General features: G+C 37.7%; 2 protein-coding genes across 2 annotated transcripts; one reads left to right on the top strand and one right to left on the bottom strand.

Annotated features, from left to right (window-relative positions):
• Positions 1-3,216: 3,216 nt before the first annotated feature.
• Positions 3,217-5,740, bottom strand: LOC109061308 (serine/threonine-protein kinase pim-2-like). Its single transcript, XM_042754714.1, has 8 exons — positions 5,526-5,740; positions 5,017-5,211; positions 4,681-4,745; positions 4,496-4,546; positions 4,034-4,415; positions 3,776-3,955; positions 3,488-3,635; positions 3,217-3,324 (listed from the first exon to the last, which is right to left on the bottom strand). Exons 1-7 carry the CDS (start codon positions 5,725-5,727, stop codon positions 3,535-3,537), a joined length of 1,176 nt encoding a protein of 391 aa, XP_042610648.1. The 5' UTR covers positions 5,728-5,740; the 3' UTR covers positions 3,217-3,324; positions 3,488-3,534.
• Positions 5,741-40,683: 34,943 nt separating this feature from the next.
• LOC122144085 (ubiquitin carboxyl-terminal hydrolase 15-like) lies at positions 40,684-61,632 on the top strand. Its single transcript, XM_042754735.1, has 5 exons — positions 40,684-40,909; positions 46,538-46,665; positions 48,547-48,677; positions 56,630-56,756; positions 61,378-61,632. The coding sequence occupies exons 1-5, from the start codon at positions 40,821-40,823 to the stop codon at positions 61,569-61,571; spliced, it is 669 nt and encodes a 222-aa protein (XP_042610669.1). The 5' UTR covers positions 40,684-40,820; the 3' UTR covers positions 61,572-61,632.
• The last annotated feature ends 10,457 nt before the right edge of the window (positions 61,633-72,089 follow it).

The raw sequence follows: 72,089 nt of genomic DNA, 5'->3' as shown, positions 1-72,089 counted from the left end.
TTAGACTTAACACAGATCTTTGAAAATTTATTATTTCTTTGTTGAGTCGAGTCACAAGGCATCAAATTTGGGAACTGAGTTCAAGTCGAGTCACATGACTTGGACTTGAGTCCACATTCCTGACCAAGTTATTTTTTTTAATTAATGTGCATCATCTTATTTGACCAATAAATAAATAAATAATTTCCAATGTCTTGTTGTAAATTTATTTTTATTTGATTTGTTATTTTAAAAGATAGATTAAAATGTTTGTTGTAAATTTATTTTTATTTGATTTGTTATTTTAAAAGATAGATTAAAATGTTTTTGTTTCTCTGTCCCATAGACTGCCAGTCCCATTTAGCCACTTGAGACTTCATCGGGAAATGAATGGGATTGTGGTTTGCTAACTCATCAGGCTATTGCAAAAACTTTAATGCCCACCCCAACACATAACACATCATACCAGCACATATAAACCCACGACTGCAATTCTAGAATTTTACAGCAGTGTGTAATAAAATAAAATACTGCTAAATAACTTCTACAATAAAAACCTGCTCATTCTATTTATAGCTCATTATTTGTGTGGTGAAGTGTTTTTAACCAATAAATAAAATTGCCCAATTCCTTGTTGGGCATTTTACTTTGAAAGTCAGGTTTGTTTTGTTTTTTAATTTTTTCAGGATTTTAGAAGCATTGTTTTAAATACTGTCTATTTAAAACACCTGTCACAAGTTTTAAAATAACCTACTTTTTTATTTCTTCCAAAAAACAATAAACAACAACATACAAATCACTTTAATTTTAACAAATTTTATTTACAATTTTTAATAATAAACTATAATAGTGAATTATTATGCATTTATATTATAAAGCTGAACCGATCATTAGGTGTATCATTAAAACCACTTGACTGAAGAACCTGGAAGCACTGCATTCCAGAGTGGGAGTAAGTCACACATGTGCAAGTCACAAGTAAGTCTCAAGTCTTAACCTTCAAGTCTCAAGTAAGTCCAAGTCAATTTTTGTTAGAATCAAGTCAAGTCAAGTAACTGCTTTTGTCAAGCAATTCAAGTCAAGTGTCTCAAGGGTCAAATCAAGTCACTGTCAAGTCATACAAATGTCTGATGATTTAACTGAATTTATATAGTAAAATAACTTAAAAATACTGTAGTTATGGACTATGGGAGTTTTATTTGCAACAAATCAAAATTGCAATATGCATTTCTATTTAAAAAAGTGTCCACATACAGCTGAGTTGTAAATACAATTAAAATAAATAAATAAATAAAAATTAAAACTACATAACCTAAGATGTAAATGTAACTGAAATTAGTCCAGCATAAAGGCATGAAAAGTATTTAGGTATTTGTTTCAATATGCCTCAAACATTGAAGAAAACCATGAAAAAGTATTAAAACAATTCATGTTAAATGGTTTCTATGCCACCAAATGGCATTTCTTCAAACAAGCATCACATTTATGGGACATGAATACATCATTAAAGGGATACGTACGTCCATCCCAAAATGAAAATTTTGTCATTATCACTTACCCACATGTCATTCCAAAACCCTTTAAAAGCTTCTTCGTCTTCGGAACACAATTTAAGATATTTTGGAAAAAAAAACGGGAGACTTGTGTGTCCCATAGACTGCCAAATAAAATACAAGGTCCAGAAAGTATGAAAATCATCGTCAGAATAGTCCATCTACCATCAGTGATTCAACTGTAACGTAATGAAGCGACGAGAATACTTTTTGTATGAGAAGAAAACAAAAATAACGGCTTTATTCAACAAGTCGTCTCCTCTGTCTTTCCCCACATAACCGTAGCGTGATTCAACTGTAACGTAATGAAGTGACGAGAAAACGTATGCTCTTCTGTGTCAGCCGAACCACAAGGATGCGCTGTATTCTTTCAAACCAATGCACGCGCTGCACAGATGCGTGGTTTTCGTTCAAATCAAGGCGGCGCTGCAGCGTACGCAGTTTGTGTTCAGCTCATATTCTCCAAAATGCAGCTATGGTGATGCGGAGAGACACAGAGGAGACGAATTGTTGAATAAAGTTATTTTGTTTTCTTTGTGTACAAAAAGTATTCTCGTTGCTTCATAATGTAAAACAGTTGAATCACTGATGGCATATGGAGTATTCTGACGATGTCTTTCATACTTTTCTGGACCTTGACAGTGTATTTTATTTGGCAGTCTATGGGACAGTCACAAGCCTCCAGGTTTTCATCCAAAATATCTTAAATTGTGTTCCATCTTTTAAAATGAGCTTTTATTTTTTTGGTTTGGGAAGGAATTGGGGTTAGTTGTTTATTGAAATTTTTTTGATTTTGGGGTGGAGTAAAAGTTAGATACTTGCTTTTTAACAAAAGAATAACAACAACAAGAAAAAATATTAATAATTGAATCCCACAAACCTTGCACCTGTTTATAATGTACATTATTAGTGTGTGTGTGTGTGTGTGTGTGTGTGTGAGAGAGAGAGAGTGAGAGATTTATTAATATTTGTTAGTGAATTTGTATGCAATGTGTGCAGTAACATTGAAGACCAATTATTAAACTATGTACTGTACACATGCTACTGCCAAAAAAAGATGACAATTCCTTATAAACAGCGATTAACCATTTACAATGCATTCCACTTGCAAAAAAATACATTTGATAGTGCTCACAAACTGTGTTTTAATGCAGCTAAATTCTCAATAAAACTGTTTTCACTGGTATATTTTTCTGTTTCAGTCACTAAATTTATCGACAAAGTCGCTAAATTGGCAGCACAGCGTACGCTCTGCTTGCCTGCTGCATCACTTGTTAGTTTGCAGTGCGTTCAAAAACAAACAGATATTTATTGAATAAAAGACAAGTTATTTCAAGTCATTTAACTCAAGTCTGAGTCAAGTCTCAAGTCATGAATATCAAGTCAAAGTCAAGTCAAGTCATTTATGAATATTTGTCAAGCAAGTCTCAAGTCCTAAAATTTGCAACTTAAGTCTGACTCAAGTCCCCCACCTCTGCTGCATTCACGATGCATGTGAAATCATGACCAATTTAGTGCCAGTCACAGCAAATAATATCAGGCCAGACTGAGACTGGAAAATGTGTTTGCGTTTCAAACATCACAAAGCTATTTTTAATTATTTACTATTTTAGAAATGGCCACATCGGTCCTTTAGAAGTCTAGGTTCATGTTCTCAAGAAAATGAACCATTGTTTCTGTCTCTGGGTCGTGTTTCCTGTCTAGTCCAGGATTCTTCCGCCGACTGGATGTTGTGTGTCCTCTGAGGAACAGTATTCTTGACCCTGTCTTCACTCAGTCTCTGTTTCATCATCTGATCATGTTATTTAGAAAAGGACCAGAACATTAAATGTCCTCCAGTCAGTTCAGTACTGTTCAATAGCTGCTTCGTTTTCTGATCATGAATCAGAAATGAAAAATACACCAGTACTTGAACTCTAACGAGAATGACTGCAGATGTAGTTAAGTTACACTACCTTACGTCTGACCCAGATGACAGAAGGATCCCACGCCTGCCTTCATCCTAGAGCTGACTTTCAAACCATTGGTGCTGTAAGATCTGCTCTAACGTGGGCCGCTTCGCTGGTCTGCGCTCCAGACACTGATAGATCAGATCACTGCATGCTGCAAAAGTTTGGAGGAGAGAGACGGTTAGTCAAGACCACGTAACACACCAGAGCTGACTGTTGTGTGGAAACACCTTCTCAAATATCTGATAAAAGCTAGAATGAGAGGTAAATGTTTATCAGTGTCTGTTTCCTCACCGCTGGATACATCAGCTTTCCAAGTGTAAGGACAGGCGTCCAATATTTGCTTGACGTTGCAAAAAGGCAGCTTTGTGTTCACCATCATAAACAGCGTCACTCCTAGAGCCCAGACGTTTTTTTGGACGGCGTAGTATTTGGGTTTGGAGAATACCTCTGGTGGGCAGAACAGGAATGCTCCTGTAAGCAAGACATTGTACGATTAATATTTTTCAGAAAACAAAATAAATCACAAAGCGATACAAAAAGCCAGCTCACCTATATATTTCAAGCTGTCATAGCCAGCGCTGTCAAGCAGGTGACCGGAGCCGAAGTCGATCAGCTTCAGCTCCAGAGTGTCGGTGTTCACCAGGACGTTGTCAGCATGGACGTCATTATGAAACACGCCGTGGTTTATGCAGTGCTGCACCGCCAGGACTAACTGACGCATGAAGCCCCGCGCGACCGCGTCACTCAGTCCTGACGAATCTGTGATGAACTCTCGCAAGGACACGCACGGCTGAGGGAACTCCAGAACGAGCGAGAAGACCAGGGGCTGATCGAACCACTCGTACATTTCTATGATGTAGGGGCACACTGGAGGACGTCTCAACATCAGCATCAGCCCCACTTCTGTAGCCAGACGTCTGGAACAACCAGGCTAGAGGACAGGACAAGACCACCAGCGGTTAGATAGCTTTAAACAACCAAACATGTGTTCTTTACTCTTTGCCAACTCACAATCTGAAGAGAACAGTAGTTGCTCCATTTCTGCGTTCTTTTGATGGCAACCTGCAAAGAGAGAAAAAAATACATATTAATTTTTTTTACATTCTCCAATCTGTCTTTTATTTTAAACACAGATTTAGATCAAGTGGACATGGATCTCTACATAAGGAGCTAAATGTTCAGTAAAAGCGTGTCACCTCTCGGCCGTCTGATTTTCGGACTGCCTTGAACACCTGGCCGTAGCTTCCTGTTCCTATCAGATCTTGCAGTGTGTTGTGTTTGATTTGTGCAAAGATTATGAAAAAGAGGTTGCAGAATAGGTTTAGTTATCTTATATTAAATTATGTGTCTGATATAATAGCACTGCTCTCTGTATCAAAAACAGACTAAAGAAAATCAAATGTGTTTTTTTAAAAATGAAATGTGTTATTTATATTTGTAATCCTAATAGCAGCTACTTTAACACAGTTGTTTAACAAAGTAATAACACTTAAAAAATGATAAAGTAAAGCTGCATCTGACAGCAGACTCACTGGTAGTTGGCCTCCAGTCGGGGAGATCTGGGGCAGATGTGGGCTCGGTGTCAGGCATGTTCTGGAGCTCAGAGGGTCCCGGGACAGACTCGACTCGTGTCCGTCTGCAGCGGAGGAACGGGTTCTTCACGGCCTTCCAGGCTCTCTTGAAGAACGCATGGATTCTGCTCCTCCTGTTGCCTCGAGGAGGAATCTCTTCATTGAAGAAAAACAACAGGAAAAATATTAGAAACATGTCTGACCACAAATTAAACATCAGTGATTATTAAAGATGTCTGTGTAGCACGTTTACTTAGAAAAACAATGGAAAAGTAATGAAGTGGATTTCAGAAACTCTTTCTGTGTGAACGACATCTTACAACTGCTAAAACCATTAATAAAAACTGTAATGCAAATTTCTGACTACAATATTTGTCACAAAAAAATGTTCTGCAAGTATCTGCTGACTATGTAATGTGTGTTCTTGTGTAATGAGATGAAAGGGTTTATTTGTTGTAATATAATCTGACCTGTCGGGCTTTTCTCAGCACAAGGCTGTGCACTCACTGCTTCTGAAGCTCTTTTCGACTCGACAGGCGGCTGGGAGTCAGCTGGCAGTGAATCGATCAACTCTTCGTCGATCCACTCACAGAAGCCGCTGCAGAAGCTGATGTTATCCAGCCACGCAGCCGCTTCTGTCTCATTAGACACGGACTCAGATGTTGGCCGCATCGTGACGCTGAGAGTGGACTTAACTTTAGTCTGTACACTGTGTTGTGTTTGTGTCTGCAGACTTTCGTATGTAGATTTTCTCTGGCACTCCGCAAACTCGCTCAGATTCTCACCGTCACTAACTGTGAAGACTGTCTGCGAGCGCGCGGTTATAAGGGACTGTGACGTCATCGCGATGCACGAACGTTCTAAAATGGAACGCAACAGAGCGCGAGTCTCGAGCGCATTTTTTAAAAAACCTGAGTTTATTAACAACGTACAGATCTTACAACTCAAACGTCCTGAACATATGCTTGTTTATTTAAAACCAGGATATAAGAGATTAATATATGAATGGAGTGTTTATGAGGTGCATATCAAGTAGTTGGACATCCGCAGTCATAACACAGGAAAATGTATAACGGTCGTCTTGCTTAAACAAACGGTGTAAATTATTTGTGTTGTGTGTGTGTGCATCGTATAACAATGTTAACAACTGCCGGCAGCTTGTTGTTTTGTCAGATCTGTTGAAACCGGAGATTCACATCGGAGTTCATTCAACATGCTTCATTTTTTTTTTAAATAAAACCAAATAATCCACACATAAGATGAATTCAGATGGGATTTGTGTGTATTATGACTTGCAGTGCCACGACGCAGAATCTCAATCGATTTTTTTTAATTGATTACAGTTAATGGAGAACATCTCGTGTTTTTCCGTGGATGCTCGGCCATTTCTGCGAGCCGCATGTGTGACGTCACAGCGCAATAAAATAAGATAGGTCTTCTCTCTTTTTTTGAAGTATTTATACAAAGTACAAGTTTACAGAACAAATTGGCATACGACCTACATTCAAGGACATCAATTTTAGGAGGGGCTTAGACATACAGAATACAAAAAAACAAACATCCTTTAAACCATCTATATTGATAAATATAGATTAAAACACAGGGGATAAAATAAAACATTATAATAAATTATACTTATAGAATAAATCTAACAAGATTCCAGCTTTTTTATAAAAAAAAAAAAGAGGAGATAGGTCTAGCTGCAGAACCATCACGTCACAGCATGTGTCTTACGCTATCCGTGTTTTCAGTTTAACGTGACCATTTTAAAGCTTAAAACCATGTTATCAACCATTTTATTAAAGCGATTTATTCGAAAAGATGTGTGTGTGTGTGTGTTTGTCATTTAAAAAGTGGACTTGCAGCCCTCAACTGATGTTGATGTTGTCATTTTGTGTGTGTATATTTATAATGTGTACATAAAAGATAGGAATTATGTGTCTTTTGTTAAAGTTAAAATTACAGTTTATTTTCCATTTGTTTTGTTATACGATTAACAATATGATTGAACACAAATAAAAATAAAACAAAGTTTGGACATTTGATTTAATTGAAAAAGTTTTTTTGTTTGTTTGACCAACTTTTTTTTTCTTACACTGTAAAAAAAAAATCTGTAAAAAAACGGGTTTCATAACTGACCAGGACTTTTTTTTTACGGTCATGGTTTTTTACACTCAAAAAAAAAAAAAAGTAGCAAAAAAAATCTAGTGTATTTTTAATGTAATTGATATATAATTTTGTTATTTATTTCCGTTTATTTTGTAGATTTTTTTGGTAGTTTTTGGTGATAGTTTGTAATGATTAAAATTGACAATTATGGTCATTAAAGGAGCTGTATTTTATTTCGTTCATAAAATGGATTTTTTTTTTTTTTTTTGGTGTTTTTTTTTTGGTGTTTTTTTTTTCTTTTTTATTTCGTTTTTTTTTTTTAGTTTTTTTTTAAGTAATTCATAAATTTGATTTACATTTCATTTCTACCCTAACTTTGGTGAAAATTTGTTACACAAAAAGGACTCGTTTACGGGTTCTGTGACAAAGTCCGAAATAAATCATTTGTATTGGAGAGCTTTTGAAAAGATTTTTTGAGATGTTTTTTGGTTGTTTTTTTTATTAATTGTTGTTGTTGCTAATAATAATAATGGAGTATTATTTTCATTATTAATTTGAATTTGTATTTATGTTTTCTGTTTATGTGTCTACGTTTTGGTTTGCATTTCGATCTCAGGTCAGGGGAGGGGATACACCGCTCTACAGTTTTTTTATAAGTCCAGTTTCAATCCACATTCCAAAAGCATTTTCACCAAAACCTGCACCCAGTTTAGGCCACAATCCTACATACGGCTCCTTTAAGTCCATTCAATCACATTCAAAAGCTTGCACCAAAAAAATGCATTTAACAGCAACACAATAAAAACATGAATGTACAATAATATTGCAATGTCAACATTTTAAACTTCATAATTGTAAAAGTTAAGATTCAAAATCTTTACTTTGGGAGCTTGGGGAATCCTGGAATACAAAAACAGGGCTACAGGATTTTAAAAATCACAAAATAAAAATAAATATATTTACAATTTATTTAACAATGCACAGAAAGTGAAAAGCAAAAGACAGAAAAAATTAAAAAGATACATTTCATAAGTAAAATAGTTGAGAACCGATCATTTAAATAGATGGGGAAAAAAAAAATCTGGTATACAAAAACAGGGCTGCAGCATATTAATCACGAAAAAATAAATAATAATTAATTTACCAATATGCAGAAAGTGCTTGTGTTCACTTTTTGCCTTAACAAAAGATTATTAAATGATAATAATAAAAAATGAATAAAAAAAGAACATGAACAATAGTAGTTCTGCTCTGTCAAAAAGAGTCAACAATTTTTAAATACAAAAAAAATCTTAATTCAAGTTTAATAAAATAAAGACAATTCACAAAAAATCAGGACAATTCATTTAATGTGCAACAGAGTACTTGTGTTGAATGCTTTTTTTGCTTTAAAAAACAAAAGACAATTAAATGTCTTAAAACGAGCATGTATGTGTATAATAGTAGTTGCACTGTCAAAAAGTTTAAATTCATATGGCAATGGTCAATAACCAATTGAAAGTCAAAACCATTTATAAATAAATGAATACAAAATAAAATAAACACCATACTAGTAATACAAAAACAGCTGCAGCTTTTCAATCTCTGCAATTCATATAACAATGTACAAAGCGCTATTAAAAACTTTTTTTGCTTTTTAAGAGCAAAAGACAATTAAACAATGTATCTGTATAATAAGGATGTAACACCAAAGAGAGGTAACATAGATAACATTCAAAACAAGTGAATTTTAGAGATTAACAACCATCTTGAAATAAAAAAAATAAATAAAACTAACACCATAGTACTAACATTTCCCTCAAGATCATTAATAATAATTTCTAGACTTGTCTATAACAAGACTATTGTCACCATTAAAATGTTCCAGTGTTTGTGCCATTTGTCCTTAAGAGAAGAGCATGAAGTGGGACGCAGGGCTTCATGTGTCTGCGTGTGCTTATTACCTTTTTCCATGAGCCAATTTGAGCAAAACTGCTGTTTAGTCCAACTTCCATTAAGACCTTTGAAAAAATAAAAAAAAATTTGAGCACATTTTTCATGGATTTTCAAAGTTGTTCAAGTCACACAGGAACTTCAACAGTCTGGAAGGAATGTGTTGCAGTTTTGTTACCTTCATCTCAGCCTTGGACCCACGTTCAGGATTTATTCCCAGGAAAACTCTTAAAGAAATGAATACACATTTTTTATCTAATAAAGTAATGAAATGAATAAGACTGAAATAGAGTAACATGCAGACAGAACTCTTACTTTGAGTACTTATTTAATCAGGGCTTGACACTAACGCTTGTCAGGGACAGGTGGATTTTTTGATGGGGCAAGTGAAATTTTTGCTTAATTGGACTCAATTTGACAAGTAGCCTGTTTAACTTCAATGGCAAAAAAAGGAATCAAATGATTTAGTTATTATTACAGAGTATTATGAATTTTTATTACATTGTCTTAACAGTAAACATTTAGTGCAGTTCTAATTTTGTAGTGTAAATTATTTAATTTGATTTGTTACAGTCCTATAGTATTTTATTATCAAACCTAAGAAATTTGACATGAAACATTTAATAACATTAGAAATTTATAGAGGTAAAGAAAATGGGCCGGGGTAAATAACAAAACACTGATGAGAATATAGTACAACCCAGAAGCGCTGCGCTGTTACACTACGTGAACTCACTCAGAGGCACACACAGAAGAATATGAATAGTTGAATAAAGTTATCTTTGTTTGTTTTTTGCACATAAAAAGTATTCTTGTCGTTTGATAAACTTATGGTTGAGCCACTGTAGTCACTTGGACTATTTTAAACATCGTCTGAACTAACTTTCTGGACTGGCAAGTTTCGATCCCATAGAAGCCTATGGAGGAGTGAGACAGCTCTCAGATTTAATAAAAAATATCTTCATTTGTGTTCCGAAGATGAACGAAAGTCTTAAGGGGTTGGAACAACATGAGGGCGAGTAATTACTGACAATTTTCATTTTTGGGTGAACTAACCCTTTAAGGCAATAAGAGAAATTTCACCCACAAATGAATTCTGTAATCATGTTGTTCCAAACCTGTATGATTTCTTCTGTTGAATACAAAAGATATTTTAAAGAATTTAGGTGACCAAACATTTGATGGTAGCATTTGATTGACTTCCAAAGTATCTTTCCTATATGAAAGTCAATGGCTACCGTCAACTGTTGGGTAATCAAAATATATTATTTTGTATTCAACAGAAGAAAGAAACTCGTAAAAGTTTGGAACAACACAAGGGTGAGTAAATGACAAATTTCAATTTAGTTTTTTTGTGAATTATCCCTGTAATGTCAGGCACTGATTAAATGATCAATTGCAATTCTTAATACATACTACATTTAATCCTGGGAAAAGCAAGATTAAATAATTTTCCGTTTAAAAAATAGCAACACAACAACATGCTGTAAACTCAACATTACATAATGTGTGGCTTTACCGCTGGATGAATTCCAGGGAGAGAGACATCTCTTTTGGGTATTTGATGTTTAAAACATAAAACAAAGAGAAAGTGTAGCTCAGGGCCACAACAGGGGAGGTGATGTGATCATTAATGATTTCCTGATCCACAGCTATCTTGAATCGTCCATCACCTTAAACAGACAGCATACATGTATTTAAAAAAAAGGAGAAAACAAAACACTATATTGGGTTTTAAGTGGTCTTGTAGTTTCAGGCTACGTTCAAAGTAAACTGCACGTAAATCATGAGTATTACAGCGACAGCTTATGGTGCGTGTCCACTGGTTTTCAGTTCATTCCTCTGGAAGTTGAGCTTCACACTTTCGCACTCAACTTCCGCAAGAATGAATTGAAGACACTTGCTCTGCACCAGTTAGTCTGGTTAGCACCGCTAGTCTGACAGCGAAAACCTGGCAAGTGTGAAAAAAAAAGTGGACATGGAAAATAAACAATTAAAATGTGATTGGACTGAAAAACTTTTTCTCTTACCACCACAACGCAAAGCCAGCGTGTTTGATATGCACACAGACCATGGCGGTCTGTAAGGCATATAACATTTTTAAACAATTTTAAAAGTCACATAGTTTTGTTCCTACATGAAACATGATGTTTGAACTAATTGAATGAAAGACTCAACTATTTTTTGCCAATATCAAACAATGATTAATTAAAAAGTGTTAATTAAATTAAAAACATAAACAAACCCATGATAATGTAGGGGGTGCTTGGGATGCTTCGTCCCAGCAGCAATTACATCCTGTGGGGTGGGGAGACAATATGAATGTCATGAACTGTTTTAAATGTTTAGAATTTTCCATTCACATACTTTTATGATAAACTAGTAAGACAAAGGAATAGTTCAGCCAAAAATGAAAATGTGGCTCCTGCGTGCATACGTCATATGCGACAGAAAGCTTGCACTACAGTCTTGTCATGAAAAAACTCAAACCTGCCCAGGCTGTGGATTACAATGTGGTCGTTTTTTTTTTAACAGCGCGATAGTTAGATCATAAGACTTCAATGTATCGTTAGAAGTCACGGGTGTTAATCTGTTTGATCTATACATGTTTTTTTGACTCTCAAAGGGACGGCACCTATCGAATTGGCATTATATGAACCAGCCAGGACCACAATTTAATCTAAAAATCTTCACTGTTTCCACTGAAAAAAAAAAAGCCACCTACATCTCAGATGTCCTTAGGGTGAGTAAATCAACAGCAAGTTTTCATTTTTGGGTGAACGATGCATTTAAATTTGTTACAGTAATTACAATATGCCTAAAAGTCACAAGCTCAATTTTCATTACAGAGACTAATGATTTTTCTCAAAAAAGTTGCCCCGTGTATCATTACCTTGAGAATCTGTTGTGTCCAGCAGACTCGGTCAGACCAATCAAAAAAATAATGGGGAGGGGGAGCTGTTAAAGAAATGACTAGAGGGGGGAAGATAAGCACAGATCTGTGGTTTTAAATATACAAGCAATCATAAATAATAAATAAATAAAGTGTAAACCCACCTCGTTTTGGCAGTAAAGGTGATCAGGGGTTTCCCTTAAAACATTTGGCAATAACAGAGATCAGCTGTACTGGATCATCACAGAGTTGAATCTTCATCCCTTTTGAAATTAAGGAAGTCTTTTAAGGTATTTTTCCTTTTTTTGTTAATTCCTCAGGCAGCTTCGTTTGCACCGGAAAGCCAACGAGTGTACATGTGTGATCAAACAGGTGTACGGCTTCAAAAAGGAAAGGCCACTCTTCCATTACAGTTTTTACAGTGCTTCCTTAATTGATGGTAGCACGCTGGATGCAGTATGTTTCACCGATAATTTTTCTAATGCAGGACTCCTGAAGATCACGAGATGTAAAAGGCATGTTTCAATTCATCTTGTTTAGATTTTAGTTCATCTGTACTTTCAATAGCATGCTGCCACTCCACACATCCATACGATCTGAATGTGTGGATTTTTCTCCACACCGCATCTCCATCCTCTGCTGGCCTCTTTGAGCTGATGGTTAAGGGTCTCCTAACATTTACAACTCTGTTTTTTAAGCTGTATAAAGAGAGCATCAAATCCTGTTCCAATGACTTTTGTTCCATTGAGCTCTCTGTCTTGGAAAGAGCAGGGATATTTGTCTACAATCTGCCTTGCAATGTCCCGCAGCTTTGCTCTTTCCAGGCCTTCCATTCTCTTTATGGAGTAGATCATCAATGACGATGCGAATTAGCCCTTTTCTCTCATTGGGCTTTGGCCTTTTAGGACAAGCATTAGGTTTGAGGGCATTTTGTGCCATGGTAACAACATATACCCTCTTGGGTTGTGGGAACACTCTAACGGAACTTTGTGTCAGAGATGGTGTTTGGGGCACATGGATATCCTGACGAGGATGTGTAGAATCGCAGCCAAGAAACAGCTTGTGACCCTATGCATAACATACATAACCAAAAATTAACAATATGAGCAATGGACATTATATAAGCTATCTATTCTCTAAAGCTCCTATCACTTTAGTTCTGCTCAAAATCATTTATCTTAAGATTTGGGGCAGATTTAGGTTTTTTAACGATAATAATGAGATGCAAGTAAAATAAAATTAGCTGCAAAATGAACAACATAAATGTATTTAAGGTAGATACAATGCTTTAAAATAGGGCTGATCGATGTGTCCCCCGTTTAAGCATCGATATCGCGATGCACGAATCCACGATAGTCACGAAATCGCAGGATGTGCGATGTAGGCTGTTGTAGTTGATCCGTGATTCATTAACAGTACAGAATTGTTCAAAATAATAGCAGTACAATGTGACTAACCAGAATAATCCAGGTTTTTAAGTGTATTTTTTATTGCTACGTGGCAAACAAGTTACCAGTAGGTGCAGTAGATTCTCAGAAAACAAACAAGACCCAGCATTAATGATATGGCACCTGCGTTCACACCAAACGCGAATAGAGCATCTGGCGCGAATGATTTCAATGTAAAGTCATAGTTAAGACACGTTTACGCGCCTCTGGAGGTCTCGCGGCGCGGTAGACGGCGAATTCGCCTCATTTGCGCGTCTAGTTCGTCTAGTTCGCGTGAATGGTGCTTTTTGTGCATTTACGCGTTTGATGCGAATTCGTGTCTGACGTCCGAGTTGAAAAAAATTTGAACTTTGGCGTCAATTTCGCGCCAAGTTAACCAATCGGGGAGCCTGCTTGCTGCTGTGGCGGCAGGCCCGCCCTGAGGTCACTCATTCAACATGGAGGAACGACTTTGGAGTTCCAGTTAGTAATGAATTGCTGTAAAAATTATTTAGGTGGCTGTTGCATTTTTTTTTTGGGGTTGTAGAGCAGTGGATTTAGTAATTTAGACTTTGATTTTAGTGGGGTATTTGTTTTTTTATTTTGTTTTATTTTTGCGGCAGTTGGAAATTATACCTGTTACCGTGCTAATTAGCACGCAAAACATATTCTAGTGTCTTGTTTATACATATAAATGCAAGGTTGCATGTTGTAGAGAGCATTTAAATACATTAAAAGTCCACTCACTGTTCTTTGTGCACTTTTTTAGCGCGCTTCGTTCCTTTTTAATTGTATATTGATGTCTTTTCTCCAGATAGCTTTTTTTTCCAGAGTGTGGGAATTAAGTATAACATAGTTGGCATCCCCAAAAGAATAAGGTTCAAGATGATCTGTCGTTTTGCTCACATGAATTTGATACGTTTTTTGCTTATGTAAGGCATATGAAATTACACAGGAATTTGCCAAATGCAACCTTTAAGTGTGGAATTGCTAACTGCAGTTTGGTGTTCAAAAGCTTTAATGCTTTTAACCCTTGTGGGTTGTTCAAATTCACTACCCTTTCGTTATGTTCGGGATGAAAACATCCACTAAATGAAACTGCTGTAAAAATGTATCAGATAAATATTTTTTTTTTTTTTTTTTTTTTTTTGCATAAATCTGTTAATCAACCTCAGTCCTGATCAAAACTATCAAATGTTTTTTAAAAAAATCCAGGATTTTTACTTTTTAAATGCCAAGTTCATAAATGATGTAACTGATTTGGGCAAAAAATACACAAAATGACTTATTTTCAATATAAAAAAAGATTGTGGACTGGATTTTTTTTACCTTTTATCACAGTCTTGGGCATGTCAAAGATTAGTAACAACATTGGCTTTGATGCATTGTTAGTTTTTGTGCAGCATTAGATTTTAATTTTTTTTTCCTCCCTCATTTATTGTTCATCGGGCTGTTTTTTTTGCCCCATTGACTTCCATTATAACGACATTTTTTGATTTCAAAGCCATGATACCATATAATCATGCATTCTTGATTGTTGGTGGTTTTCCCTGTTGGGAAGAGATAAAATTTGTAATTTTTTACAGTTGATCACTAGATGGCACCATTAACCCTTTAGATAGGCCTGTGCAAAAAAAAGCTTAGTTTCTTGGCTTTTATATGGAGTTATATGGAGTATAACAATATATTCTAGTGTGTGTGTGTGAGTGAGTGAGAGCGTGAGAGAGAGAGACCTTTTGCGCACTTACTTTGATGCATCTGAAAAAAATCAAAATATGCACCTCAGCTCTCAGAACTACATGGAGTAAACAAAAACAAAGTAAGTGTATTTATGCACCTGCTACCTTTTGATGGTGAGTACGGACGGCCTATTTGTGAAATGCTTGTCTTTTCTTGATGGTAAAGCCAGTTTAAAACCTTAAAATCCTTCAGTGATACACTTATACTCAAAATCCTACAGTGATACACTCATACTCTGCATCAGATTTATGAACATAATTTATTATGACCCAAAATGCAACAACAACTTCAAATAAACTAAACAATGGTGCAAGAGTTGAGGATGGATGGAGAACTAACAATTAAACTAACTATTTAGTGTGTATGTGTGCACGTGTGTGTGTGTGTGTGTTCAGTCTTTCCAGCAGGACTTTCAGCATATCACTTGACGCTCTTTGCAAGTGTGTCCACCACAACAGATGCAAGTGCTGACTGTTCTTTTTTTTGTCCTGTGCACCACTTGCATGTTCCCCTCTTCACTCCTGAGCTGCTGGTGCCTGCTGGTGTTTGTGGATTTGTGTCTGGAGGGACAGCTGCAGGAGACTGAATCTCTCTCACCAGTGCAGCAGCAACTGGTGTGCGCGAGGGAGGTGCTCTCTCCTCAATATTGCTGCAGAGACCAGAGGATTTCCCAGCTCTTCTAGGAAAAGCCTTCTTCTAAACAGGGGATCCGCATCTGTGAAGATGACATATACATTATATGCCGAGATGTCCAACATATTATAAAATAATAAATATATAAAAAAAAAATAAATTAAATCTGTGGCCACCGATTGGTCCTCCTTCTGCAGCTCTAGGTGCCGACAACCTACAAAAATAAAAGAACAAGAAAAGAATAAGTACAGATTTCATCATAAGTATTTTTAAGCTGCACGACAGAGAATAATCATGCAAACATTGTCAAAAACACAAACTGTAATCTCCTAAATTTATCTCTAACAAGCACTTGAAAAAAAGGTGGTCAAGAGGTAAAAAAGTTCACACAAGTGACAGTGACGCCCTGGAGTCCTTCTGTCATCTCCGTGACGACACGCTCTCCCTGATCCACCTCTGCAGCATCACCTGTCTTACCGAGGTAAATGGCACACCTCCAGGCATAGGATGTGGCAACATCAGCAGTCACCCAAATTTTTTTAGTCCATATTTGGCTGTTTTTTTTTTGGCATGTACTGCCGAAAGCTGCATCGCCCTTTGAATGGCACAAGCTGCTCATCCACTGTGACATCTTTGCCAGGGGTGAATAGGAGGGGGAAGGGCGATGTGTCCACATTTCCCACAGGGATCTGATGGGGGCGAGCTTGTCCTCTCTATGACGAGCTGGTCTCTGCAGCTTGTCATCAAAAATGCAGAGATCTGCTGATTTCATGGAATCTTGAGAGGGACATGGTGGCTCTGAAAATCACACGACCACTGCGCAACATGTGGACTCCCCTCTGGACCTGTAGACGCCGGCCACAAAATTAGTAGCCCCATGTAGGCACGGAGATATGTGGAGTCCACCCCAGTCCAGTTTTTCTCATTGTGCGGCGCCCATGGAGGTTGGTCACGCTGACAATGAGGTCAATCATCTCCTCCATAAAAAAAAGATTGGACACAGAATCCATGTTCTGGACCCTTGCGATGGCATAGCGCGTCGTCCCTGGAGTCACGAGTCTGGCAGGCTGAAGAAAGTTGTCTCCGCGTTGGTGGAAAAACCACACTTCTCCGTTTCTCCCAATCCACCCGGATCCAGGATCCCTCTGAATCCTCCTCGCCTTCAGTGGAAGCTGGAGAGGATGATGAGGGTGCCACAACAAAATCAGGAGCTGACTCTCCTGAGTCTGTGGTGTCAGAGGGAGAAGACAATACATCCTGGCAGCTCGCTGGAGGGATCAGGCTGCATAACCATTTCTAAAACTTACGGTACGAGTCAAGCTCTTTCTCATGTTGCTTGCTGCAATTCTTATCATCAAATGACCAACAGGATGGCATGCAAGTATTTTAAATCAGCTTACTTTGTTTTTGTTTAGTCTGTACTTGTCACCATCAAAAGTAAGAGCGCAAAGGTCTCTCTCACACACTCTCTCTCTCTCTCTCTCTCACACACACACATACACACACACACTATAATATACTGTTATACTCCATATAACTCCATATACAAGCCAGAAACTAAGCCTTTTTTTTGCACAGGCCTGTCTAAAGGGTTAATGGTGCCATCTAGTGATCAACTGTAAAAATTAAAAATTTTACCTTTTCCCAAGAGGGAAAAAAACAAAACCACCAACAATTAAGAATGTCACTGATTTGGGGGAAAAAACACACACAATGACTTATTTTCAATATATAATTGCGGCTGGATTAAAAAAAAATAAAAAAAACTATTTATTACAGTCTTGGGCGTCACTCTAATGCTGCACAAAAACTAACAATGCATCAAAGCCAAAGTTGTTTACTAATCTTTGACATGCCCAAGACTGTGATAAAAGGTAAAAAATATCCAGTCCACAATCACTTTTTTATATTTAAAATAAGTTTATTTTGTGTGTTTTTTATTTTTCTCCAAATCAGTGACATCATTTATGAACTTGGCAATTAAAGAGTAAAAATCCTGGATTTTTTAAAAACATTTAGCAGTATTTGATCAGGACTGAGTTTGATTAACAGATTTATACAAAGAAATTTGAAAAAAATATTTATCTGATACATTTTTACAGCAGTTTCATTTAGTGCCACCGGTTGAGAACCAGTGATTTAAAAGGGTAGTGAATTTGCCCACAGTGCATTGTTGAGTTTTTAAAAATGTTCAAAGCATTTTCTTAAAATATTTGTCAAAATAAGATTTGTCAACAAAAATCATTCCATTTGATGAAACACAGAGAAAGTTGTGGCCAAATTGTTGAGTTTTTAAAGGCCAAAATAAGATGCAAGTTTACGGCCAAAATAAGATGCAAGTTTACACCCTACCTGTATCACAATGAGAGACGACCTGCAGCTGTTTTGCACTACTCTGCAGTACTGATTTGACTTGTCACATTGAATGTTGCTCTGTGCATTGTGGGACTTGACTGGTTTCTTTTTCACATCTAAAAAAACATTTGAAAGACGGCACAGCGGTAACTTGTCCATTTAAAACACTGCAAAAAGACATATACTGTCTTGTCAACATTCACATCACATTTATCAAGATGTCATAAAGGAAAGACAGAGCACAGTCTAATTGATGATATTGTTCAGGGAACAGGTGAAAGGCCCTAACTTAGCCTCCAGGAAGCCTTAGAGCGCGTTTGTTTTATTTAAAAGCAGAGCAGAGTGAGCGTTTTCAGTTAATTCCTATGGAAGCTCAAGTTCCATAAATGAACTGAAAACACTCGCTCTGTGCCACTCGCTCTGCGCCAGTGGATACACACAGTTTATGTGCACGTCACTGACTGTCCGGGCACGCACTTCCGCGTTTCAGAGTTCCGCCTTTTACTTTCCGTCAACATTACGTTATCAATTAACATTTAGAAAATAGATTTTTGACATTTGTGAAACAATTTAGAATCATCTGCTTCCTCATTGCGATGCATTTATGAATCAAATTTTTATCCCACCCCTACTAAATATAATATGTAAATGTAAAAATCTGAAATACAAAAAAAAAAATTGTAAAAATTACTATTGTCACATGTGATATTGATTGTTTTAGGAGACACTTTGACAAGTGGGCACTGGATGCTGAGTATTGAAGGCGAGGTTGTGTGTGAGGGCATTCAGCCCAGTTTCCTGTCCGGCCTTGCCACTCTGTTTGCTGCTTATTACTTGTTTAATCTTGAGTACCAGGAGGAAGCAGTGTGTACCTTGGAGTTCGTTCAAAGGTAATGGTTGAATTCTAACAACTTCAGAACCAGCATTTTACTTATAGATAAGTTATATCAGAACTTTCTTTTTAATAATGTTATGTTATAAGTGTTATTTCTGTTGAGGCCTTTAACACAATGTTTCTAAACTCGAGAAAAGAAAAAATATTTGTCTCCCTATTTAACACTAGCAAGCTTTTGAGTTAAATCTGTTTTTTTTTATTAGTGGACATCTCAAACTTTCTGGGAGGTCCTCAAACCGATCTTAATTACATATTGTCTGTTTCATGACCCTTTAGGCGCTTTGTGGGCATAAATCCGGAGAGAGGATCCAAAGCAAAGGGAAAAGTGCCATCGAAAAAATCAGGACAAAATGATACAGAAGAAATCTATGGCAGTCAACCCACATGTTTGCCACTCTTCTGTGCAAAATAATGGATTTCGAATGGAATTTATGAAATGTAAGGATACACACACACACCAAGATTGCGTCTTCCTTTTATTGTTCTCTGTCTGTCTCTGACTGTACCTCTCATTCCTCTATCTGTCTCTGACTGTACCTCTCATCCCGCTATCTGTCTCTGACTGTACCTGTCATCCCTCTCTGTCACTGACTGTACCTGTCATCCCTCTATCTGTCTCTGACTGTACCTCTCATCCCTCTATCTGTCTCTGACTGTACCTCTCATCCCTCTATCTGTCTCTGACTGTACTGTCTCTCATCCCTCTATCTGTATCTGTCTCTGACTGTACCTCTCATCCCGCTATCTGTCTCTGACTGTACCTCTCATCCCTCTATCTGTATCTGACTGTACCTCTCATCCCGCTATCTGTCTCTGACTGTACCTCTCATCCCGTCTATCTGTCTCTGACTGTACCTCTCATCCCTCTATCTGTATCTGACTGTACCTCTCATCCCGCTATCTGTCTCTGACTGTACCTCTCATCCCGCTATCTGTCTCTGACTGTACCTCTCATCTCATCTGTCCTGACTATCTCTCTCCCTCTGACTGTACCTCTCATCCCGCTATCTGTCTCTGACTGTACCTCTCATCCCTCTATCTGTATCTGTCTCTGACTGTACCTCTCATCCCGCTATCTGTATCTGACTGTACCTCTCATCCCGCTATCTGTCTCTGACTGTACCTCTCATCCCGCTATCTGTCTCTGACTGTACCTGTCATCCCTCTCTGTCTCTGACTGTACCTGTCATCCCTCTATCTGTCTCTGACTGTACCTCTCATCTGTCCTCTATCTGTCTCTCTGACTGTACCTCTCATCCCTCTATCTGTCTCTGACTGTACCTCTCATCCCTCTATCTGTATCTGTCTCTGACTGTACCTCTCATCTGTCCTCTATCTGTATCTGTCTCTGACTGTACCTCTCATCCCGCTATCTGTCTCTGACTGTACCTCTCATCCCTCTATCTGTCTCTGACTGTACCTCTCATCCCTCTATCTGTATCTGACTGTACCTCTCATCCCGCTATCTGTCTCTGACTGTACCTCTCATCCCGCTATCTGTCTCTGACTGTACCTCTCATCCCGCTATCTGTCTCTCTACTGACTTCATCCCGCTATCTGTCTCTGACTGTACTTCATCCCTCATCCCCTCTATCTGTCATCCCTCTATCTGTGACTGTACCTCTCATCCCGCTATCTGTCTCTGACTGTACCTCTCATCCCGCTATCTGTCTTTGACTGTACCTCTCATCCCTCTATCTGTATCTGACTGTACCTCTCATCCCGCTGTCTCCCTCTCTTCCCTGACTGTACCTCTCTGTCACTGACTGTATCCGCTATCTGTCTCTGACTGACTGTACCTCTCATCCCGCTATCTGTCTCTGACTGTACCTCTCATCCCGCTATCTGTCTCTGACTGTACCCTCTCATCCCGCTATCTGTCTCTGATCTGTACCTCTCATCCCGCTATCTGTCTCTCTATCTGTCTCTGACTGTACCTCTCATCCCCTATCTATCTGTCTCTGACTGTACCTCTATCTGTCCCGCTATCTGTATCTCTCTGACTGTACCTCTCATCCCGCTATCTGTCTCTGACTGTACCTCTCATCCCTCTCTATCACTGACTGTATCTCTGTCTCTGTCTCTGACTGTACCTCTCATCCTCTCTATCTGTATCTGTCTCTGACTGTACTGTCTCATCCCCCTCTATCTGTCTCTGACTGTACCTCTCATCCCGCTATCTGTCTCTGACTGTACCTCCTCATCCCTCTATCTGTCTCTGACTGTACCTCTCATCCCTCTATCTGTCTCTGACTGTATCTCTCATCCCTCTATCTGTCACTGACTGTACCTCTCATCCCGCTATCTGTCTCTGACTGTACCTCTCATCCCGCTATCTGTCTGACTGACTCTCATCCCTCTATCTGTCTGACTGTATCTCTCCCTCTATCTGTCACTGACTGTACCTCTCATCCCCCCGATCTGACTGTATCTCTCATGACTCTACTCTGTCTCTGACTGTCCATCCCTCTATCTGTCTCTGACTGTACCTCTCATCCCGCTATCTGTCTCTGACTGTACCTCTCTCATCCCTCTATCTGTCTCTGACTGTATCTCTCATCTCCTATCTGTCTCTGACTATCTGTCTCTGACTGTACCTGTCATCCCTCTATCTGTCTCTGACTGTACCTCTCATCCCTCTGTCTGTCTCTGACTGTACCTCTCATCCCTCTATCTGTCTCTGACTGTACCTGTCATCCCTCTATCTGTCTCTGACTGTACCTGTCATCCCTCTATCTGTCTGTGACTGTACCTCTCATCACTCTATCTGTCACTGACTGTACCTGTCATCCCTCTATCCCTCTATCTGTCTCTGACTGTACCTCTCATCCCTCTATCTGTCACTGACTGTACCTGTCTCATCCCTGTACTGTCACTGACTCTCTGTCATCCCGCTATCTGTCTCTGACTGTACTCTCTCATCCCTCTATCTGTCCTCTGACTGTACCTCATATGTCTCTATCTGTCACTGACTGTCATCCCTCTCTGTCTCTGACATCTCATCTGTCTATCTGACTGTACCTGTCATCCTCTATCACTGACCTCTCATCCCTATCTGTCTCTGACTGTACCCTCTCATCCCCCTCTATCTGTATCTGACTGTACCTCTCATCCCTCTATCTGTCTCTGACTGTACCTCTCATCCCTCTATCTGTCTCTGACTGTACCTCTCATCCCTCTATCTGTCTGACTGACTGTCATCCCTCTCTCATCCCTCTCCCTCTATCTGTCTCTGACTGTAACTCTCATCCCTCTATCTGTCTCTGACTGTACCTCTCATCCCTCTATCTGTCTCTGACTGTACCTGTCATCTCATCCCTGACTGTATCTCTGTCTCTATCTGACTGTACCTCTCATCACTCTATCTGTCTCTGACTGTACCTCTCATCCCTCTATCTGTCTCTGACTGTACCTCTCATCCCTCTATCTGTCTCTGACTGTACCTCTCATCCCTCTATCTGTCTCTGACTGTACCTCTCATCCCTCTATCTGTATCTGTCACTGACTGTACCTGTCATCCCTCTATCTGTCTCTGACTGTACATCTCATCCCTCTATCTGTCACTGACTGTACCTCTCATCCCTCTATCTGTCTCTGACTGTACCTCTCACCCCTCTATCTGTCACTTACTGTACCTCTCATCCCTCTATCTGTCTCTGACTGTATCTCCTATCTGTCTCATGTCCCTCTATCTGTCACTGACTGTACTCTCATCCCTCTGTACCGCTCTCATCCCTCTATCTGTCTCTGACTGTATCTGTCATCCCTCTATCTGTCTCTTACTGTATCTGTCATCCCTCTATCTGTACTGACTGTACCTCTCCCTCCCGCTACCTCTGTCTCTCTGACTGTACTGACTCTCATCCCTCTGTCTGTCTCTGACTGTACCTGTCATCCCTCTATCTGTCTCTGACTGTACCTCTCATCCCGCTATCTGTCTCTGACTGTATCTGTCCTCCCCCATCTGTTTCCTGAAAGTATTATTATGTTTTGTAATATATCTAATGTATTGTCCTCTTTGTTCTTTTTTTCAATATTTTCTAGTCACACTTAGAATCCTGGAATGGAACGTCATCTGGAGCATAATTGTTCTTTGGTTGATTTTTATCTGTTTTTTTGGTGAAAAGCAAGTGCGCGGCTCCTTCCGGTCAGTCATGCATCACTTTTTTTTGTATGACTTGTTTGGAAGTGCGCGGCGGTTTTGAAAGGGTTAGTTCACCCAAAAAATGAAAATTCAGTCAATAATTACTCATGTTCGTTCCACACCTGTAAGATCTTCGTTCATCTTCACACACACACATTAAGATATTTTTGATGAAATCCAATGGCTCAGTGAAGCCTGCATTTCTTAAATTTTACAGTAGTCTTACTGTAATTTAATTTACAAAATTTTACTGTAATCGAGAAATACAGTAAAATTCAGTAAATTAAATTACCGTAAGACTTTCTGTAAAATTTACAGTAACTGGCTGGCAACCCTGCTCAGTGGGGTGAGTTTTTGATGGGGGGGTAGGATTTTGGTTAGGCGGTGGGGTTTTGGTTCAACACCGGTATCACATTGGTGGACCAGTTTAAGTGATTAAGAGCGTGCATCCAGTTGCTTTTAGGGTCTGTAAGGTCATAAATAACCTGGTAATGCCATGCAATTTTAAAACAGCAATATCCAGGCCTAAAAAAGTTTTGAAAAGTTGTGGAATTTTATTTTACAAATCTCTGTTTATTAGAGTTATATTTAATCAGGTCCTAAATTTCGGTGGGGGACTGTGTGTAGCTATATCGCATGATTAAATAATTCACAGCTTCAAGTTCATAATGAGGGAATTCCTGCATTTATTCAACATAGAATGTAGGTTTGGATAATAAAATAAATCCACACAAACTATAAGATTAAATCAGTCATTCGAAACCAGCTTCGAATCCATAAAATCTCTCAGAGCGTGCTTCACATCAGCGCATCTTGTCTGCACTACAGCGACCTGCTGCAGCTTCGAATCCATAAATACAAGACTGACACTTGACTAATCGGGTCATTGTTTGCATTGTCACAAAAATTTTTTAATTTGCACTAACTTTTTAAGTATTATTAAGTTATTTGGTTTTCAAGCCAAAGGCTGGTATTGGTACTCGCTCAAACGCTCCAAAGGCTGTATTATTATGTACGTCTTACCGTGCCACACAGCGAGAAACTCTCTACACCGGGCGTGACAAAGCAACCATTGCAAATCCATTTGTCCTTCCTATTAGATGTAGCTTATTGCGAGTGCTGCTTGGTCATAAATAGAACGAGGCATTTACTTCGAGATTTGTCACGTCGTGCTTCCTGCATCAGGTGTAGACAGTAGACATAGTGTAAAGACTAGGAATATGTTATATGTAACATGAATATGAACATGAATATGGAATATGTAGGAATAGGATATGGCATCTTGGCCCCAAACTATTGTTCAATTAATGGCTGGAACAAACGCTTTTTCTGGGCAGGCGGAGTTTCTCCCTTCCCATCCTCCTTTTGGAATTGTGATTAGGAAAAATGAAAACCCTTCCTGAGTTAATGAGGCTAGGCTACCTAAATCTGACCAACCACAATCTTTAGTAATTTATTGAGCAGTTTGATTTACATTCCCCCGCCTTTTATACCTTCAAATTGATCTGCTTATGTATCTGACGTAAAATGGTGCATCAGATTAGTTCATAATTACCTGATCCTCCTCTGTCACCTCCTTTTTGTGAGCGGCCCTAAGATGTTTTATCATTGGGGATGTTGTTTTATTAAATGCAAATTTTTTATCGCAAATTTGGCATTTAACTTCATTTTTTGTCAAATCTAGCGTAAAATAGCGCCAGACTACTGATGTTGACCTTGAAGGCATTCTTCTTCATGTGAATGTGATTGATTGTTGTTGTCGATTGATTTATTCTTCTTGTCCTAAACTATGAGTAAGATCAAACCCCGCCCAGCAACCGATTCTAAAGATCTCATTGGGTCAGTCATTGCGCTGATTGCCTACACAATGCTGAAATAATCATTCTACCCTAAACCATACTCTGTGTCACGACTGGATCCATTTATTTAGTCTGACCTGTATTTCTTTACAGGTGACGTGATTGTGTTGACAAATGAAATCGGCTACTGGCCGCGGTTTGTGTTAAAAAAAAATCTTAAAGAGGAGTCGATTCCCCTTAATGGAATTGATTCTGACCTTTGGAATCGACTCTCAATTCCCAACGCCTCAGAATCTATTCTTTTTGGAATCGATTCCCAGCCCTACCCTCAAAGTCACATCCAAAGTTCACGCGTATAAAGCTGCCTCGCAAGTATTATAAGAGTTATTTTTCGTAGTTGTTGAGCTTAAGCAACCAAATAAACACAATATGATGTCTGATGGGTGTTGACAAATAAACAATTTCATGGCACACTCTACTAAAATACAGGGGGGGAAAGAAGAGGGGGGGGGGGTCAATAATTAAACAACACTGCGTCGTCAGTGTTGGTGTTGTATCAGACACTTGCACTTAACATTAGGCTATATGAAAAACAAGCTCAAATGGAGTTAACAAGGTTTTTGGCCAGTGAATGAGGAGATCCGTGTTTTGTCTGTCAACAGAACAGCCGCATCTGAGGCAAGTGCATCGCATTATATGCTTTCATCAACTTTTACAGGTTATATAACGTTTATGTTGCTATATGGGCACATAGTTTTTCTTGTTGTTTAATTCACTTGGCCAAAATCTCATGATATAAATGATTAAGCACTTATGCACAGGATATTTAAAACATACAAAAGTATATTGGCTAGATGGCAAAAAAACTACTTCCGGTCTTCAAACAACACTACTTTATTAGTATACAATTCAATGTCTCCTTACTATTTCCCCCTGACACATTATGGTAATTTCTCTTGCTGGTGCTTTGCGGCAAGCTTAAGCTTATCGCTTGTATTTGAAAGCAGTTTTTTTGGATGTCTAAAATATAAAATATCGTCTGAACTATGACGTGAAAATTGGCCCGAAGCTGGCCCGAGGGGCATTAAAAAAAAAAAATTGGGGCCCGTTGGACCCGGGCTGAAATGCAGGGCTCTACTCTGCCATACGGAAATGCCGCCCCTGGAGTAGGGGGATCCGCCAAAATGAGGTGCTGGATTGGATTTCGGAGGTGCCGGATGCGGCTTGTTCCGGTGTTCTGTCGATTTGTCCTACCTCGTCAGATTTTCCTACCGTAGCGCAAAATTTTAGCTATATCTATCGATCTATCCTACCTCATTGAAAAATCCTACTGCGAATTACTGCTTCTACCGTAGTTAATGATTTTAGCTTTTGATTTTAATTAAAGTAATTTGCCGAAGATTCTTATTAGGCAGTGGTTTAGGATATTTAGTAAACATGTAGGATGATTTGCGCAAAAATACCTCATCAGATTGTCCCTACCACGGTACAATGCAAAACATGTAGGATGATTTTACAGTGCAACATACCTTATTAAAAATAAACAGGATGATTTTACAGTGCAAAAATACCTCATCAGATTGTCCTACCACTGTACAAATAAACATGTAGGATGATTTTACAGTGCAACATACCTTATTAAAATAAACAGGATGAATTTAAAGTGTAAAAATACCTACCACTGTACAATAAAACATGTAGGATGATTTTACAGTGCAAAATACCTCATTAAAATAAACAATTAAGTTTTAATGTGTTAAGTAAATATTTAGGTTGTCCTACCACTGTACAATAAACATGTTGGATGATTTTACAGTGTTTTACAGTGCAAAATACCTCATCAGATTGTCCTAAAAGTGCAAAATACCTCATCAGATTGTCCTACCACTGTACAATAAACATGTTGGATGATTTTACAGTGCAAAAAATACCTCATCAGATTGTGATTATGTTGAGATTTTAATATGTTGGTTGATTTTACATGTAACATCATCAGATTGTCCTACAGAATGATTTTTGGTTTTAATCCGTAGCTCCTGGACAGATGTTACAAACTCACCCTATAAAAACAGATGATAATGCAAAATTGAATTTTATTGAATTTTAATTTATTTTTAAAGATTAGTTATTGAGATTATATATAATAATGCAGAATAATATGAACAAGATGAAAAAGAGAAAAATTCATTAATTCATAAATTCATTTTAAAAGTTCAAAATCATACAACACAGAGGTACAGAATACAAAATATGCAAAACGACAGCTATTATTACTAGAAATATGTACTAAATAAGACCACATAGTGCTGCAAAAATGATACAGGTAAATACTCCAACCATTTTAAATAATTCATTTGTTCCCCACACATTTTGTGCACATAAACACATTTAGGCTATTCTTTTTGAATTTGCAGTTCTCACACTGTACCTGAAAATAAAATAGATGAATAGTGTAGATGAATTAAAGTAAATTTGTACATCTAAAACAATGTAGAATATAAAACTTATTCAAAACATTTATATGATACATTATATTAAATATTCCATATAAAAGTATAAATATTTAAAACTTTGCAATTTATATTAACTTTTCATTCAAACTGCAAAAAAAAAAAACTTAAACGTACTGTTTTTTTTAGTGTGTGTAGTTATATATGCTGTTTGTATACCATTTTAATCATGCTTTTGTTAGGATCGTTTTCCAGCATGCTGCAAACCACACAGTAGTCCTCCACATTAGTAGTACTACCTATAAACAAATTTGTTAACATTAAATTGTTAAATATGAATTAATTGGGCAATCATGTCATAATATACTACTTCAGTATACACACCGTGAAAAATACAATCTCACGTGTGTTCTGAAATGACAATATATCACTCTTGCTCTTTACTTTCTGCCACTTTCAACTACTTTTTCTACTCTATTTTTATTTTTTTTTAATCATTTTTCCTCTATCCCCTCTGGATATGCTTATTTCTTTAAATATATTTTTTCTATTTAAGAGTCTTGATAGCATCAACAGAGGTGTACTACATGACATACATTACAATGGTATTACAGAATTACAACAGAATGCACCTCGACATCTAAGAAGTGTGCAGGCTATTTTCACGCGTGATGAGCTGACTGCTTCAGATGTAGTCTGAACTTGGCTGATCGTTCCTGTCAGCAGGTATTCTTCAGCAAACTGAAACATTAATTGACAGACGATATTAATCCAATTCAGTATAACATTTTCATACCTGAAGCCACTTTTGCAAATATTTGAACACATACATTCAATACCAAAACTCCACAACTGCTAGAATCCATCTGTGGGTTGTGTTTTAGGGTCTGTAATTGCCACTGGGCTGTTTCCTCATCACACCTTCTCAGTTTAAAAAAATAAATCCTAGATTTGGTAGCAATGTTTAGAATTGAATAGCATCAAAAAATGTAAACAAAGATGAAACAGTTCTAACAATGTTACCTCCAGTTCCGCAGAATTTTACGTTCATAAGAACCTTCATTTTCCATTGGGTTGATCAGAAGGAGTGTTTTTTCAGGCATGTTGATAATCTAGAATGTAATTTCATGTAATCATAAATAAGTATGTAATATGTTTTAGATCACCAGTGTAATACATAAACCTTTAAATTATTGACCTAAAGCATTAAATGTCTGCATAGGACATACATACTTTCACATGAAAAAATTAAATGTTTTATATGCATGCACATACAAATATATATTACATTTACATTTAGCAGACACTTTTATCCAAAGCGACTTACAAATGAGGACAATGGAAGCAATCAAAACCAACAAAAGAGCAATGATATATAAGTGCTATAACAAGTCTCAGTTAGCTTAAAGCAGTCCACGTAACAAGGTTTTTTAAATCATATAATAAATACATAGAAAATAGTATAAGTGATGTTAGAATATATAAAATTCTTATAACATGTTTTATTTATTTAGGTTAGTTTTGTGTTAGATGAATTGTTTAGGTTAATTATATAATAAATAAAAAGAAAAGGAATTTTTTTTTTTTTTTTTAAGAAAACAAGCAGTTAAATGAAAAGAGTGCAAGTCTTAATTGCATATATATAAATGTGTAAATAAATGTATCTATAAATATATTCACTACATTTTATTTTGATGGTCCCCTTAGTCTATTGACTATAATCAATTTTGCAACTACATATCAACTAACTCTTATTAGAGTATTAGTAGACTAAGGTTAAGGTTAGGCTTGGAAGAATAAGTTTATAGTCAGCTTATAGTCAGTAGAATGTCTGTTGGGGAATCATCAAAAGTGTTAGAAGATCTTTAGCAGACATCTTTTTTATATATATAATGCATTATGCATTGATTATAATACCTTAATAATAACTCTGTAATGTATTATAAATAAGGGCTTCATAGAAAGGGTTACCAAATTATTTTATAATATAACTTCACCTGCAATGTGTTTAAAAATACACACACACCACAAGAATCCAGTGTGCTTCAACCTTCACAGGGCACAGCCAAATGTCCTCAGAGGGGAATTTCATCTGTGACAAGTGTTTAATAACAGGTCTGTGATGGTTCCAAAACAAATCATATCTACTTTAATTACTTTTTGGAAAGCTAAATTACCTTCTTTAGGCATCTGAACTGTCCAGCAAACAACGAGGATGCAACAACTGCACAAAGATGGTGTACATGGTTCTGAAAAAAAAAAACAACAACAACAACGTAATATCTAGAAGTATGTATAAAGAAATTAGTATTCCTAATCAAGTATACATTCTATACATACCTGTTGTTTTTCAGTGACCATGTGCAGGTATGCATCAATAACCTATATTGAGAAAGACATGTATGAATAGAAAAACTATTTGTTTTTTTGACAAAAAAAAAGTTTTATTAATAGAAAAACTATGGGTTTTTTGATTTTAACAAAAAGAGCTGATTTAGTTTTTGGTCTTACTTAATCCAGAAGCCACCACTCAGTCCCTTGCCATAGACAAAAAAAGAAGAGTCATAGAGCTGATATGGCCCTACAACTGCTTCTACCTGACCGCTGATATTGGCAGCCCAGACCTTCATTACTGAAAAAGAAAGACAAAGTTAGTGTTGTCAGTACTTTTTCTAATTAATCATCTTGACAGGGCCAATAAGCCAACATAAAATAAACTGCAAAATAAACTGCAAACAGTGCCAAACAGTCAAGACCGTAGGTTTGGTAATGTCCTTACCATCCACATGCAAACCTACGCCCTTGCAAACAGTCATCATATTGAACATACTCAGGACAGCTGGAGGAAGTGGATATAACTCAAAAACAATTTATGGTATCCATATTAAAGATGAAAAATTTTATAATTTGGTTGCCGAAGTTTGTGCTGGATTTTTTTGGGATTTTTTATTAATATTTGGTTTTTATTGAGTGATACTGTTAGTCTATTTTTATTCTTTTTTTTATTTTTTTCACTTATTTATGGGGCCGTGTTATTTTGTGATTTATTTGTTATTATGTCCACTTCCTATAAATAACTGTGACCTGTGACCAACAGGTCAGAATGGTCACCATGATTTAAACATTGCAGGCAAGCAACCATAACGCCAAGACCAAACTGGTCAGGTAGACCAAACTGGCAACTAACGACAAACAGAGATCTCTGTAGATATAAAACCTTCTTGTTCTTCTGAGATGCGCTTTATATCTGATGAAAACTTTACTGCTGACTCTTCATCTGTTGGGGTTAATTTTACCTCCTTGACATGGTCACGTGCTTGGTCAAGCTTTTTAGGGGCAATGTGAATAACGGAAGGTCTTTGTAATGCTGAATCTTCTTGAAGCTTCGTAGGATCATTTACCTTGGTCACGGAATGCTGAGGGCTGAGTGCAGGTGCAACAGTGCAAGGAGGCATCTTGAAGGAACTGTTGCTCTCTGGCCCATTGGAGACTGAGATACCAGAACAGTCATTAGGCTCTTTTCCAGTTTGGCTTCTTCTGTATGGTTTAATGTGACCAATGCTATGTTTAGTTTTTAAAGTAATCCCTCCAGGTTTGTTTAACGTCACAAATTTGCCACTGAGTCTCTCAATGATGTAAGGTCCTGAGAAGTCAGGTTCAATCCTTCTTCCTTTTCTTCCACGCTTCCTCATATTCATCAGAAGAACCTCATCACCAACATTGTAAATCAAATCTCTGAACTTCTTCTGGGACCCTTTTATTTTTCTGATTTTTTTATGCTTCCTTCTGTTTCTCCTGTGATTTGTGAGAAACTATATAATCACTAAAACTAGATTCCACAGGAAGACTGATAGTGGAAAGCTAAAAAAAAATAAAGCTAATTGATTAAATTTAAATTTATTTTTAATTTTTTATGTTAATGTATGTAATGGAAAGCCCATGGTAGCATGAGAAGAGGTCCTTTGCTATTTTTACATTTTCAAATATTTAAAATTGTATTGAGTCCGTAGGGGGCGTTGTGGGGGAATTCTTACTGCGAGAATCATGTGACGTCATCGGGGATTCCAGATAAAAGGCTCCGAGACGGCAATGGCGTTCTCTCTCTGTTGCCCCGCTTCCCGTTCGCAAGCATCTCTCATCGCCTATTGGAGGCGGTTTAGTTTGTTTTATGTTGTGCTTAGGTTTAACGTGTAAATCTGTGTTTTATATTTCTTACTTCTCAGTAGCGGGCAGTGTATTTATTTATTAGTTCACGTTTTGTTTTTTTAGTAAGAACTGAGCGAGGGAAGCAGATGTCCGGAAGACTCACCTGTTTTTATTTTTATTTAGGGAGTCAGGTAAGAACTTTATTCCGAGAACAGGTGTAGTTAGGGAACTGTTTTCTTAGTTTCCCTACCCGTGAGCTGATTATTTTCTTTATCATTCATTAGGTTGTTTTCATAAATATTATTTGTGAATGTTTGATTTGAATTCTGTAAGTTAATTAAATAGAGACGGTCTTGGAACTCACATCAGGGGGTTGTGATTCTTTTTATATGTTCGGCCTGTGTCCTTTGAAATTCACGAGCCTTGAAATGGTTTATGGGCCGTAACATGTATGTAATGGAAAGATTGTTTTAGATTGAGATTTGGTCATTTTTTTAGGAATATTAGTGACCGTTATTAGCTGTTGTCTAAAAATTTACTTTAAGCACAATCTTTCTGAAATAGCGTAGTATGATAAGAAATGACTCAAAAAGCACACTCACCGGCATCTCAACAGGAAGCTCTGCAGGGAACACTGCTTCTCTCCCATACATTAAAAGAAAAGGGGAGTGTTTGTGTGGTGGTGGTTAAATTTTCCTGACCTAAAGTAGTTACACAAAATATTTAAAACACACCGTTTAATGTTGTCATTGGTCTTTTCATCCAGGCATTAATTTGAGGATGATAAGCTGCTGTCACACTTCTTTTGATGAGCAACATTTCACAAAGCCTGTGGTTAAGCTTAAAAAAGAAAGAAAAATTACTGTGAGCAAATGGATGAAAAGCTCCTTAAAACATACAATGACTATACATGTCTCAGCAACACACACAAGGGAAACACTCAGGTAAGTGGCAAACACGGGTTTAATTTGCAGAACGGCAGCAGATCAAGACGTCAAAAGCAGGTAAGTAACAGGAGGAGCGGACACTGAGGGGCAATCTGGAGGAGTGGCCACTGGAACTGATGAAGGAGGTCTAGGCGGAACTTTCAGGGAATAAAGATACACAGGAGAGCTGGACGGGGCCAACGGAGACAAAGGAGTGGTAACAGGAGGAGGAGCGGGCTCCTGGTTAAGCTCTGTGAAGTGAGCACATTCTGGAGCAGACTCTGGACTAGGAGCAAACTCTGGAGCGAATCCATGGACTAAAGCAGGATTCTGGCAGAGCAGGCACTGGACTGGGCTTGTGGGCTGGAGCCTGCACTGGACTCTGGTCTGGAACAGATATCCTCTCTGGGCCAAACTCCGGATCAGAAGCTCTCTCTGGGCCTAATTCCGGATCAGAAGCTCTCTCTGGGCCTAATTCGGGAATAGAACCCTTCTCTGGGCTAAACTCGGGGACTGGAGCCCTCTCTGTGCTCTGGATGGAAATCTCGTACATGCTTTTGGACTGTAGATAAACTTAAGTGTTAACTCACTGGTACAAGTGGGCTCTGATGAAGATTCAGGGATTAGAGCGGGCTCTGATGCAGACTCTGGGGCCAGAACAAACTCTTTAATGAATTCTGGGGTCAGAGCAGACTCGGAACTAAACTCTGGAATTTTTAACAAACTCTTAATTAGTTTGGACTGTAGTGCATTCTGGACTGAACTTGATCAAATGAGCGGACTCGGGGAGGAGAAGACACTGGAGCAGACTCTGACTTGACTTGGACTGGAGTAGACTCTGGTATCACAGGAAGGATGAGTGGTCTTTCAGGAGTGGACCGGGCTCAGCAGGAGCGCATATAGAACCTATTGTTCTTCAACAAGCAGTTGTTTCGTGTTCCAGGGCATCCATGAATATAATGGTTCGTCCAAACCTACGTGGAATAATGTCATCAGCGTTTCATTTTCCAAATTGATGGTAGAGGCCAGCTCCAAGAATACCTTAGAAAATTAGACTAAGGGACAGCCACTTTAGGAAGTACAGCTGGTCCACTAAATGGCGAGGAGTGCTCGAACTGCAATTTCTTAGGTCTGGTCTTCTGTCAGCAACACACAAGGGAAACAATCAGGTAAGTGGCAACAACAACGGGTTTATTTTACAGAGTGGCAGCAGATCAAGACGTCAAGAGCAAGAGCAGTAACAACAGTTCAGAGGAGCAGTGCTTTCTTGTTTTCCAGTAGGCTGAGGAGCAACGGGGATCGCTGGAGCGCAGGAGAAGACAGACGGGAACACAGGTAAGAGAACAGAGGTGAGTACAAAGGGGTAAATCCAACTTGATATGGGCATAGACGAGACCAGACAATGTGTGGGTGCTTACTGCTGGCTAATTTAGACCCACTGATGAGGTTGATGGCAGACAGGTGCAGTGATTGGGAGCAGTGAGCAGATGTGACTGGTCTTGTGACAGGCAGGAAGACATAAACTGGTGAGCTTGTGACAACATGTACATCCAATGTAAAAAAATAAACACTCTTGTAAATCTGAAAATGTAGACACTGAGACTTAACCTAACCCACATTATTACAAATAATTTTTCAATAGACTTACTTCATTTACAAATTCTCTTCCCTGATCTGAGAGAATTCTCTGGGGACAGCCATGTCTATAAATAAGGGAACAGAGATGTCTTCCAACTTCAGCTGCTGTCTTTGTTTTTAAAGGAAAGGCTTCAACCCACTTTGAGAATTAGTCTGTAGCTGTTAGGATATATTGAAAGCCTTCTGCAGTTTCAGGTAATGGCCCAGTTAAATCAATTCCAACAAGCTCCCAAACCGCAGAAACCTATAAAATGCAAAGTAGGTTGAGTGTGTCTGTGTATGTATGTTATATATGTGTGTGTGTTTAATATATATATATATATATATATATATATATATAGATATATATATATATATACAGTACAGGTCAAAATTTTGGAAACATTACTATTTTTAATGTTTTTGAAAGAAGTCTCTTCTGCTCAATCAAGCCTGCATTTATTTGATCAAAAATACAGAAAAAACAGTAATATTGTGAAATATTATTACAACTTAAAATAATAGTTTTCTATTTGAATATACTTAAAAAAAAATAATTTATTTCTGTGATGCAAAGCTGAATTTTTAGGATCATTAATTATTGTTTAATATTCACATGTGACATCCAGTCTTTCACATGATCATTTAGAAATCATTCTAATATTCTGATTTATTATCAGTGTTGGAAACAGTTCTGCTGTCTAATATATTTGATGAATAAAAGGTTAAAAAGAACTGCATTTATTCAAAATAAAAAAAAAATTATAATATATATATTCTAATAATATATTTTCTTTTCTATCACTTTTTATCAATTTAACACATCCTTGCTGAATAAAAGTATTGATTTTATTTTAAAAAAAATAAAGAAAAAAAAAAAATTACTGACCCCAAATTACTGACCAGTAGTGTATATTGTTATTACAAAATATTTATATTTTAAAAACATAGCTTCTTTTTTTTTTTTTTTTTTTTTTTTTTTTTACTTTTTATTCATCAAAGTATCCCTAAAAAAGTATAACATGTTCTGAAAAAAATATTAAGCAGCAGAACTGTTTCCAACTTTGATAATGAATCATCATATTAGAATGATTCTCTAAAGGATCATGTGATAATGATCCTAAAAATTCAGCTTTGCATCACAGAAATAAATGATAATTTAAAGTATAATAAATTAAAAACAATTATTTTAAATTGTAATAATATATCACAATATTAATTTTTTTTTCTGTATTTTTGATCAAATAAATGCAGGCCTTGATGAGCAGAAGAAACTTCTTTCAAAAACATTAAAAATAGTAATGTTTTTCCAAACTTTTGACCTGTACTGTATATAGATTATACATACATACATATATATACATACATATATATATATACTATATATATATATATATATATATATATCAAAATGTTACAAGGTCAAAGACATTTAAGTGTATATATATATATATATATATATCAAAATGTAAGTCAAGTCAAGTCATCTTTATTTATATAGTGCTTTAAATAAAAAAGATTGTGTCAAAGCAACTGAACAACATTAATTAGGGAAACAGTGTGTCAATAATACAAAATGACAGTTAAAGGAAGTTCATCATTGAATTCAGTGATGTCATCATGCAGCTCAGTTCAGTTTAAATAGTTTCTGTGCAATCAAGTCAACGATATCGCTGTAAATGAAGTGTCCCCAACTAAGCAAGCCAGAGGCGACAGCGGCAAGGAACCAAAACTCCCATCAGTGACAGAATGGAGAAAAACCTGGGAGAAACCAGGCTCAGTCGGGGGGCCAGTTCTCCTCTGACCAAGACAAAACCAACAGTTCAATTCCAGGCTGCAGCAAAGTCAGATTGTGCAGAAGAATCATCTGTTTCCTGTGGTCTTATCCCGGTGGTCGTCTGAGACAAGGTCTTTAACAGGGGATCTGTCTCTAGGGCTCTAGTCCTGGTCTCCGCTGTCTTTCAGGATTGTAGAGGTCCTTTCTGGGTGCTGATCCACCCATCTGGTCTGGATACATACTGGATCCGGGTGACTGCATGTGACCCTCTGATCTGGATACTGATCTGCATTCAGGCTTGAAAACATTTTGTGTTTATTATTAAATTATTATTAATTTTTAAGCTAGCTGCTGCTGTTGTTACTGTCAGTTAGCTGTCATGTGGATCAGAGTTCATATTTTTACTGATTTATAATGTGTTGATCCTCACCATGGTTGAGAATCATGTGCTGAGGTATGTGCATCTCATTGCAATTTATTCATTGCATTTTGTCTGTCAGCATAAATGCTTGTCTTCAGTTTTAAGAAGCAAATACTATGTAGAGGCTCTGAACATATACTTAAAATCTGAAAGAAATAGGATTATTTTACAAACCCGATTCCAAAAAGTTGGGACACTGTACAAATTGTGAATAAAAACAGAATGCAATGATGTGGAAGTTTCAAATTTCAATATTTTATTCAGAATACAACATAGATGACATATCAAATGTTTAAACTGAGAAATGTATTGTTTAAAGGGAAAAATAAGTTGATTTTTAAATCTTATGGCATCAACACATCTCAAAAAGTTGGGACAAGGCCATGTTTACCACTGTGTGGCATCCCCTCTTCTTTTTATAACAGTCTGCAGACGTCTGGGGACTGAGGAGACAGGTTGATCAGGTTTAGGAATAGGAATGTTGTCCCATTCTTGTCTAATACAGGCTTCTCGTTGCTCAGCTGTCTTAGGTCTTCTTTGTCGCATCTTCCTCTTTATGATGCGCCAAATGTTTTCTATGGGGTGAAAGATCTGGACTGCAGGCTGGCCATTTCATTTACATTTACATTTAGTCATTTAGCAGACCGCTTTTATCCAAAGCAACATACAAATAAGGACAATGGAAGCAATTAAAAACAACAAACATTTTTTAATTTTAAATGAAATTAAACAAAATTTCAACAAACAAATAATTTTATATAAATAATAAAAAAAGAAAAAATACACTATGAAAAATGTATATATATATATATAGATATATATATATATATATATAATAAAAAAAAAAAACATCCATTTACAATTATTTAATAAAAATATTTTAGTACAGATTTTTTGAATGGTTCTGTACATATGATGCAAATAAGAAACACAATTAAAATTGATTATATTATCACATATAATTAATTATAATAAATAGTAACACTAAAATGACACTAAAAAATACTATAATTCACTAAAATAAATATATTTGAAAACAAAAAAAAAATGATGTGATGAGATGATTGACAATGGTGTCGTTCACTTTTGAAATGAAGACATTAATGAGACCAATAAAAAACTATAAAAATGCTACTTATCTGTATAAAAGTAACTCGTTTAAGTTTCACTGCCACTCGCTGACCTCTGTTAAAGGGTTTAACACAGGAATGAATCATCATCTTAAACAAACAAACACAGCGGGACTCCTGATGCCTTTCCCATCTCTGTCTGTCTGGAGGGTAGGAGCAACTATGACAACTATGACTATGGATTTTATCAGCTGTTTGGACTCTCATTCTGACGGCACCCATTCACTGCCGAGGATCCATTGCTGAGACACTGAAGCAGTGATACATTTCTACAAACCCTGATGAAGAAACAAACTCATCCTGATCTTCACAAGCCCAAAGATGAGTGTAACAAACTCTAGGTGAGCGATGATTTCATACACGATGTCATGTTATTATAAAAGAGATGAATCGCGCAGAACTCAAATCAAACAAACAGCAACAGAATCATAAACAAATGAACATTTTCAGTACCCGGATCCTTCTTCTACGCAGCCATGATGTTGTAATTGATGCAGTATGTGTCTGGCATTGTCATGTTGGAAGATGCAAGGTCTTCCCTGAAAGAGATGGCGTCTGGATGGGAGCATATGTTGTTTTCTAGAACTTGGATATACCTTTCAGCATTGATGGTGCCTTCCAGATGTGTAAGCTGCCCATGCCCACACACACTCATGCAACCCCATAACCATCAGAGATGCAGGATTCTGAACTGAGCGCTGATAACAACTTGGGTTGTCCTTGTCCTCTTTAGTCCGGATGACATGGCGTCCCAGTTTTCCAAAAAGAACTTCAAATTTTGATTCGTCTGACCACAGAACAGTTTTCCACTTTGCCACAGTCCATTTTAAATGAGCCTTGGCCCAGAGAAAACGCCTGCGCTTCTGGATCATGTTTAGATATGGCTTCTGTTTTTACCTATAGATTTTTTAGCCGGCAACAGCGAATGGCACGGTGGATTGTGTTCACCAACAATGTTTTCTGGAAGTATTTCCTGAGCCCATGTTGTGATTTCCATTACAGTAGCATTCCTGTATGTGATGCAGTGCCGTCTAAGGGCCCGAAGATCAAGGGCATCCAGTAGGTTTCCGGCCTTGACCCTTACGCACAGAGATTTGTTCCAGATTCTCTGAATCTTTGGATGATATTATGCACTGTAGATGATGATTCAAAATCTTTGCAATTTTTCTCTGAGAAACTCCTTTCTGATATTGCTCCACTATTTTTGGCCGCAGCATTGGGGGAATTGGTGATCCTCTGCCCATCTTGACTTCTGAGAGACACTCCCACTCTGAGAGGCTCTTTTATACCCATCATGTTGCCAATTGACCCTATAACTTCTTTTGACAAATTGTTTTTTTGGTTGTTCATTTTTTAATTTTTTAATTTTTAGGTTTTCCGGCTGTCCCAACTTTTTTGGAATGTGTAGCTTTCATGAAATCCAAAATGAGCCAATATTTGGCATGACATTTCACAAATGTCTCACTTTCAACATTTGATATGTTATCTATATTCTATTGTGAATAAAATATACGTTTATGAGATTTTGTAAATTATTCCATTCCTTTTTACCTCACAATTTGTACAGTGTCCCAAACTTTTTGGAATCGGGTTTGTAGAAGTTTAGCAGTGCAAAATGCTAAAAGTCTTGGTTGTCTAACACATTTTTTAAAACTCAGTAGACTGACTTTTATTCAGATGTAAGTTTCAAGTTTTCGTTTGCTAGTTGAGGTTAACTTAAGTTGAGTGAGTGCAATAGGTTGCTTTTATTTTATTTATTTCAAGTTAGGTCAACTGTTTGTTTGATTTTACAGTGTAACTATAACGGAGAAAGTATATTTTTACATCAAATAATTTTGAAATGGTTTACTAATCAGATTATCATTTAACCTAACATATAGCCTAACTTTTCAGTGAAAAAATGATAACAAAGATGATCCCTGGTGCTAGACCTGGTTACGTAATGTGACATTAATCAGTTCTCATTAATGCTAGCTGTCTTGGTATAATCAATACTAACAGAAATAGCCAAAACCTACCCTAACATGAAGAAATCCACAAGCGAGTAGTAAAAATTATGGGCGTGTTGTTCAGCGTGACAAAAATGATGCAATATCGATGTGCGCATGCGCTGTAAAGTCCCTTGTAGGACAATCTGATGGGTGGGATAAAATGTCAGGACACCGACACAAATTTTTTTAAAAAAAAAAGCCTTGTATAAGGCATGCTATCATATGTCACACTGGTAACAATACCAGTTAAATTTACCAACAAGCCTTGTTTTAATCTGTTGTCAAGGCTGTTGATATGAACGGGGCTGCTGCTTCAGGCTCATTTATACATACAGACGGTTTTGGTCTGGGAACGCCCCCAGGAACGCCACGTCACGTGATGTGAATTTAGCCCGTGGGGGGGGAAAACATTGCCTTGGTGCCAATTGAAATACACGGGACGATCATGCCATAGAGTTGCTGTATTATTTTCTGTAGCACCAATAAACTAACAAATTATGAATTGAAGTTCTACATCCTTCCTTATAAACATACAGAACCGGAAAGGAGGACAAAATAAATACAAGCAATAAGGCGTGAGGATGATGAAGGGAAGTTGTGGAATCCCAAGACTGCATGTGTATGTGTGCAGTCGGTCATTTCATCACATGTAGGCTACGTTAACATTGTGTTTCATTATTAACGTTATCAAAACTGTGTAAGGTTGTTTCAGAAAGTCCCCCCCCCCCCAACGATTGAAAGATTTTACTACATTATAATTATACTAATTATATTTTATATTTGCTAATTAATAATATTTTCAACTCAAAAGTAAATATGCATATAATGTAGTTATTTTAATATATTTTACTGTTATTTATTGTAAGTAAATTAATAAATAAAATCAGACTTACTAATAGGCTTTCCCAATCTTATTTGCGAAAGAAGTTGGCGCATGACGAATCTGCATTTTGGCAGATAATAGCCCATGCTGTTGCATGACATGAATGGATATTTAGTTTTTGGATATTTTGTTTTAACAACATACAACAACTGAGGTGTAGTTCGTTTATAGCCTAAGTTTAGCTTTTAAGTTCTGGCGCTTTTATTTATGCTTCAAAATTCGTACTTTGTGAAGATTATCTAGATGGACAAAACGTGTAAGTTTCATGAACTATTGTTGAACACAGAGCTTATTTTTTGCAATAATGCAAAAGCCTATGGGAAAATCCTACGGGCTTTTTGTCGAGGGGACCAGTGTGACGCTAACAGCCGATCCGCCTACAAAATGACGTCACGCGGCGGCGTGCGTGATGACGCCAGTGCCTCCGGAAGTGTTCGGGGTTGTCTTATTGCTCTTCGAGCGGCTTCGGTAGTGTGCGTCTGTGCGAGTGAGTGAAGATGGCAGAATGCTGCAAGACAGATGTGGAGACGCAGAGAGAAGAGATCGCGGCGCTCTTGAAAATGCCGCTGCGCAAAGCAGAGACCTGGTGAGACACACACACACACACACCTGGTGAGAGACACTCATAATATATCATATTTTGGAGAATACTAGGAGAAAAAGAGTTGAATATGATTGCGTGTTCTTCCGATTTTTTCTTTTTTTGTGTTTTATGATGTATTCATTTTTTGGTTTAAACAGTGTAAAACATTTGAGTAATTTTACTGGATTACTGCACTTAAGTATTATTTTATTTTAGTGGATTTTTGAAGTTATGTTTTTTTTTATTTTAGTTGATTTTATTTGTGATGATTGTGATTTTACTTGATTACATTTCTGATGAATTTTATTATCTTGAAAAGTACATTGTATTTTTTTATTCTATCTTATGCACATTAAATATAGTAACTACTTCATTTATCACTTTCATCAGGTAAATAAAAGTTCACCATCAAATCTGAGGAAGCATATTAGGGTAGCAAAGTCGTGTTTTCCCAAAGCAGAACAAATTATATTCAGTTAATAATATATTGGCTGAATGCACAAGATTGAGTGCAAGTAAAATCAGTGATGACAATTTAAATGCAATTCATATTTTTGTGGGAATGTTTGCGTGTTTAATATATTGGCTGAATGCACAAGATTGAGTGCAGTATCAAAATAATGGGAATGTTTGCGTGCCCAGTCGTAAATACGACTCGAGAGGCTGTTCATGTTCAACTCCCGATTAGAAAACTCGTATTTACATTAATTCGGATAGCACTTGAAGGCAGCAAGTGCACAGGGTACCGGCAGAGGTGGACAAAACACACATCTCCATTACTTGAGTGAACGTACAGATACTCCTGGTTCAATATTACTCCATTACTAGTGATGGTTGTAAAGACAGATTTTTACCTAAGCTGTGCTCTGATGTCATACACAGAACGGTCCATGCAGTGTGCTTTCAAATCCAACACCTAGCCTACACAATTTTGCAAAATCACACAATATTGTGTTGAATATATACCACAATATCAGCGATCCAAACACATAAGACCTTCGTTCATCTTCGGAACACAAACTAAGATATTTTTGATGAATTATGGGAGCTCTCTGACCCTTCCATAGACAGCAAGGTAATTAGCAGATCTAGGTCCAGAAACATAGCAAGGAGATCAGTAAATAATCCATGTGACTTTCAGGGGTTCAACCGTAATTTTACAAAGCTACGAGAATACTTTTTGTATCTTTTTTATCAAAGAGAATCACGACACCACCATAAAATATAAAAAGGTGTAACAATTTATTTCAGTTTTAATAAAATAAATGAACACTAATAAAATAAAGTAACAAACTGACTCCAGTATTTTTTTCACATCATGCTAAAGTTTTGCAGACTATGAGACATTCACACTTCCCAGAAAGGACTGATTATGGTTCTTTGTATTGCAAACATTATACTTGACTCTGAACTGCTGCTAATCATTATTCTTCTGACCACTGGTGCCCGTCTCACACCTAGATTGCTACACTTCATCATTTCATAGTTGTTGTGTTTAGGGGATATGCGCGAGCGTCACAAGTCATGTTTACATTAATCTACACCCCGCCTCCAGCAGCACGGGGGTGTCGGAATGTTCGGAAACAGTATACTGTCTCTCAGCCTTTTTGAACTTCTTTTTGCCCCCAAACGAAGAACGAAAAAGAACTTTGTTTGAAGTATACCGGGGGCCTTCAGACAACGACGATCACAGACTGCTGAGCTTCTGAAATCCTGTTTCAAGCAAGACTGGACAAACATTTTGCTTGCAAAACTATACCAATTAGTATCCTCAATTCCCAAACAATGAAACATTGTGAAATAAAGGGGAGGTTGATGTGACAGTGTTAAACATGGCTCTATCCCAACTATCTTGGAGTGTATTGCAGCCATCAAAATCAAAATTTGTTTATATTTATAAAATACATTTACGTTGGTCAGTGAAAACTTTGGAAATCTTTTCTTTGTACTTTTGTCAATTAAATAAAAGTTAAAGAGAATTAACAAATCATAGATTCTTAATTTTATTGCATTTTACAAAATGTCCAACTTCTCTGGAATTGGGGTTGTATATTGTTACTGTGAATTATTTTGGAAACTATAATAGTGTAGTGAAAAGTCTTTCATGACTAGAGATGTTCATTTTAAGCAAAAGCGATCACACCCCTCCCGCACATGCACCCACACACTCATAAACACACACCCTTAAAAGAGAGAGAGAGGGAGAGAGACTGTTCAGGCTTTCAGTCTGTATGATAACAAACTGTTTAATTCATTAGAGAAAGGTCTATCCTAACCCAAGCCAACTGATGGTTGTATGATTGCTGAAACATATTAATATAACACAACCGAATGATGGCATTTATTAACATAACAGTCCGTTGATTATCAACTGCTCACAAGACTGTAGGAGCCTAGGACATTTCTGTTTTAAAAATGAGCATGAACATTAATAGCATATTTTAAAAAAAGTTTTACAGATTAATTCAGCCATGAATATTAGGCTCAAAACACATTTACGCGCTAAAACAGAATATCATTCTTAAAACACAGTACGCGCCAAAACAATGTGAACAGCCTGAATGACGGCACTTATGTGAACATTAATTTTAATGTCTGTATTTATAACAATAACCTATTTCATATTTTTATTCAAAAAAAATGAGCATGTCCACATGCTCGGGAAGACAACGAGAGCACAATCTGTTCAGAATTAGCCCGGCGCAGAGAACACCCTTTCTGATGGCACAGGCGTCTCGGGCACACAAGTAAGCCTTTGCTAATTTTGCCAGTCGGGGGTATTTGTGGTCGTTATGGCAGTCCATGGGGTCGATGTGGATAGGTGGGCACGTGTCCTAGCAGTACTGATTTAATTCGGTTGTGTCTGTGATTTCTGCATTATAGGCCTTACCAAACAAGGCTGCGATTGCAGATGCAGACAGCGAATCACTTCTTGGCTTTTTGGCCAGCGGTTGAGTTTCATCTGTTTCTACTGTTACGCCGATCTCTTCTTCACTCTCTGAGCTGTTTTTGAGGAGATCACACACCTTGACCTGCACTGCATGTTTAACTTCCTCATTTGCGAACCGCAGGTGTTTGTGTCTAGGATCGAGGAATGATGCGATGTATGCAACCTTGGCCGATCTACTGACATCTACAGATGCAAGTCGCCGCTCCAGTGAAGTAGACTGTTTGCTTGAACTGAGAGACTTTGGTAGACTCTCCTGGGGTTACTTTGAGGTGTTTTTGACAGAAGAGTTGCACGCATGCATTGATTTTTCCACTTAGTCACCACTGGTCCATAGCAGCGGAAAGCGTATTTGCCAGATTTTCAGCAGTATGCCGTTCTGACATGGCTTTGGTCTGCAGAACAGCACTGTGAATTTCCCAATGAACTATATAATGACAGGTGATCGTGATGTACGATTCAGTTGTAAGCGCTGTCCTTGAATCTGTGGTTAGTGCAATTTTTTTTTTCAACACTCGCTAAATGACTGCGCAGCTCTCTTACATTGTCATCAAAAAAAGTTTCTTCAGTCTGGCAGTGATCGTTTTCCTAGACGGGACAGCAAACTCGGGCTCTACAAACTTCATAAGGTTTCTAAAACCCTCTCCTTCGACAAAGCTGATCAGAAGCATATCTTTAGCGATCACTTGTTTGCTCTGCCCGTCTAGCATCCGACTTCGTTGTCCTGACCATGAAACTGGCCACTGATTGCTGCTGACCTGTGGATGGACCTCCTGGGTGCTTCGCCCTCAAATGATTGTGCACTGCAGTGGTCGACGTATGATAAGCAAGCCTCGTACGGCAGAGTTTGCACTGGACTTCATTTTCATTCATTTTATCAAAAGATCTCCAGACAGAACTCTTACTAGACATTGTCCCAGGTTTTCGTAACTGTTATGACACGCAAGTGTACAGTCAGTGTGCGCGGGACAATGTGTTCTTCTTCTGTTGTCTCTGACAGCTTTTAGGTGAGTTATTGGCGGGACCACCCGCTGGCCTGTACTCACACTGCACTTCACGCTCCGGAGCGGTTTTCTGTCGATCTCTGATACCCTGTCAGATTTGCTACCTCCCATGAAAAAAGTAGGTAGTACTTATATGGGCCCGCCAGACCGGGGGGGAGCTTTTAATTGAAATGAGGGAACTAATATAGAGCCTTACACGGCCGGCCCGGGCTAATCAGAATTCTCTGCCCGAGACTGACCCGAGTCCGTGTCGCCTTCCTCATTACACAGCTGCTTTTGCAGCCATTATAATAGTTTAGTTTTGTTTTTTTTAATGGCAAAGTGGTCATATTTCATTTCGATTCTTTATTAATTTAATTCAGAAATATGATTGGAACATTTTATGTTTGTTAAATTCAAGTTTGTTTGTTTTTTAAATAGCCTACAAAGCGGCCAGCGCAAGACAGTGAGTTGAGCATTTTTGATCAGTTTATCCTTCTCAAAAAAATAAATAAATAAGATTAGCATCATAATATTTTAGGAATAGTCAAAATTACGGTAATAAAATCATGTTACATTGAGTGAAGTAAAAGTGAAATATATTACACCTGTATACTCCAACAAAAAATTAATTAAAAAAAAGTATGTGGCACCTGTCATTCTTCACATTTAACACGAAAAACAGCAATAGGCTTACTGACGATTTTTAAAACTCAAATTGATTTATTTCACGAGACACTTGTTTGTATTAAATTGATCTGTTTTTTTTTTTTTCAACATGCACTCAAATATTTATTTGTTTTTATATTTTAAACAGGAAATATTATTAAACAGGAAAATATCATTGATTCACATGCCGCTTGAAAGGAGGCGCATATCTCACTACAGATTAAAGAGCGTAAAAAACATTTTTTGTTTGTATTTTATCTTAAAATTGACAAAAGGCTGAGGCTTTGTGTTATAATAAAAAGTAACAAAGCCCAAAGCTTATTGGGATTAAAACGTTACATATTATTTCCAAGCATTTATACCATAATTGAAAGCTTGTGAATAGTCACACAACGTTATTTACTTCAGAAAAATCAACATAACAGAGTCAAAATTTTTTATATATGGGCGGTAAATGTTTATGGTTCTCAACCAGTGGAATATTACCTTTTATTCCTTCAATAAATAACAAATCATTTTTAATGCAGCTAGCTCGTAATCACAACTTAAATACGTGGGAAACAGGAAGTTTCTCGCTCAGCACAGTGGAGTGCATCGTTTTGTTAACTTTGTGGTTTATTATTTTGAGTCGTTTGGGATGCGGTGACACAGAAGACCCTCTCACAACATATTGCTTTATAGATCTATGCGTTTGCCGCTCAGAAATGTTCATGTAATCATGCTGCATGTATCAGTAGTTCCCTGCTCCGGCGCTGTTAGCGCTCACACTGCATGTGTACTGCGCACTGATTAAACTGAACCGCACTCTGGCCCACCTCTTCCAAACCAACCGTGTCCGAGCTTGGCACGGGAGCGATCACAGTGAACCGAACCAGGCTTTGGGGGTCAGACGTGCTCGGACACGGTTCACGTCCTTAGAAAATAATCGCACAGCTTAATCGATATTCTGTAATTAAATCGACTAATCGAATATTCGAAAATCATGACCCATCCCTATTCATGACAGCCCTAATCTGGAGTTGTTTTCTGCAGGTATTTGGTGGACATTAGCTGGTTCAAGATGTGGAAGAAATATGTGGGTTTTGGCAGCTGGGACATATATGTGAGGGGCAGCCAGAACGTGTTTCCTGGACCAGTGGACAACTCTGGTCTGCTCAGAGGTGAGAAATTCCATGAAAATATCAACAATACCATAAAAAAGTAAGTTTTTACTAAAAGAACAAAACCAAGTTGTGCACTTAGGTCTGTATTTTACTTCATTAATATGTGTTAATAAAAAAGTGAAGGAAATCACCATCCTTATCCACCATATATGAGGTGTGCACCTAAAGTAAATTTATACTTTAGTCCAACTATATTTCATGTTTTCAAAATGGAGATCCTTTTTTTTTTAGCATTTTATAGAAAGATGAGACCATTTCTGTGTTCAGGATTTTGAAAACATGTCTCTAAGATGCACTGGAGCCACTGATCACAGCCTCCCGTCTCCTAACACTATAAGAGGTGTGTTCGACTTGAAGCAGCGCTGTGCAGATCGATCGCTGTAGTACATCAAAATACAGTGAGAACTATAGAGAGCAGATGCTTTCAAATTGCTCTAGCAGTACATTCCTGTCAAACATCGATCGTTCTGCGCGGTGCTGCTTCGAGACACAAACCACACACCTAATAACTAGAATGCATTAGCATCAGTGGATTAGTGTATGTGACCCATTAAAAATAAATGTCTTTCTTTTCAGTGGTTTAGTTTTTGCATGTGCATAAACAACAGGAGAAAGAAAACTCAGAAAAACAATAAAATTACATATGATAGGAATAAAATAAATAGGCCTACACAAAATATGTTTCAGTTAAATAATTAATCTAATAAGTCTGTTTTTGTTGCATTTTTTATGGCTGCACTGCAAGTTTAAGGAAACCAAGATGGCTGAAAGCGCATCCTGTTTGTTTTTCTTTATTACACAAAGGCATGTTTTTTTTTTTATTGTGTCTTTACCCCTATCTTTATGAGCAAAAAATGACAGAATATTCTAGTTTCTTTTTTTTTTTTTCCGCTGTGGTAAGGAAAATGATCACACTGGAGCCTCTCACACATACCCAACATATAATTTATAGCATTGTTAGATGTTTATAGGCCTGCGGACCACTTATGTGCACCCCTGTTTATAGATCCATGTTATTTATAATAAATGTGGCCCTAATAATTTGTTTTATTTTATAATTGTATTTTTAGTTTTTTATTTTATTTTGTTCTGAATACCGGTAAAATTTAAAGGATTTGCTGACAACCTACAGGTAACTTGTGTTAGGTAAGTTACTTCAAAAAAGTAATTAATTATTAATTACATCATCAATGTTGTAATTAAAATACTTTTCTACTTACTCTGTCTGAAAAGTCATTTAATTACTCAATAAATAATTTAACTCATTACTAAATACATCTTAAAATCCCTATAAACCTTGACTGGATAGACAATAGAAATTAAACTCTTATGTGAGTCAACCCAGACAGCACACAATTATCCTAATACATAATTTCATGTCAATAATGTTCCCTTTCCCCTTCATCTCAGTGAAGGTTTGACAGTAAAGGCTTCTTGCTAAAAGCAGTACCAGTCACTTGTTCTAGAGACGGCTCTAGTATTCAATCGAACGTGCACGAGAATCAAAGAAAGCATGTAAATTCTGCACTTTTTTACGAGAATTTGTGCATTTTGAAAATGTGAAATATGCAAAAGTGAAAAAAAATTTTTTGTTGCCAACATTGTTGATAATGTTAACTAATTGTTTCAGCTCTGTCACATATTTCATCATTCTTTTGAAACTAGCGTGTAGTTCTCAGCGCTATTTATGCACATTGTGTGTCTGTTTTTATGCTAATCTTATGCTGCCCAAGAGGAACAGTATTATGTCAGCTTTGCTAAATGATGTCAGCAAATGAGATGGACATGTGTTTGCTCAAATGAAATGAACATGACATAGAAGTTTAAAGCATTTCTCTTCTGCTGCACATCAGTGATGTATGTGTGTCCTGTTTGTAGACTGGGACACGCTGGACATTAAGGAACACCTCATTGATGAGCTGGACTATAGCCTGGTTCCCACAGAGGGCTGGAAGAAGCTTGTGAGCTGGTACGGCCTGAAAGATGGACAGGAGCCTATTGCTCGAAAGGTAAAGCTGTCTGTGGAAGGGAAGCCGAGCTGTCCATATCCACTGTAGACATCATTACTGACTGTAATTAGTTGTGTTTCCATCCAAAGATGCAAATTTAACTTATGCGCAAAACTGGAATTTAAAACATTTGCGAATAAAGCACTGTTTCCATCCAGTGAGTCAAAGAGAACAAGATCGTCACTTCCTGATAAACTGGCTCTAAATATTTCTAAGAAGACTAGGAGAAGCCACTGAATATAATCATTTTCATATGTAATTACTTGCGCTTCAAAGAGAGCAGACGTAACACAATAAATGCTGTCATTGCTTTACGAGGTGGATGCCTTCTGTTTGGGAACACAGTTATTTAAGACTAATTATATAGAAATACTTTGATGACAGACTTTCCTCAGGCATTTCAGAATGACCAAAACGACATGTAGATGCTGTGAACGAGATCAGTCTGCTGGTTGGTCAATTTATCTTGTATCAAAGCGCAAAGTCACATGACTTTTTCAATGCGCATGGTCGAATTTATTCGCTTAATGTGTTTCCATCGTAGTTTATGCACATTTTTTTTCTTATCGAATAAAAAGTTTATCCTTCTTGGTTGTTCACATAAGTTTTTTGTATGTGCATTTTTTAAAAATGTATGCGCATCTTGGCGTTTCCATCCGGTGGGTTTTTTTTATGCGATAATCCAAAATGCACTTAAAAATAGGAGAATGGAAACATATCTTTTGTTACATACTACGTCACATTGCTCTTGTCTGATGTGAGTTGTAATATTATTTTGCGTGATCTTTATAGCGATAGTGAAAGCAACAATAGATATTTTTTCCTCGGATCTTGAAAATAAATTAGACTCACTCAAAACTGTTTTTGCTGTCACATCGTATCTACACTGGACGCAACAAAGCAAATCATTTGAACTTTCGGGATATGTCACGCCGGCTGCGCTGCATCCAGTGTAGACAGCATCACTGATTATAATAAGTTATATTGTATTTTGTTGCGTTGCGCCACGGCGCTCACGTCCAGTGTAGACATTATGTAAGTTAATGTCACTTTCTGATGCTGCGTTTGAATTTTCATGTCACATTATTTGAAATTAGCGCAGGCCAAACATTCGGCCCGCGGGCCGCCTATTGAGGAACCCTGGTATACACCGTTGAAGAAAAATTATTAGCCCCCTATGAAATTTCAATTCTTTTACAAATAACTAATTCCTAATTTTTCAACAAAGCAAGGGAATTTTAACAGCATTTCTTATTATATTTTTTATATATTTTATACATATATATATATATATATATATATATATATATATATATATATATATCACAAAACTGATGACGTTTTCAATGATCATCTGCATCATAAATCATCAAAAGATATATATATTAAATGTATGTAAATTTTTAACTGTACATTATATTATAGCAAATTTGTATCAAAATATTGTATCAGTTTCTCTCCAATTTTTTTTTTTTTTTTTGAAAGTCGTGAATACATATCATTCTGTCATTCACTGGCTCTGGAAGTTTACCCAACTATAATGACTTCCGCTGCTGAGAAACCTGGAAATGAGAAAAAGGTATATCACGTAATATCAACAAAGCTTTGTGCTTTTGTAAAAAAAAAAAAAAAGAAAAAATTTGTGCTGCTTTCTGCCATTTCACTCTCCATAAACTACTTTCTGAGACATGTAACAAAAATGAACCAAAACTCAGCGAATACTTGATACACAGAAATGAAAAATGACTATAAAAAGCTTGAAATGTCAATTTTTTTTTTTTGAACAAAGTCTTTTTATTGTTTTAGTTTCAGTTTCACATTTAAATTAACACAGCAACAAAGAACACCCCTCCCCCCACCCCATACTGGATCAATAAGAGATGTAACACAGTAGTCAGGCCTCTAGGTAACATCATACAATTCTTAACACAGGTTTGTGTAACAGTTATACAAAATTGTCAGTTGACACACTTTCAAAATAAGACATAAATGGCATCCACATGTTATAAAACTTCTCAACCGACCCTTTTACACTGTATCTAATCTTTTCCAAATGTATATGACACATGACCTCTCTAATCCAGAGTCCATATGTTGGTAGGCATGAATCCTTCCACCTACACAAAATAAGTCTTCTAGCTAGCAAAGAGCAAAAAGCGATCATGTTCACCTGGTACCTGCTAAAAGAAGCATCCACCTTGATCACCCCAAATAATGCAGTCAAAGGGCATGGGTGCACAGTTTTTTTCAAAAATAGATAGCCAATATCCATGAAGTTTTGAACTAGTCCAAAACATGTGAAGAAAGTGTAGCAGGGGTTTGTTTGCAACGATCACATTCAGGATCCAAGTCCAACTTTATCTTGGTTTGTCTTTGGACCAATGCAGACGGTGTACCACTTTAAACTGAATAACAGCATGTCTCAGACACACCGAAGATGAGTGAATGTTCTGTATGACCTTTTGCCAGACCCACGTCCAATATGTCTTCATCGAAGTCAGATTCCCACCTGTGTTTCAGAATGTCCAGACTGGTCTCATGGAATGAACTGAGCAGTGTGTAAATCCTGCTCAAGACCTGTTTAGTGTCTATCCTACAGTCAAATATCTTATCCACAAGGGACTGAGCTGGACACTGAGGAAAACAATCAGAATTGGCCATAACAAAGTCTCTCAATTGCAAATATCTAAGAAACTGTGATTTTTTTTTTAATATTAAATTTCTCTACCAGTTGTTCAAATGAGGCAAATGTACAGATTATAAAGTGAATGTAGTCTGTTCAAAGCCCAACTATTAAAAGCCTCATCAGTTACCGAAGGGATAAACATGTGGTTATTTGACACAGGGGCAGCAAACAATAACCCGGTGAAACCAAAAGACCATCTACATTGATTCCAAATCTTAACTGTGGGACAACAACTGGGTTAGAAGAGTATGTTGAAATTGATTTTTTGTGTGGTCGAGAACAGAGCAATGCTGTAGGACAGCTGGATGTAATTGAGGCCCTCTCCAAAGTCACCCAGCTTGGTAGAGAAGTGTCCCTTCTCAACCAATGCAACCACGCTCTAATATTAGCTGCCCAGTAATAGTACATGAAATTAGGAAGTGCCATGCCACCCCAAATTACGGGGCAGTTGTAATATCTTTTTGTTGATCCTTGGATGCTTTTTATTCCAAACAAAGGAAGATAGCTGGCTATTCAGGTTGGAAAGAATGATTAGAAAGAAAATTGGCAGGGTTTGGAACAAGTAAAGAAATTTAGGTAAATAATCATTTTGACTAAATTAATCCTTCCCCCCAGGGAAAGAGGCAAGGATTCCCAACGAGCAATGTCTTGTTTAAGATTTGCCAACAAAGGATGATAATTAGCCCTATAAAGATTCTTAAAATTGTGTGTTATCCAAATACCCAGATATTTAAATTTTTCCGAACTAACTTTAAATGGGACTGTGCCAGAAAGTTTCCCTTCAAGAGAGGTCACAGTCATCATCTAGCTTTTCTGAACATTAACCTTATAGCCAGAAATTCTCCAGAGTTTACCAAGTAAGATCAATAATTAAGTTTTACTAGTAAGATGGTTATATATGGGATAATGGGTGTAGTCGGCATAAAGAGAGACCTTATGCACAAAGCCCATACCATTTATACCTTTAAGGACTAAGCTCTGCCTTACGGCAATAGCCAAAGATTCAATCGCAACCGTGTACCTCGTAATTCAAAATAGCTGGACATATTATTATTGGTACGTACCGCTGCCATTGGCGAAGAATAAAGCAATTTTATTCCATGATATAAATTTAGGGCCGAATTTAAATATTTCTAAAGTCTTAAAGAGATAACCACACTCAACCCGGTCAAATGCTTTTTCAGCATCAAGGGAAAGTATCACCTCATCGTCTTTGTGGCCGGGTGGAGTGGGAGCATACAACACACCAAACAGTCTAATGTTAAAAAAGGATTGGCGATTTTTCACAAACCCTGTCTGGTCAGGTGAATCAAACAGTGGGAACTACCCTCTCAAGGCGCTTTGACAAGATCTTTGCGAAGGTCTTGGCATCCGCATTCAGAAGCTACACAGGCCGGTATGAACTACAATTTAGAGGGTTTTTATCCTTGTTAAGTAGTAAAGAGAAGATAGCTTGACGCATAGATACTGGAAGTGTCAAGGTTACAGAAGACTCATTGAAAACTGACAGTAATAAAGGAGACGGCGGTTCTGAAAATTTATTGAAAAATTTGGCCGGAAAACCATCCGGTCCCGGGGACTTGCCACTTTGCATGTCTCTAATCTCAGTTACCGAAATATCTTTTTCCAATTCATCGGCCAATTGCGGATTTGCGTGTGTATAGTTTATAAATTTATATAAGGTCTCCAAATCAGACTGATTAGAGGATGTTTCAGGAGAGTAATGTGTTTTTTAGATTTGTCTGCCAATCAATTCAGTTCATTCATTGTCTGAGCATTGATTACCTTGGCCATTGATTGTAGCTGGAATATTTTGAGTAACTGATCTCTGGCGTAGCTGATGTGCGAGCAGACACCCCGCCTTCTCACCATGTTCATAGTACCCATGCCTTGACTTAGAAATCAGGTACTCGGCCTGTTGGGTAGACATTAAATTAGTATTAAATTCAGTTTGAAGTGACATACGTTTCTTGACTAAATCTGGCGAAGGGGAATGGCTATATTCCCTGTCCACAAGTAATATCTCGTCTGTCAACAATCTTAGAATTTCTGTGTTTCTTGTCTTCTTGTTATAACAATATGAGATTATCTGACCCCTTTAATAGGCCTTTAAGGACTCCAGACCGTAGAAAATGGCATTCCTGGGGTTTGATTAACTTCAAGAAAGAATTTAATTTCTGCCCTTAAAAAACTGACAAAATACTCATCTGAAAGTAGTAAAGTGTTAAATCGCCATGGGCGGTATATTGATTGTGAATCTGAAAAACACAACTTCATACTGAGGGGCCCATGGTCTGAAATGACTATGGCGCCATAGTCACATTCCCTCACCAAGTGTAGAATTCGATTGTTGATGAAAAAATAATCAATTCGGGAGTACGTCTTATGAACAGAGGAGAAGAATGAATATGCCCTCGAGGTAGGATTGCGAAAGCGCCACACATCAGCAACACCATACGTTTCCAGAAATGATTTGATCGACTGAGCAGACTTAGTAAGGGTTGTTTTTCCGGCTGCACTCCGATCTAAAGATGAGAGCACATAATTAGTATCTCCACCAATTATGAGACTGTGTGTTGACATATCTGGCATATTTGAAAATAATGTGTTAAAAAAAGGTATAATCATCCCAGTTTGGTGCATAAACTGAGACTAAGACAACTGGAAGTGTGTACAGTTTCCCTACCCCACGAGAACATATCGCCCAGCAGAGTCTGTATGTACACTAGAAGCAGTGAATTGTATGTGTTTACCAATCATGATGGCCACTCCTCTTGATCTAGAGTGAAAATTTGATTGAAACAGCTGACCAGACCATTTTTTACTTAGACGTAGACTATCCGCTAAACACACATGGGTCTCCTGTAAAAATGCAATGTCTGTATCAAGCTGTTTTAAATGCCGCTATAACTTTTCTAAATTTTAAGGGACTGTTGAGGGATTTCACATTCCAACTCACACAGTTAACTGGATATTCAGAAGAATGCCTAGTACCTTTTTTGTTAGCCATGTTAAAACTGTGTACAATGATATATACAGATCCAGAAGATCACACATAAGATCCTGACAAGAAACAACCCAATGGTATACAAATCCAGTATAATCCCACCCCCTTCTCCTACAAGAACCAGGAGAAAACAAAACCTCACAACAAAAAGATCCACACATTATAGTGCTTGTATTGAGGAACATAACTCTAACTTCTAGGGCTCCCGACTAGCCCCCCAGATATAATTAGAAAAGAAATCTCAAAAAAAAAAAAAAAAAAAGTGATACAGTAGTATTCTCAACAAAAATATTATAATTGTAAATGTTGACCCTCCAAAATTAGTAGTTGTAAACAAAGTAGTCTACTACCATTCCCTAGAAAACGTTTTCTGTATGCAGACAATGTACATATTTCGGGATATAAAACAATTGTGACAATACAACCTGAAAAGTATGCATGCTAAGGGAAACCCGGTTCACAGTCAATGTCCGTCATCTGTCGCCAAGATAATATTCTCTTTCACATAAGCCATGGCCTTGTTTGGATCAGCAAATTCTTTGTCTTCTTCTCCGTGGGTGATACGAAGTCGTGCCGGAAAAAGTAATCCGTAGCGAACACCCTGTCAGTTTCGAAGAAGCCTCCTCACGTCTGTGAACGCTGCCCGGGCTTTGGCCACGCTTGCAGTGTAGTCAGGAAGAATTGTGATATGCGCGTCATTGAAACGAAGTGGGCCACGAGTGCGTGCACGGCGCAGAATCTCCGCACAGTCTTGATAATAGTGTAACTTAGCAACAGTTACTCTTGGTTTACCGCCCGGTTTCTTTTGTTCTGGTGTACGTCTGGCGAAGGGGAATGGCTATATTCCCTGTCCACAAGTAATATCTCGTCTGTCAACAATCTTTGCTATGGATGAGCTGGAATCCGGTGTCTCGGGAACACCGAGAATCCGCACGTTGCAACTCCTCATCCGGCCCTCCATGTCCTCACATTTCACCTTTAGTTCCTTTAGTTACGATTTCAACTCACCCACTGTACTCTGTAGGGCGACAACCTCATCCGACCAATTAGATAAACCGCCCTCTATATCGTTGACACTCGCTTTGACTTGGTCTAACTCCGAGCGAAGCGCCGCGGTGCTGTTTATTATTACCTCATCCGACCAATTAGATAAACCGTTAAGAAAGTCAAAGTCTTCTGCAAGGGCATCCTTCAGTTCTGATTTAATCACCGCTGAAATATCAGACTTCAGTGCGAGAAGTATCTCAGACTTCAAACCAGACGTATCCATTTCGCTGGGATTTGGTGAGGGTGGAGCCGATTCACTCATGGCCTTAGAAACATTCCGGTCCGAGGAGGCGTTCGGCCTATCGCCCGCAGGTCCCGTGTACTTGTATTTTCTGAGATTTGTCGCCATTTTCTTAGTTTTTAGAGTCGACTTAACAAGAGGGTCCAATACTAAAACTTCTGGCGTTGAGTTTTGAAATAATACTTTAAGAAAAAACACTACATTAGGTAAGCATGCCAGGAGCTCTGCCAAACACGTCTTACTGCTTTGCCGCCATAGAGCGCCCCCAAACACTACATCTTTTAAATGAAGTTAGTCATGTCGAAATATAAAAATACAAATATTCTCTGATAAAGTAATCCATATGAAACCAATGAGAGGTACAGTTTTTCCCCGTTTAAAACTCATTGTCTCTAATGTGATCACGTCCATGAGCCGATCGTACTTTTTGATATGACAGTCATCCACGTGAGAAGCACAGACATGTAAATGCCCACATCACCTCCGTAAACAAAGATTCAAGTTCATCTTGGCTATTTTTTGTTTTTGGAAGAAGATGCGCTGAGAGGAATAAACCCAGAATTTACCTCAGAACGGAGAACACAATGTGAAGTGCGGCTTGATCCAGTGGAAAAAACAGTTATTTTATTTTTTTTTTTTATTTTTTTTTTTAGGACTAGGACAGGGGACAGTGTGTGCTGTGATTGAGATATTTGCATGCTGCCAATAATTTATGGCTCATAAAAAGCCTCAGCTTCATTGTCATCAGTTGCATTTGTTTCAAGATGAGAATGTCAGAAATGAGAAGCAGAGCCATCGAAAGTGATCTGATGATACATAACTTGATTTTGTTTGACTTCAACCCACATATCATTTTCAAATTTTCAGTTTTTTTCATTGATAGTCCAGTTGTGTTTAACTGCAGAGTGTCAAATGTGGGGTTTTTTCACTGTTGTGTTTCACTGTTGTTCTTGTTTATTGTTTGTCCTCAGGTGGTAGAAGCGGGCATGTTTGTGAAACACTGTAAGGTGGAAGTATATCTCACTGAACTCATGCTATGTGAAGACAACAACATGGACAACATTGTCTCTAGGAGGTTCAGCAAAGCAGACACCATAGGTACGTTCAGAGTTGTTTTTTTTCCCCCCTTTAGCTAAGGGTTATTGATAGTTGGTAGTTGAGCAGAAATGTCCCTGTCTTCCAGGGTGGCAGGCTGTACTTGACGTAAACTACTAAAAAGACATTTTAATTCATGTGTGATAAGTTTTATATAAATTGTACAAAATGGCTTTGTTTGGATATTGTGAGATGTCACAAGGCAAATGTATTTAAACATATGTATATGACTACCTCTAGAGCTAGGCATCGACGAGTAGTTATACTTCATCACTCAACTGGCCTTGCCCACTGGCATTCAGTCTCAGCTGTGATTTGCCTACACTCGATGTGAGCGTAGAAAAGCAAGTAGAAGCCATTATAGTCAATGACGGTGTCTTAACTAGATACAGTTTATAGATGCCCCATTCAGTTTCTGATTATACTCCATGTGTGACAAGACAACAGGATAAACAAAAGCTTAAAAGGATGTGTCATGACACATTTATAGATGAAAAATAAAAGGTTACCACATAATTCTATTGAAAAATGTTTTTTTTTGGAAGGATGGGATTGAGAGACTAATTGCTTAAGTACTTAGAAGTTACAGCCGTGATCAATTGTTAAAATGCTAATCCTGTGCAGTGCAGTGGAAGTGGCAAAATGCATTGACAAACTGTTAAATAACTCTTCTAGAAGTACAATAGCCATCTGGCCAAAAGTGTGCTAGTGTGTACCATGGCCAGTCATGTTTCCACTGTCACCTCTAGGGCTTGATTGGGCCTAATCAGGCTTCCTCTGGGCTAATGGCAAGGGATTTTTTGGCCAATTAATATCTTGGTCAAAAGTATGCCAACAGGGGCTTAAAATGGTCATGTGCTTTTTATTTGTTATTTAATAATGTTTCCTGAGGAGTCCTGATTTTAGTTCTCTGATTTATATGCTACTTTTAAAAGGGGTGTCTCCTTGAAGACTTCAGTGTAAATGCTTACTGCAGTGAGGTCTATATGAAAGGTTTGCAGCAATAAGCAATGTACGATGACATGCAGTGATCTCATAATTCAGCACTCTCATGAATGCTTTCATCACAACTAATTGAAAACACATTATAAATAAGAGATTAACTGTGCACTGTAGACAGCGTTACCGATTATAAACTTTCACTGTGATTGATCGCTCCAGCAATTATACAGGAGGGTTCTTTAATTGCTTTATAAAGGGAATTTAATTGAAAGTTAAATAACAGATTAAGAGGAACAATGTGAAGTTGACCATTTAGTCACTGGCTTGATTTACTGACACATAAACACCAATGATTTTGAGACAAAGAACACCTGATTGTACATGAATCGTCATTACATGTCAGAAATCACTGATCAAAGATTAGGCATTGGAATGAACAGGGATACTTACATGTAGTATTACTGTCAGGTCTATATCTTAAAGTAAAAGTCTGAATTACCATAGAATCCAGTGACTAACATTCACATGTACAGAACAAATGATGCTCTGTTGAGACATACGCATAGCTGAAAATAAATAGCCATTTTCCTAAAATTTTTCTAGTGTTATTTATAGTCTATTGATCCTGCGGGACAACACAATTTTTTAAAAGTCAGATGTTTCTCTTTCTTTTTGAAATTATTGCTTGAGTAGACATATTTCAATTATGTCTTTTCAGATGTCTAATTTCCTTAAAGGGATAATTCACCCAAAAATTTAAATTAGCCCAAGATTTACTCACCCCTCAAGCAAGGGCATAATTTTGATTTGTACATTGAGGGGGTTGAAGTGTGAGCTGTTTTAATGGAGTCCCGGGTCATGCTCTCTTATAAGGTTCATTTATTTGTTTTTCTTTGCCTATATATTTATTTTTGTGAAATGGTCTTTTGTGCTATAATCTATGCAAAGTTGGTGCAATAAAGTAACATCATAGTTAACAATTACTGGTTTACATAGAATATATATACATTATATATATATATATATCCTATGTAATATATTTTATATTATTTAGGCACTTATAGGCTATAGTTTGACAGGATGTTCTAATTCAGCATGCATTTTATTTTGGAACTTTGAACATGTTCTTATATTGATATTGTTTATTTCTTCAGTTGATCAGGCTCTTAATGATTTAATCTTATAGGCTATAGTTTGACAGGATGTTCTATGCCATAGTTCTTAACTGTCGCATTTGTTATAATAAGATTAGCCTATTAATCATTACCAGTCCAATAATTACTTTTTTTTTAATTAATCAATATAGCAGTTGTTATGAAGAAACAAACGCCTGTACATTTAGAACCAATAGCTACAACATGCAACAGTTGTAATAAAAATCTATAGGGAAAAATATATTCCCTTAACAGATGATCTAATATAAAGTCTATAACAAATTAGTGCTGTTTAAGACTGTTTTCCTCCTCTTTTTCATCAGTCTTTTTAGTTTATTTGCCTTTTTTTAGGTACTGTTCAACTTTCTTCATAGCACATTTTACAGTGGCTGTTTCTCTAAATAATTCAAATAAATCACATATTTGATCATCAGCGTCGCGATAGGGATTTCACTTTTAGCTTAGCTAAGCATAGATCATTAAATCTGCTTAGACCATAAGCAATCTCGCTCAAAAATGACCAAAGAGTTTTGATATTTTTCCTATTCAAAACTTGACACTTCTGTAGTTACATTGTGTACAAAAACCAACAGAAAATGAAAAGTTGTCATTTTCTAGGCTGATATGTCTAGGAACTATACTCTCATTTCTTCGTAATAATCAAGGAACTTTGCTGTCGTACCATGGGTGCAGCAGACGCAATGATATTACGCAGCGTGTTGCAGCCGGCAAATTGCTGCTGCATAATAGCAAAGTTCCTTGATTATTACACCAGATTGAGAGTATAGTTCCTAGTCATATCGGCCTAGAAAATGACAACTTTTCATTTTCTGTTGGTTTTTGTACACAATGTAACTACAGAAGTGTCAAGTTTTGAATAGGAAAAATATTGAAACTTTTTGGTCATTTTTGAGCAAGATGCTAACGGTCTAATCAGATTCAATGATCTATGCTAAGCTAAGCTAAAAGTGCTACCTCCAGACCCAGAGATCGTCTGATTGGATTCGAAAATGGTAAAACTCAACTGTTTAACTCTTGGGGAGTTGGAAAATGAGCCTATTTTCATGTCACTCGGCGGCCATCTTTGAAACGCCTCTCGAGCATGCAAGAGCAGCTCCTATCTTTATAATTGGGGAACATCAAATTCTCCAAAATTGTTCACCAAGCTTATGATTATATTTCATATTTGAAATCACTAATGAAATCTGACAAACAACTGTGTCATAAATGTTGTTTATTTTGCTCAGATACCATTATAAACATACTTGTTTCTCATGCTAGATCAGCCAGTGCGCATACGCAGTCCTGTGCGCAGTCTCAGAATGCTGTCTGTTTCTATAGCAACTGGGACGTCTAACGGCAGCTGCAGTGATGCGCTGACTTTTACCGATTAGCGATTGGCTCTTTTACTTAGAAGGCGGGGCTTCCTTCGATAGAGCTGCCATAATGAGCGCGCTGCATTTTTTCCCATTCAAAACTATACAAGTGTAGTCTTTGCTATAACATGCACGTTAACTTTCCTCATGAAATGTGTGTGGGTCTGACAATAGCCTTCACGATGTCATCGTTCATGAGCTGCAGGCTGTGTAATATGAGTGAACTCTTTTATTTTTGTTATCACTTAGATTATGGCCATTTGACTTATAACAGTGTACAGTGTTTACCAGCTTACAGTTATTTGTGGCGGCTTGTCACAATATGAAAACTGATCGCCACAAATAAATTTTATAAAAAAAATTAAATCTCCAAACATGACATTTGTAAATTAAATGGTTTTGTACAGTATATAAAAAAATGTATTAATTAATGTCTAATATATTTTTCAAATGGATTTAAGTACAAAGAGCTCTGAAAGATTTTTTAGAACTTTTTAACATCTCTTTTGCTTTTGACCATCTTCAAATGCTAAATCTACAAATATGGTTACAACAGTGATCAATTTTGTTATAGATATTTTCATAGCTTCCCATGTACTCAAATTATAAAAAGCACTTTAATAATGTGTATTTAGTTCTAATAAGCAAGTTTTTGTTCAAAACTAACCAAAATTAAAAAAATGTTTATAATCTCTGCACAAGAGAGACTTGTGAAAAATATATCAGAATGGGCATCGGCTATCTGCCAAAATGAGTTAAAAAATATCAGCATATCGGATATCTGCAAAAATCCAATACTGTGCACCCTTAATGATGATGATAATAATAAAAATTATTATTATTCAACTCTATAACAGAAATATATTAATGTTGTAATGCTACACTGCAAAATAAAAATGAATAATTCATATTAAGAATAGTAATTGTCTTACTCACAGCAGTAAAATTACAATACTGTCTTATTTTTCTTCACTTACAAGAGTTAACCCCTCAGGCTTTTATTTTGCCAGAAAACTGCAGGACACAGGTTTACACATTTTCCACTGAAATCATCTGTCCAAAAAAAAAAAAAAAATGTTGGACATTTTTTATTTATTTATTTACAACCTGTATTGTTTGGAAACGGTCTAACCCACACATCTATCCTGGCAGCCCTTATTGAACGAGAAATGAGGAAATTGTTCAGTGTACCAGACGAGAAGGAAACAAGGTTGTGGGGCAAATACATAAACAATACCTGGGAGCCACTGAATAACTTGAACAGCACCATTCAAGACGCTGGTCTCTATCAGGGACAGGTAAGACAGTTTATGCTTACTGCAACCAGGAACCATATGCTAATCTGATAAACCTGAGAATTATCAGAAATGGATCAGCTCCAAAATGAGCTTTTCCATTAAGTGCCAATATTTGCCAATAATTATACAGCTAAAAAACAGGGATTCATATTAAATGGAAGTTTTTGACAAATCATTGTTTTGATGTATATGGGCTCTCAACAGGTATGTGTGTGATGGGTCACAAAAAACAACGTTAGTAAAGGAGGAAAAGACAGAATACCTGTAATTAGGAGAATCTGTCGTACGATTGTCCTGCAAGTTGTTTGAAGACACATTGATTTTTCAAATCACAATGGAGTTCATTAGTGAAATTTGCCTGTATTACTATTGCATTGCAGCAGCAGCATGTTTTCTTTCCGTGGGAGCCATGTGGCAAAATTAGGCTTAGCGTTGAAACTCTTCAGCAGCACTTCTTTGACACTTTACAGTCCTGCTCATGCATGCATTGTGAACACTGTAACCTGTCAACATTTGACTTCTCCACTAAGGTTAGATTTTTTTCTACATCTGTTTTTCTGTTTGTAGGTGTTAGTTATTGAACAGAAGAATGAGACGACATGCGGCCTCGTGAGTCTTCAAAAACAAAGTTAGTAAAAACATTTAGGTATTTGTTTTTCAAATAAAGTATTTTTATTTCTCATTACTTTTTAGATAACTGGTATCAATCTCAGACAGGTATATTAAATAGTTTGCCAGGTATTATATAGGTAAATGGAGAGCCTACTTAAAAGATGTTGTTCCACATTATTAAACTAGACAGACGAGTCTTTCTGAAAAACAAAGGCATAAAAAAGGCATAAAAATAAGTTACATTGAAGCTCCTTGACATATAACACGTCACTGTGCATAAAATATCCTGCAAGTTTCAGAACTCAAAACTTTCTCGTTAGTCTAAAACGCTTATATTGAAGGCAGTCTGCCAAAACGACAGCTTGTGGAATCAGTGTGCCACTTTATGATGTAATAGTGTGGATAAGCACCGCCTCCACAGTAAAAGATCAATGCCTGCTTTGACATCGCTGCTTGTTTAGCCCACGCCCAACCACAGACGCAGGTCTATGCAGAAAATATAAAGCCACGCTAAAGATGGCTCCGAAGACAACAAGATGCTGTGCAGTGCGAGTGGTGTAAGGGGTTATTTGCATAGTTTAAAGTTTACAATTAGAACAATGTCTTTAATGATTTTCATATGCATAATTCTAGATTACAGTCCAAATATGGGTAGCTTTCTCTCATGCATTCATGTATAGATTAATTACGTAAGTGTGCACACATTGTTACAAACAGCACTCAATAAGTTTATACAGTTCTATAAGTATATATATATGGAGTCGATGTGTGTCCAAGAACGTGTACATGTGAAGATCTATATTTTCTTTGTGGCTGTTCGCAAGTTGCATCAAAAGGGGACATTGAAGGTTGCTATGTTTTTTTGCCCACTGTTCACTACAGGTGGATTTAAAAATAAAATAAAATAAAAAACAGGCAAAATAAACCAAACAAATAGCTTTTTTACAGCAGTAGGTACAAGATACAGAGAACAAACTCAACAACTCTGTCAGTATGGAAAAGAAGGGACTGTAAATCTGGACCACAATTTTTCAGTCCTGCAGAACATCTGTAGTAATTAAAAAATGCCGTATTACAAGAGCTTTTATGTATGTCTGATTGTGTCTCTTCAGGAGTCTTGGATTAAACCACTTAATTCATATGGATTTACATGGATTTTACAGTTACAGTTTATGATACAGTTATGTTTTTAGGAACTTTTTTGAATTGTCAAGGTTACATGGACTTTCAAAGGCTTTTCAATTCTCTATTTGTGTTTCAAAGATTAATGTAAGTCTTAAGAGTTTGAAATTACATAAGGGTAGGAGTGAGTAAATGACAATTTAAGTGTATTTGAACTGATATGTGTGTATATCTCTTCTCTTTTGATACAGTAAAAAGGCAGAATCCAGAATTTCAGTGGACAGGAATGAGTTTGTGTGTGCAGTGTGTCTGGATCTCCTGAAGGATCCCAGTGACGAAATCCTCTGTGGACACAGCTACTGTAAGAGCTGTATTACAGGTCACTGGGATCATGAGGATCAGAAGAGAGTCTACAGCTGCCCTCAGTGCAGACAGACCTTCAGCCCAAGACCTGCTTTAGCTAAAAACACCATGCTGGCTGAAGTGGTGGAGAAACTGAAGCAGACTAAACTTCCTGCTGACTGTTACGCTGGAGCTGGAGATGTGGAGTGTGACGTCTGTACTGGAAGAAAATACAAAGCCGTCAAGTCCTGTCTGCTGTGTCTGAACTCTTACTGTCAGAATCACCTTGAACAACATGAGGGTTTCTTTAAAGGAAAGAAACACACTTTGACTGAAGCCACTGGACAACTGCAGGAGATGATCTGCCATGAACATGAGAAACAGCTGGAAATGTACTGTATCACTGACCAACATTGCATTTGTGTGCTGTGTATGAAATATGAACACATAAAAACCACCAACACTGTATCAGCTGCAGCACAGAGAACAGAAATACAGGTATGAGCTTAAAACGAGACTCTGATGAAATAATATCTGACACTTGTTCATTTGTGCTTCGCATAGTGCATTGAACTTTACAGAAAATATGGTGAAAAATCATTGTAAATGTGTTTATCGAGACGATAAAGCAAAATTTAATGAAGTATTCATGCATTGTTTAAAAACATCAAGGCATGAAGCAAGTTAAACATGCAATGACAGATAAACATATTCTATTCAGTTAATCTGTCTGAATCCAGATGATTATAACATCAGTTTATTTTTTGTATCGAGCTGCAGCTCCATTACACAGCAGAAACACTGAGTGTTAAAGCTCTATGTCGTGATAATTTCACTTTTCTGATACTTAAAGAGGCCTTATGCTTCATGTTAATCCATGTATGATGGTGGTAACTGATCAGTTCCTCTATATTCCTAAACCACCCTACTCCACATTTATTGGATTCATATGAAAAATGACTATGCAACATTTACTGTTATTCATTTGTACTTCAGAAACATGTTAAGGAGACGCAGAAGATGTTCCAGCAGAGAATCCAAGAGAGAGAGAAAGATCTCCAGCAGCTGAGAGAGACTGTAGAGTCTCATAAGGTGAGTCTGGAGAGAAAGAGAAGTTTGACTCGCTCTCAGTCTGGACTCTCATCTTTCAGTCCCTCTGAAGCTCACTGTGTGATTGGTGATGTGTGTCTAACAGCGCTCTGCACAGACAGAAGTGAAGGACAGTGAGAAGATCTTTACTGAGCTCATCCGCTCCATTGAGAGAAGCCGCTCTGAGCTGATACGGTTGATCAGAGATCAGGAAAAAACTGCAGTGAGTCGAGCTGAAGGAAGACTGGAGCGACTGGAGCAGGAGATCAGTGATCTGAGGAGGAGAGACGCTGAGCTGGAGCAGCTACACACACAGGATCACATCCAGTTCCTGCAGGTAACACAGATCTACAAGAACAGGATCATAGTGGACTTGAGCCAGATTCTGGTCTGACTTTTGTTTGATTTTTTTTAGAATCTGCTTCCTCTTTCTGTCATCTTTTTAATGGCTTTTATTTTTATATTTTATTTAAAAAAAAGAGCATAAAGGGGTCTTATGATGCGATTTCAAGTTTTCCTTTGTCTTCGGAGTGTTACTTTGGAGTGAAGCTGTTTGTGTGCATAGATAAGATACCTAAAGTTGCAAAGACTGAAGTCTCAAACCCAAAAGAGATATTCTTTATAAAAGTTAAGACTCGTCCATGCCCTCCTAAAACACCTCGTTTTAAACACGCCCCCACATGTCAACATCACTGTGTGGGACAATTTGCATAACCACCGCCAGCTTTTCCTTAGCAAATCTACTCAAAACCTACCACTGATCTGTTGACTTGTGAAATTAACATTTAGGTCAAGTCATCCAAATTATTTACTACAAAGTTCTCATTATAACACAGCAAAAAATTGTGGCTTTCATGTGATGTACCGAATATGAGAAAAATGTAGCTGATGCTGTGAAAGAACTGGATTGAGCTGAGCTACTAAAGATAAGTCAACAAGAACTGCACACATTTGATATTAGTACAGGTTATTGGGTGAAGTATGGGGCTGATGAGTTCCCTTTTGATATGGTTTACTCACATTTCATTAACCTTAATGCTACGGGGAAACTCAGGTTCTCCGAAATACTGAATCCTAATTTGAATATAACGTTCGTGTAGCTGCACAAACAAATGGCATTTCAGCTTGCCAAAACAGGCGAGGCAGTCTGCCTATACAAGTCTGCGTTGAATGCCATTCATCAGAATCTTTTTCCTTAAGCACGAAGATCATCTCCTTGCTGGCTTCTAAAGAAAGAAAATAAAGAAGGTTACTACTTGCCATAGAAAAGCCCGTCCAGGTAGCAGAGAGATGCTTCACTCAAGCAGCGCATCTTGCAGTTTCCACTATATAAGAGCAAATTTTAGCGCTGTTTGTTACAAAATGTCACGCCACAAGTGTGGTACATGCAGGGCTCGCTCACCTGCATGCTCTGGACGACACAGTGACTGTGTCACTTGCCTGGCTGCACCCACCGCTGAAGCAGTGCTCACCAAGACGGATGCTTCTCACTGCGGCGAGAGCATGAGTGTCTCACCTCACTCACACCACTCCCCCACCGGCCCCACCCTCCCCTTGTCAGAAGAGAGGCATGGTCGTCTTTTGCTGTATCCAAACGTAGGATGCTGCGGACGATGTCACTGCCAGCTTTTGATGCTGAAGATCTGGTCAGGCTCCGTGGAAGCCTACACGCAAAAATGCTCATCATTAGTATTTTTGGGTTGTTTCTAGTCAAAATATCCTCAAAATTCTCAAATCAAGATGCATTTACTAGATAAGCAAGATGACATAACGCGATATTTTTAGTCTTGTTTTCTGGAGGAAAAGATTTTTTCTGCATTTTGCTTAATACAAGTAAAATATCTAAAAACAAGACAAAAATATTAAGTAAAATCAGTCCTTTTTGCAGTTTTACTTTATGGGCCAACAATGGCAGCCTCTGCAGCTTCCAATAAGGATCATCAACATTTCAGAGGCCAAATCACAAATCTACTCTACGCCTTTATGCCCTCAAGTGGTCCATATTTCTTTAAACTTGTGACGTATTGTCCTCTATAACAGGAGCTGCTGGGATTACGGGGTAGCACTCCTTCCATGCTCAATGTATACATGGTGCCCATCATAGCAAACACTCTTTCCTACTGAACTGGATGGGCAACGAAAGGCATGAGTTAGTCATGAACTTCTTGTAGGGGGCCAGGAGACTGAATCCACCTTGCCCTCACTACGCATTCCCCACCTGTCTCTATCCACAGTCCCTCAGGGCTCATTGAAGCCCTCCATTTGAGCAAACTACCTAAGTAAAGAGAATGGGACCCCTTTTCACTAAACACTGCCCCTCCGCTGGCTCAGTGTCGGTCTAAGTGAGTGTGGCGATTTGTAAAGCATTTTCGTGAGTGATTTCTGCCATGAGTGTGGCGCCAAGGAATGTCTACGTGCCTAAAGTGCTTTGTCCACTTCTGTTCACAGGTTATTACCTCTCAGCTCTTTTGCTGAGTGCTTTTGTGTGCTTCAGGGGCAACTTAAAGGGCTGCAGGTTTATTATATACTATATCCAGTGGGATGAATCTTTGCATCTTAACTGGCATTTGGGACTGTGTCACAATATAGCGTCTTTTGTGGAGCTCAAGTTCGTTATTTCAACTGTAAACAAGTGCGCCAGATGCGCTCATAATAGAAGCACCGCTGGTCACGACGTCACATGCGACGTGGCTAATTTTTTCTGCATCGATGTAAAAAACCTTTCAACTTTCAAGAATGCCGCAAGCACCACCGCGGGTTTATGTGACCACAGGAAACCCACCAATCACCTTCATCCTTCCTGTAAACAACATTGAAAGCTCAGCCAAGATGAAGGAACAGTGATCATAGCGTACAGGATCGCCATTTTTAAAATAAATTTAGTGTAGAGCTAACTGCCAAACGATGTTTAGTGCTGCAAATCATCCTTTGCTGCACAACTACTTTATTCAGAAAGGAGAGCGGAGGTCATGGTTGCCTCAGCAACGGGCAGATGCCTTGGAGCAAGTGCGAAAGAGCGTTTGAAAAAAGCAGAAAAACGGCGCGTGTCAAAGCATTTTCCTGCGTTTTAGGCACGACATGTGACCAGCTGCCTTAAAATGCAAAGATTATGCCCAATTATTAACGCAATGGAATGAACACGCATCAAACGGGAATTATAATATAATAGTGTCGGTACCCTGGATAAACAGGAATTACAGCACTGCTGGTGATGCTCGTCCCTTATGTTATATGCGATGTCCGTACACGCGGCGTAGATGTAAAGCCAGGCGTGCAGTATATAGAGAAACGGGGTTTCCAATAGGGTTAAGTTTAGCAATTTTGTTCCGTGTGCAGAGAAACCAAGGTTACATTAATTACCGGAGCATTTTATTTCTGTTTTCTATAGAGTTTCCAGTCTCTCACAGCACCTCCTGAGTCTACAGACAGTGGAAATGGAAATGACAATCCTTCCAGTCCTCTTCTCTTTTGATGGCCTGAGAGAATCTGTCCGTCAGCTGAGAGACAAACTGCAGGATTTCTGCAAAGAAGAGATTAAAAAGATCTCTGACAGAGGTAACGTCATGGAGATTCATCTGCTCTCAGAAATGAGTTCATCACCTCATCTTTTTATGTAGAACATCATCTTAGAAATGTCTTAGGAATATATACAGGATCATGAGAATCACACTGTTCATGTCTGTTGATTTCCACAGTCACATTCACCTACCATTGTTTCCCAACACTGTTCCGAAGACCAGAAACGACTTCCTACAATGTAAGGAGCAGAAAAACTCACTGAGTGTGTTCATGTTCTTCCTGTAAAGGTGAAATAAGACTTTCATAATTGATGATGTTAATGATGATTTGCTCAGGATATCTGGTAAGCTGTAATGGGACACTGATGATATACTGAACGTGAAGAGTTGAGCTACATAAAAAGATTAAAGGGATTCATAATTCTTACTCTGATTTTTTATCTCTATCAGATTCCCATCTGCTCACTCTGGATCTGAACACAATGAATAAACATCTCTGTCTGTCTGAGAGCAACAGAGTGATTGCTAACACTGAAAAAGCAAGGTATCCTGATCATCCTGACAGATTTGATCAGTGGTTTCAGGTGTTTGTAGAGAGAGTGTGTGGACGCTGTTACTGGGAGATTGAGTGGAGTGGTGATGTGTTTATATCAGTGTCATATAAGAGCATCAACAGGAAGGGATTGGGCAAGGAGTGTGTGTTTGGACGTAATGCTAAGTCCTGGAGTTTGATCTGCACTTCCTCCAGATATTCATTCATACACAATAACATTGAGACTGAACTCCCTGAAGTGTCCAGCCATAGAATAGGAGTGTTTGTGGATCCCAGTGCAGGAACTCTGTCCTTCTACAGCCGTCTCTGACACAATGAGCCTATCCACACAGTCCAGACCACATTCACTCAGCCGCTCTACCCTGGATTTAGGGTTGGTTCTGGGTCATCAGTGAAACTTTGTTGATGAATGAGAGATTCTACCCATAATGCTTTAAGCTGCATGATAAATCAATAACAGTGAGATGTTACCGAGTGTCATATTTTCTGTTCATTTCACTAATATTAAAGATGAACTTCTGTCACTGAACTATCTATTTGAGAAAAGCCCTACCTATGCCTCTGTTTTTATTGTGGTGTCACATTGTCTAAACTGTTTTTTGTGTTTCAGTACGTTTTTATGTTGTTCGTAGATGAACTTAACATAATTCACAAAATCTAATTCCACCTGTGATTCAGTTTTGTGATGGTATAAAAGAAATATCCCCTAGGAATTACGTTTTGTTATGTGACCAGAAACCCAATAAAAATCATGATAATATCTTTAAGTATCAGGTGATCTTTCGAGATAATGACCCAACTTTACAAGTTATGAGCATGCTCCTTCACTGGAACAAGACACCAGCATAAGGGTCAGCTGAGGCCATACCAAATCATCTGCAAATTAAAGTTCATGATAGTAGACTATGTAGTTCGTTCTCCATTTGAACTTCTCTATGCTGACCAACACCCTTTGGTAATCATCATCTTTATGATTTTCATTCAAATAAAGAAATAAGGATAATTAGTCTAATGATGGGTTCTGAAAACTGTTATTTATTTACTATTCGTTTGGAAGTAGATAACAGTGAGAAGACAAAAACTGACAGCATCAGAGTGTAATGCTTGTTACAACATGATAAATACATAGAGGCTCACACGCACACAATATTCTATTAGAGGTGGGGACAAGTCACACACGGTCATCCAAGAAGTTTCAGTCTTAACCATCAAGTCTTGAGTCAAGTAGCAAGTCGAGATGTAGTTCAGATAAATCAAGCAAGTCAAGGCAAGTCACACGGGTTGCCCTTAAGCTAAGTCAAGTCGAGTCTATACAAACAGTTTCAAGTCAAGTCAACAGAATTACAAATAGAGGTAAATTTTTTCCGATACATATTTATTTTTGCCCAGAAACGATGTGAAATTTTATAAATTTATTAGGTATCTTATTAACGTATTACATTTGCTATATATGAATCATATGCATATCTGTGCTACATTGATATCTGAAAATAAAGTGATTAAGATGTGCTGTTGCTACACAAAACGCTTCGCGTTGTATCCAGTCTAAGATGTATAACCGAATCTCTCTAAGTCAATTTAATTGAACGGCAGACGCGCAGAGGTGTGCTGCATTTACAGAAAATAAGGTACTACAAGGACAATGGCACTAAGCTGTGAAGCTGGGGGGCCGCATAATAATTTTCCCCCCCCCCCCCCCCATGGGGGGGGGGACTGAACACACGCTCGACAGGGTGCGCTTGAAAGCGGTAAGCTAAATACCTCATTGCAATTTGGAACAGTGAAGGCATTTTCTCCTTGTTCATTCCCCAAAACAAAAGGCAGTTCTGGCCTTCACAATTATCTAGGTGATGGTTGAGCTGGGCAGCAGGGCTGAAATGAGTGGATTTCTTCTGCTTATTGTGGTATAAGAACAGCCCAGTTTCATTCCTTTGATTTGCTCTTCTTCATCAACTTGGACAACTTTTGCCTGCTGTCGTCTAGACCTGCACGCACCGCCTCATCTGCCCCCTGGCTGTCCGATGTTCTCCGTGAACATCGCTCTAAACTCAGGGCTGCAGAGAGGAAATGGCATAAATCAGGAAACTCTACTGACCTCAGTGTGTATCAGTCTCTCATCTCTTCCTTCTCTGCAAATGTCTTCGCTGCTGAAACATCATACTACCACAACAAAATTGGCAGCTGTTGTGACGCTCGGACACTCTTCAAAACTTTCTCTTCTCTTCTTAATCCGTCTCCACCTCCTCATCCATCAACTCTTACAGCTGACGACTTTGTCTTACAGCTGACGACACTTTAAGCTTTCCACCAATGTCAAGTCTTGAGGTGATGGTTCTGTGGCTCACTGCAGTATCTTTTTTGTCCATAATGGAGAGAAGTGAATGACGTGCTTGTTGTCAGTGATAGACAGGGGCACATGTTGCAATTAATGATCAGATCAGATATTATTGCTTCAAAAGGTGTTTTGTCGAGGGTGGCTGACTGGGGGGGGGGGGGGGGGGATATGTAGTAGTCTGGGGCACAATGAACTGGACATGGGAGGCTGCTTTTCTCACTGCCGTGTATCTTGGCTTTGCGATATTCATCATATCTGCATGGATTTAAAAAAAAATACCAAAACCTGATCGGGGAAAACTGTAAACACTAACATTAATGTAAACATTAAAACATTATTTTCGGTATTGCACAAACATATACTTAATTTACGGAAAAATCTATTTGAATATAAAATTAATTAAGTGATGATCATTTACTGATGTATGCACGTAAAGTTTGGTTTCAGCAGTCACACCTTTTCATGTTTACATAGACACAGAAATGTAAATACTTGTATGTAAGTTACTGATAGAATGTTAAACTTAAGCATGTATAAGGGCTAATAATAACCTTATAAACTAATTATTGAAAAACTGCCTAATATGTAATTACGCTGTAATTATTCTTATCTGTATGACCAAAAAAAAAAAACTCTTAGAAATTTTTAGGTGCTAGTGATCACATCGGCGCCTCCATGTTAGCCTGTCATGCAGTATGGTATAAGCACAATGCTTTTTAGTTTCCACACTCAGTCCACACAAACACTGAAAATCGCACATTTAATACAGACATTATAGCCTACATGTAATATAGAGCACCCCGGCTCATTTTAAGATGCCCATCAACATTAAAATTCAGCCCCACTGTTATACCCAAATCCCCAATACATGAATTCTGAGGATGTATCAGTGATGATACTGGTCACATTTCTAATAAGAAAAAAAACATAATATGCGACCAAGGCCAAATTATGACAAACAGAAAAGATAATTCATTACATTAGTAATGCGTTAT

This window comes from Cyprinus carpio, unplaced genomic scaffold (genome assembly GCF_018340385.1).
Source record: "Cyprinus carpio isolate SPL01 unplaced genomic scaffold, ASM1834038v1 S000006585, whole genome shotgun sequence".
Classification (NCBI taxonomy): Eukaryota; Metazoa; Chordata; class Actinopteri; order Cypriniformes; family Cyprinidae; genus Cyprinus; species Cyprinus carpio.
This window is presented reverse-complemented; position numbering and strand designations above follow the sequence as displayed.

Coding starts and splice junctions, on each gene's coding strand:
- LOC122144085 (XM_042754735.1), top strand. CDS start 40,821: ATGGCAGAATGCTGCAAGACAGATGTGGAGACGCAGAGAGAAGAGATC. Junction 40,910..46,537: donor CTGCGCAAAGCAGAGACCTG/GTGAGACACACA, acceptor TGTTTTCTGCAG/GTATTTGGTGGACATTAGCT. Junction 56,757..61,377: donor CAGCAAAGCAGACACCATAG/GTACGTTCAGAG, acceptor CTATCCTGGCAG/CCCTTATTGAACGAGAAATG.
- LOC109061308 (XM_042754714.1), bottom strand. CDS start 5,727: ATGCGGCCAACATCTGAGTCCGTGTCTAATGAGACAGAAGCGGCTGCG. Junction 4,416..4,495: donor ACTACTGTTCTCTTCAGATT/GTGAGTTGGCAA, acceptor CCTGTCCTCTAG/CCTGGTTGTTCCAGACGTCT. Junction 3,636..3,775: donor GAAAGCTGATGTATCCAGCG/GTGAGGAAACAG, acceptor AAACTTTTGCAG/CATGCAGTGATCTGATCTAT.